The 60,948-nt window shown below is 34.2% G+C and overlaps 3 protein-coding genes and 1 long non-coding RNA gene across 5 annotated transcripts; 1 reads left to right on the top strand and 3 right to left on the bottom strand.

The window, feature by feature from the left end:
- Positions 1-14,461: 14,461 nt before the first annotated feature.
- LOC141697429 (uncharacterized) lies at positions 14,462-15,412 on the bottom strand. Its single transcript, XR_012564712.1, has 3 exons — positions 15,345-15,412; positions 14,634-14,708; positions 14,462-14,553 (listed from the first exon to the last, which is right to left on the bottom strand). It is a non-coding gene; the product is annotated as an uncharacterized LOC141697429 (long non-coding RNA).
- Positions 15,413-21,257: 5,845 nt separating this feature from the next.
- LOC141696196 (glutathione S-transferase T3-like) lies at positions 21,258-22,006 on the bottom strand. The gene is made up of 2 exons (XM_074500376.1): positions 21,739-22,006; positions 21,258-21,631 (listed from the first exon to the last, which is right to left on the bottom strand). The coding sequence occupies exons 1-2, from the start codon at positions 22,004-22,006 to the stop codon at positions 21,258-21,260; spliced, it is 642 nt and encodes a 213-aa protein (XP_074356477.1).
- Positions 22,007-23,252: 1,246 nt separating this feature from the next.
- LOC141696195 (zinc finger A20 and AN1 domain-containing stress-associated protein 5-like) lies at positions 23,253-23,651 on the top strand. Its single transcript, XM_074500375.1, has one exon. It carries the CDS (start codon positions 23,253-23,255, stop codon positions 23,649-23,651), a length of 399 nt encoding a protein of 132 aa, XP_074356476.1.
- Positions 23,652-23,747: 96 nt separating this feature from the next.
- Positions 23,748-48,026, bottom strand: LOC141698228 (zinc finger CCCH domain-containing protein 44-like). Of its 2 annotated transcripts, none has more exons than XM_074502892.1 (8): positions 45,997-48,026; positions 44,262-44,371; positions 43,255-43,314; positions 42,835-42,885; positions 28,119-28,225; positions 27,676-27,824; positions 25,634-25,687; positions 23,748-24,102 (listed from the first exon to the last, which is right to left on the bottom strand). In XM_074502892.1, exons 1-8 carry the CDS (start codon positions 46,541-46,543, stop codon positions 23,966-23,968), a joined length of 1,215 nt encoding a protein of 404 aa, XP_074358993.1. In that variant the 5' UTR covers positions 46,544-48,026; the 3' UTR covers positions 23,748-23,965. The 2 variants fall into 2 exon arrangements, with proteins under 2 accessions (XP_074358993.1, XP_074358994.1); XM_074502893.1 differs by having other exon boundaries at positions 25,634-25,678.
- Between the last annotated feature and the right edge of the window lie 12,922 nt (positions 48,027-60,948).

Raw genomic sequence — 60,948 nt, 5'->3', positions numbered from 1 at the left:
AAATGTAGATGCCTGGTTGTCTGGTGACCATGTGGCAGAAATGGATGAAGTTTTGGCAAGATTCAGGAGAGAATACATAACTATCTTGGGAAGCAATGCTAAAACTTTCACTCCTCCTGAAGTCTATGATGCCATTATAGATGTGCATAAAGCTCAACTCAAGGCTTTCCATATCTTTGGAAAGGCCCTTGAAGTAAAACTGACTGGACATGAAGATAAAGTCAGGAGGTTGATCAAGGAAAAGATGGATGACATTGTGCCTTCTCAAAAGGACATCAAAAATCAATTCAAGTCTTTCTCTGAGCAAATGTCAAGGATGAATCTGGCCTCCATAGAGAAGGAAGTGTCAAAAATGAAGAGCTCTTTCAAGGCCCTGTTTGATCACGTTCAAGCTCATATCACAAATTCAAATGATACCAAGGTCAAGATAGATCAAATTCATTCTCCTAGGTATGAGCCTTCATTTCTTCTCATGGAAGGTGTCAGAAAAGCTGTCGATGAACACTTTGAGTCCTTTTCCACCAAAACCTCTACTCCTCAAATAAGAGAACTTCAAGATCAAATTTCTTAACTTCAAGCTTCCAACTCAGATTTATCTTCACAAGTCAGAGCTCTAACTACATTGGTTGAGAGTCAACAGCATGATATTCAGGCCCTAGTGGAGTCCCATAAGCATCTACAAATGCAGAATACATTTGCTTTGGGAGCCATTATGGGAAAACTCAACATACCACTGCCAGCATTGCCTGAAGCTGTAAGACCTGAGATTCCTACTCCCCTACTCATGGGTGTCACCAAGACTAAGGGGGAAATAGATGCAAGGCTAGCACAATCAACACTCAAAAGTCAAGAACAAGGGCTAGAACAAGAGAGGCTCCTTATGGCTGCTCAAGGTCCAGGATTGACACAAGAGTTTGACAACCTGCTCACTTGATTAAGGAACTCTCTCAACAACAATTTTTTCACTTACAGAAAGACCTTGGAAAAGACTATCAATTATATCAGGGTACTGCAGATCCCATTCAAGGACCAGTTTTTGGAGAAAAGGATAGTGATCAATCTTAATGATTCTGGTGTAGACAGATGTATGCAAGTCAACTTCAATTATCTAATTTCCAGAAGAGCATCTGAAGTAGACATTCTGATTAACAAAGTCAGGATAATCAACAATGAAGAGAAAATGCTACTAGCAGATTTGAACAAGGATCAAGAAGCTGCATTCCCAAAAGCCTACCTACATCCAAGCAAAGGGGTGCACTATGAAAGGAATATGTCCTAAGTCCAATCAGGTATTAGGATTTAGGAATAACCTTTTATGTAATCTGTTTTGATTCCATTGATATTAATAAAAGACTTGTTTTGTTTTTATTACGGGCTTTATCTATTTAAGTGTTTAAATAAGATATACCATAGTTTAGAGTAAAGCTTTTTATGGATTATGATGAGATCATAATAGTGAGACCTAAAAGATGATAACTTTAAACTTAAATAGTTCCTGGTCGTAGGATTACTAACTGGTAATTAATAATCCGCAAAGATCGGTACATACTATGCTTGCTTCATTATGAAGGATGTCTATTCTCATAGACATTTGTGTGGTGACACTATAGCTAGTATGTAGGTACTTATTATAGAATAAGTTCACTGAACATGACTCGCACAGCTGAACAACTGATGGAGTTCACTCACGTGTCAGCAGTTGTTCACATAGTGATAGTTGTACAAGTATCCTTAGACTTGAGGTCATCATAGTCATCTTGTGTACACTGAACTATGCTTTGGTTTAGTTCTTAGTCTCCAGGGACAATTATTAGGGCTCTACTGGGTATAGGAATTCGTACACGAAGATAGTGTATGATCAATAAAGGATCTACCCCTTCCAGTGAAGGAAGCGAATGTTCAAGGCTGATCCACTTATGCTAGTTCAGGAATCTCTGGCCGGAGTGAATGAAATTAGAAAGGAGTTTCTAATTTGCATATAACTAAGCATAGTAAATGGTAAGCAAGTGATTGAATTAAATAGGCTTGACACGAGATCCATGCCTTATATTTAATCGGGACATTGTAGGGTAGAAGGAGTTTATTGTACAGTAACTATTCACTGAATAGTTTCTTGATATTCTAAGCAGTGAATTCATATTATCCGGATAGTCGCGATATGCTGAGAAGTATCCCTCACGATGTAGAATAAATGTGATTAATTAATTAATCATATTTAATAAATTAGAGAATTTATATAAATAATGATAAAATAGTTTTATTATTATTTATTTCTACTACCGGCTTAATATTGAACCTATAGGGTCACACCATAAAAGGAGAATGATTTAATGGTGGAGGAATTAATTAATAATGACTGATAATTATTTATTTATGAAATAAATAATTAATTGGCAAATTTAATAATTGATTAAATGAGATTTAATTGATTATAAATTAATTAAGAAAAGTTCTTAATATTATTAATTAAAGGATTTAATTTTTGGAAATTAAATCAAGAGAGAGAATTATTTCTAAAGTGTTTAGAAAAAGGATTAATAATTAAAAGGTGTTTTAATTATTAATGAGAATAATAAATGGGATAATAATAATATTATTTATGGGAAAATTTCAGCTGAAAATTTTGCCTATAAATATACTATTATAGACCCTATTTTCATTCGAACCCAAAAACCCAAAAGTTTTAGAAAAACAAATTCTCTCCACCTCCTCCTCCTCCTTAACGTCATTTTCTTGGTGGATACCGGTGGAGTGCTTCACGTTTGAGGAGCAGCTGCTAAGGATCTCCGATCGTTGCTTTTGGATCGCATATTAAAGGTTAGTAATCGATCCCTACGTTTTTTACCACGATTTATATGCTTTTATTTGGATTTTATGTTTGTAAAAGTGTTTTACCATGTCTCCGCTGCGATTAAAATCCAACATTGGTATCAGAGCATAGGTTGTATACATACAGATCTGTGGTAAAAATTTCAGAAATTTATGTGCTTGTATGAATTAATTATGATTTTTACAAGTTATATCATAGATTAATTTTGTCTGATGAGAAATCGTTTCTCAGAATAATTTTGAATGTTTATCTGGGTTCTAAAAGTGTTGTAGATCGTCTGAGTATTTTTTTCATAATTTTATGATGTATAGATTTTTTATTATGAATTTTTGAAGTTCTTGTAATTAAATTCGTAATTAAATAAGTATATATATATGATATCGTAAGTATGTATATATATATATCTGTTCTGATGCTTGTCTGTCTGATTGCACGGGAAGCAAAGCAAGAAACACAAAAGGTACGGCTGCACGGAAAAGAAGTACACAGATGTCAGGCGGCGGCAACTGTCAACAGGCGCGTGCAGGGCACGCAGAAGAGGGGGTGTCGTGCATTCCGGTAATGCGTTACACCCTGTGGCGCATTCACGGAATGCGTTACACCTTTTAATTGGTTAAAAGGGTTGTAACGCATCACCGGAATGCGTTACAGGGCTTGTAACGCGTTCCTGTAATGCGTTACAGCCCAACTGTCCACATTAAATTTGATTTTCTGGGAGTTTCGTAACTCCGTTTTGGGCGTGCAATATACCGTTGGATTCGTTTTTCCGAGACGGATCTAATGGAGTGATCAATTTTAGTTTATATAAAAGTTTTGAACTGTTTATATTTCCGGAAGTGCTTTAAAGCTGTTTTTAACAATTTTAACTGCTTTTAAATGCTTCATGTGATACATAGAGATGTATAATGCTTAGACCAATATGCTAGATGATGTAACATGCCTACATTGATGTTTATTCATGTTGATATATGTGATATATGCTTAGTTTATCATGCGATGATAGATTTAGGTGAACTTGAATGAACATAAGGCGTTTGTTAGACAACCTAATATAGTGAAATTGTTTCATAACCTTAATAACAATATTATGAATACAATCATGAGATTCTTGTGTTTATGAAACACGTAATTGAATATGAATTTTCAATATGAGAGAAAGGATGATTCTGTCAACAACAGATTTCTATCTGTAAGAAAGGGTTATTAAGTGACGCCTCTTGACAATGCTCCACCCGATCTGGGAATCATCTGATTATTGATTATTGATTTGAAATATTTAATTTAAAAGGAAGAATTTCTTTATAATATGATTATGATTGTAACGTAATATAATCCCTCTAAAATTAAATAATATCAAGTAGTAATTGGCCAATGACACAACGGGCTTGTGTCGGTCATAGCCTTCCAACATGATAGAAAAGTAGTTCTTATTTTTGAATCATTGTCGTTTTGTGCCATAGCCGAGGGCTTTGATTTCGAAATAAGAAATACTTGTCTATTACATAGAGATGTGTATATTGAATAAGAATCTAAAGGTCGTTACGTGCCACAGCCGTGGGCCTTTGGGGACTGATTCAATTGTACGGAATGTTGGTTAGACTTGACTTAGAATATTAAGTTTGTCGTGCCACAGTCGTGACTCAATTATTCAAGAGGCTAAAGTTTGCTTAGGGAATAACATTAGATGTAATTGACAAGAGTTGTCTGCCTATTGAACATTACATGGCGTTTCGTGCCACAGCCGGGGTTGTGTAATGGAATGTAGGATGATTGTAACGTAATATAATCCCTCTAAAATTAAATAATATCAAGTAGTAATTGGCCAATGACACAACGGGCTTGTGTCGGTCATAGCCTTCCAACATGATAGAAAAGTAGTTCTTATTTTTGAATCATTGTCGTTTTGTGCCACAGCCGAGGGCTTTGATTTCGAAATAAGAAATACTTGTCTATTACATAGAGATGTGTACATTGAATAAGAATCTAAAGGTCGTTACGTGCCACAGCCGTGGGCCTTTGGGGACTGATTCAATTGTACGGAATATTGGGTTAGACTTGACTTAGAATATTGAGTTTGTCGTGCCACAACCGTGACTTAATTATTCAAGAGGCTAAAGTTTGATTAGGGAATAACATTAGATGTAATTGACAAGAGTTGTCTGCCTATTGAACATTACATGGCGTTTCGTGCCACAGCCGGGGTTGTGTAATGGAATGTAGGATCCCTATTCCCACTAGCATTATGAATGCTTAATTTTTCACGTAGGGGGTTGAATAAATTAGATAAACTAGTGGGAGCCACTTATGAATAAAGACCCGATTCATATAGTGTTTTGAAATGAAATCGAATATTTGCTTAGTGTTATTATGTGTTTATCATTTACAGATTTACAATATACATTATGTCTTCTGCACTATCACTCAGGAGCATACTAGATGCTCACAAGTTGACTGGTCCTAATTATGCTGACTGGCTTCGAAACTTGAGAATTGTTCTCAGGATTGAGAAGCTGGAATACGTGATTGACTCACCTAAGCCTGAGGAACCTGCTAGTGATGCACATAATGATGAACATGTTGTGTATCGTAAGTGGATAGATGATGCAAATGTTGCTCAATACATCATGCTAGCTTCCATGAACATTGAGCTACAGAAGCAACATGAGCATATGGATGCTCACACTATCCTCATGCATCTACAAGAGTTGTATGATGTGGCGGGGAGGACAGCTCGATATGAGATATCGAAGGAGTTGTTCGGTTGTAGGATGTCTGAGGGATCATCTGTGAATGACCATGTACTTAAGATGATCAATTTGATTGAACGTCTTGGACAACTTGGTTTTGCCATGGATGGGGAGCTGAGCTAAGACTTGGTCTTGCAATCGCTTCCGAGTTCGTTCTCGCAGTTTGTTGTGAACTTTCACATGAATAAGTTGGATGTCAGCCTGCCTGAACTCCACAACATATTGAAGACTGCGGAATCGAATTTTCCCCCTAAGAAGAGTTCTGTTCTTCTAATTGGTGAAGGTTCCAATCCTAAGAAAAGGAAGAGGAACTCTTCCAAGAAGAAGAAAGTAGGTGAAGAAAAGCCGGTTCCACCAAAAGCTGAAGACCCCAAGAGCAAAGTTGTTTGCTTTCACTGTAACAAGGTGGGGCACTGGAAGAGGAACTGCACGGTTTACCTTGCAGAATTGAAGAAGAAGAAGGGTAGTGAGACTACCGCTTCTGATTCAGGTATGTTCATGATAGAAGTGAATATGTCATTAAATCAAATTTCTACTTGGGTATTAGATACCGCATGTGGTTCTCAAATCTGCAATTTGTTGCAGGGACCAAGGAGAAGTAGGACTCTTGAGGAAGAGGAGGTGCTTCTACTGATGGGAAATGGAGCAAGAGTTGCAGCTGAAGATGTAGAATCATTTCATTTACATATGCCTACGGGCAAGACTATTGTTTTAAATAATTGTTATTTTGTTCCCTCGATTGTGAGGAATATTATTCACATGTTAGACTTAGCTGGATTTTCATTTATTATTGAGAATACTGAATGTTCTATTCTTAGAGATAATATTCTTTATGGACGTGGTGCTTTAAATAATGGTCTATATATATGTGACATAATTTACTTCAGATTGAACAAACTAATAAAAGAAAAGGGATGATGAAAATATCACTTCATAGTGGCACTGCAGTCTCCATTTAGTAGACATGGAAAAAGGACTGCAAATTTGCTAGGAATGGTACACACAGATGTATGTGGACCAATGTCTAAGCAAGCCATGGGTGGATTTTCATACTTCATTACTTTCATGGATAATAGATCTAGATTCGGATATGTGTTTGATGAAACACAAGTCTGAAGCCTTTGAAAAGTTCAAAGAGTATAAGTATGAAGTGGAGAAACAAACCAAACATAGTATTATAATTCTTCGATTAGATCGAGGTGGTGAATACTTTAATAGAGTGTTTCTAGATTATCTCAAAGTAAATGGTATAGTCTCCCAGTGGACGCCTCCAGATTGGTATCTGAAAGGAGAAATCGAACTTTGTTAGACATAGTTCGGTCCATGATGAGCTATGCAAATCTTCCAGTATCCCTATGGGGTTATGCATTGGAAACCTCAGCATATTTACTGAATAAGGTGCCTTCCAAAATCTGTTCCTCAAACTTCGTATGAGATATCGAAAGAAAGGAAACCGAGTCTTAAACACGTTAAGATTTGGGGATGTCCAGCTTATGTCAAGTAAGTTGACCCAGATAAGCTGGAATATCGATCCGTAAAATGTAGTTTTGTGGGATATCCTAAAGAGACTTTAGGGTATTACTTTTACACCGATCATCGGGTGTTTATCTCCAGATATGCTACCTTCTTGGAAAAGGAGTTTATCCTTGAAGGAAACAGTGGGAGCAAAATTGAACTTGATGAAGTTCAAGAAGCACAAACTACTACAGATCGAGTGGAAACACTTGTTCTGACTGAACAACCTTTTGTGGAACAGCCCATTCATAGATCAGGGAGAGTGTCTCGCCAACCTGAGAGGTATTATGGCCTTGTCATTGAGAATGACAATGAGTTGTCGATCAATGATGATGACGACCCTGTAACCTATAATGAGGCTATGAGTAGTGTTGACTCAGAGAAATGGCATAGTGCCATGAAATCCGGAATGAAATCTATGTATATGGGATATAAAAGAATGATTAGAGCAGATGGCCAGGTGGAGACCTTTAAGGCCAGGCTTGTGGCAAAAGAATTCAAACAAAGACAATGGATTGACTTTGATGAAACCTTTTACCTGTAGCCCTGTTATAATCAGTTCGGATTTTGCTTGCGATTGCTGCTTACTACGACTATGAGATCTTGCAAATTGCCAGATGGTTTTCTTTCCAAAAGAAATGAAAACCTAGTGTGTAAGCTACTGCGAACCATATGTGGTTTAAACAAGCTTCTCGTAGATGGAATATCCGTTTTGATGAGACAATCAAAGAGTTTGATTTTATGAAAAACGTAGATGAACCATCTGTCTACAAAAGGGTTAGTGGGAGCGCGGTAACATTTCTTGTATTGTATTGAATTAGAGTTGACACACATAACAACATAGCAGAGCCACTCACAAAGCTACTTTATGAAAGTCACTTTAATCGTCATAAAGACAAGATGGGTATTAGATACCAGAGTGATTGGCTTTAGTACAAGTGGGAGATTGAAAGGAATATGTCCTAAGTCCAATCAGGTATTAGGATTTAGGAATAACCTTTAATGTAATCTGTTTTGATTCCATTAATATTAATAAAAGACTTGTTTTGTTTTTATTACGGGCTTTATCTATTTAAGTGTTTAAATAAGATATACCATAGTTTAGAGTAAAGCTTTTTATGGATTATGATGAGATCATAATAGTGAGACCTAAAAGATGATAACTCTAAACTTAAATAGTTCCTGGTCGTAGGATTACTAACTGGTAATTAATAATCCGCAAAGATCGGTACATACTATATTTGCTTCATTATGAAGGATGTCTGTTCCCATAGACATTTGTGTGGTGACACTATAGCTAGTATGTAGGTGCTTATTATAGAATAAGTTCACTGAACATGACTCGCACAGCTGAACAACTGATGGAGTTCACTCACGTGTCAGCAGTTGTTCACATAGTGATAGTTGTACAAGTATCCTTAGACTTGAGGTCATCATAGTCATCTTGTGTACACTGAACTATGCTTTGGTTTAGTTCTTAGTCTCCAGGGACAATTATTAGGGCTCTACTGGGTATAGGAATTTGTACACAAAGATAGTGTATGATCAATAAAGGATCTACCCCTTCCAGTGAAGGAAGCGAATGTTCAAGGCTGATCCACTTATGCTAGTTCAGGAATCTCTGGCCGGAGTGAATGAAATTAGAAAGGAGTTTCTAATTTGCATAGAACTAAGCATAGTAAATGGTAAGCAAGTGATTGAATTAGATAGGCTTGACACGAGATCCATGCCTTGTATTTAATCGGGACATTGTAGGGTAGAAGGAGTTTATTGTACGGTAACTATTCACTGACTAGGTTCTTGGTATTCTAAGCAGTGAATTCATATTATCCGGATAGTCGCGATATGCTGAGAAGTATCCCTCACGATGTAGAATAAATGTGATTAATTAATTAATTATATTTAATAAATTAGAGAATTTATATAAATAATGATAAAATAGTTTTATTATTATTTATTTCTACTACCGGCTTAATATTGAACCTACAGGGTCACACCATAAAAGGAGAATGATTTAATGGTGGAGGAATTAATTAATAATGGCTGATAATTATTTATTTATGAAATAAATAATTAATTGGCAAATTTAATAATTGATTAAATGAGATTTAATTGATTATAAATTAATTAAGAAAAGTTCTTAATATTATTAATTAAAGGATTTAAATTTTGGAAATTAAATCAAGAGAGAGAATTATTTCTAAAGTGTTTAGAAAAAGGATTAATAATTACAAGGTGTTTTAATTATTAATGAGAATAATAAATGGGATAATAATAATATTATTTATGGGAAAATTTCAGCTGAAAATTTTGCCTATAAATATACTATTATAGACCCTATTTTCATTCGAACCCAAAAACCCAAAAGTTTTAGAAAAACAAATTTGCTCTATAACCAAGCAACTGAAACATTCCAAGTACCTAAAAACTGTGTCATCGCCAACAGAAGACTGATAATGGTGCTTGAGTCTGAGCTAAAAAGTAAGAAATTGAAGACTGGTGAAGATGAAGCTATGATCAAGATTCTGAGGAGATACATTGATAACCCTGAAGCCAATTTTCCTAAAACTCAAATCAACATAGATGACTTGGGTGATGATGAGCAGAAGAAAGATGGTCAAAATCCTTCTGGCTCAAACTCAAGTCAATCTAGCAAGGCAATTGGTGGAAAAGGTGATAGTGAGAAAGAGAAGGAGAAGAAAAGTGGATCTGAGACTCAAAGGAGGGGTGGAAGGAGACAAAGACAAAATAATGATACCTCACAACCTCTTCAAACCCTAAATATCCAAATACCAATTGCTAAACCTTCACATTCAATCTCATCAAAAACTGCTCAACCTCAAACCTAAAAGCCTAAATATTTCTACAAGCTCACAGCAAACTCTCTCTTCAAAACTCAAATCACTCACAACCATACTTCTCTGAAAAGACTCAATACTATACCTTCATTCAAGCCACCCCATAAAACACACTTCAAAATAGTTGGAGTTGGTCCAAAGGAAGCCAAGGTCAAGAAAAGACTCAGAAAATAAAGAAGACAAATAAGAAGACAACTGACAGCTGAATTTCTCAATTATCATGGATTTGGTGAAAAGTCCATCTGGAACAGATATGATCAAGATGATTTTCAACCTCTAAATGTTGTGGATTCAGATGAAGACTGCTTCCAACAGCTAGCTGAAAGAATTGTCAGAATTTGGGTTGTTAACATTAGAGAAGTCAGAATCTACTACAGTGATGGGTTCTTTGAAAAGCTTGGAGATAGACTAAAGGATTATCTCTCAATTGTTGAACTGAAAAGGGTGATAAGTTTGATGAATGGTAAAGATTCAACCACTAAGGCATGGAGAACATTATTGGCAGTGTTTGTGGTTAACAGAGAGGAGATGAGAGATAAGCATAAAGAGTTGCTAGCTGAAAGGAGGAGAAAGTATGAGCATGACATTGATGAGTATATCAGAAGATTAAAAGAGTTGAAGGCAGCAGGAAAGAGCAGAATCTCAAAGGATGGAAGATTTATGAATGTAAAAGTTGGCTCTTTGTCAAGATACAGGATAGGGATGTTAGCTAGTTATCCTAAGCCAGATTTGCTGAAACTAATAGAGGCTCTAACTGACAACCCCATCCTAGAAGAATTAGAAATACTTGTGCAGATTAAGAACATATTTGAGAAAGAATAAAAAAGCTCAGTCTTTACTTAATCATTGTAAGCTGTCAAATGTTTAATGCACAAGTGTTGTATCAACTTTTGTATCATTTTATTTTCATTCTTTAACTTGGGGTTAGTCTTGTTAACAGGCATGAATTTGTGATAAGCAATCTTCTCACAAATTGGGGGAGATTGTTGTGCAAGACATGCCTATATCTTAACAAGACTAAGTCATACTGGCAACCCTAAGATTAGTTGTATTGTAACCTTAATCTATAATTCATACTTGTAACACTTAATATCTGTAAAATGTAAATGGAGCAGACTGGAGCATTTTTCTCTAAACAGTGTCAAGCCTAAGAATTCTATCTGGAAGAAGATCAAGAAGATCATGCCTCAGAAGAATTATGAAGAAGCTTGGAGTTGAATAAATCTGTTTGGTGTAAAATATTTTAAGTCAAGATCTCTACAAGTCACATAATTAGTGTTATAGAGAAGTCATTCGAGAACTCAGAAAGACCTATCGAGAACTCAGGAAATGCTATTGGAGATATCGATAAGTCAGATACCCATTCGAGAACTTAGAGATATCGACAAGTGTACATTCATTAGAGATCTCTGAGTTATCGATAAGCCAAAGTCCATTAGAGAACTCTGAGTTATCGATAAACCAAAATTCACTAGAGAACTCAGAGTTGTCGATAAGTCAAGTCAACAATGATGTTTCAGAGATATCGACAAGCCAACATGCCTATCGAGATGTCGAGTTCTCTACAGCTTAATTGGAGATCTCGAAGTGAAGAAATTTCTCTAAGTACAGAATTGCAGAACAGTTCAATATCCAAGGTTGCAAATCAACAAACAATTCACATAGCTGGATTGACAAGTCTACAAAAAGCAGCTTGAGAGATGTGCAAGATCAATGGCAAAGATTAACTGACAGAGGAGATTAAAGTAATCACGGAATGCTAAAGATATGCTAAGCCAGAAATGGAAGATTTGATTTTCTATAAATAGAAATGACAAATGACAGTTTAGAAAAGCTAATAGCATGTTTATTATCCACTGTGTAAACCAGAAGTTAACTGAGTTATAAAGTTAACACTGGTCCTCTAGTTAAGAATAGAACAAACAATCAAGATAGAAAATTGAAAGTTCTCTCTCAAGAAAGAAGCTAAGTTCGAAAACAAGAACTTATAGATTTTGTAGCAAAACACTGCTTGATTTTTAATATAAAATTAATTGAGTTTTGAAGATCTTTGTTTTACATATTTGCACAGTTATTTATGTTTAACATCTACTCTACTAAATCATTGTTAACAACCAACTGCTAAAGCCAAAGTCGATCGAAATCAAACATTTAAGTCAAAACACATTCACCCCCCCTCTATGTTGTATTCATACCTAACAATATATATGTCCAGAATGAATACAATTCCTGAAAGTAGTGTATGTTTTTAAAGATTTATTTTTTGGAATTCGCTATAAAAATTGTTCAATAATAACAAAAATGATATGCAATATGCCAAAACATAGTTTATACTTACTTTGACGACACATAATTTAAATAATATTTTTAAATTATGGAACGACAATATTACAATAAAATATTTTTTAATAAGAATCTAAAATAATTCGATGTTTTATGATTAAAAGTTTACTGTAGTTCAATTATCTAATTTTTCTAATGAATTAAACATTATATATTATCCAATATAAATGTCGGAATTCCATAAGTATTATTCGGTCGAGTACTTAAAAAAAATATTCAAATTACAAAAGAGCTTGCTTAAAATAGCAAACGGATACCGTAAAAAAGCACTGATAGTCACAACTCCAAATCATATAGATTAATGAAATTAAATAGAAAAAAATAGTGTAAGTAAAGTTCAACCACGCAATTGATAAAAATGAACAAATCTAATAAATAGCTTATACGACAGCCACTTCATCAATATCGAGCTCAACATCAGCAACCTCGTTCCCTTCAATTTCTAAAATATGAAATATGAAAATGTATTATTATCAATGTTTTATGTATTAGGCATTTGATTACAGGTGAAATTTTAAGATTTGTTAAAGGATAAAATTATTACCTCTATCTAAACATGTGCACATTCTCATCTTCAAGATTAATGTATATCTTGGAAAAGGCCATGGTTGAAATCTCCGTGAGTGCTTTATTCAAAAAGAGAACAAATTACGTCACCAATAATGCACTTGTTGAGCAAAGAGTGTAAAATGAATATGATCGCAGTCGTGCATCTATTAAAAAGTAACATACTTCTAAATCTACAAATTCTAACGCTTGACATGATGATTATGACTTCTCTTTCCAACCCAACTTGAAATAAACCATCAAAACCTCTAACATGATCATCCCATATACTTACTTTGACGGCACACCCGTCCATATACTTACTTTGACTAAATTTGAAGGCACATATTATAAAAAAATAGAGTATACAATTGTTCAAGATTGACTTAACAGAACACTGCCTTCCATTTGTAATTGTTAGTCAAAGTAGTTGTTTCTGACTCTATATTGTCTAAACAAATATTGGTTCATCAAGTTTTTGAACCTTACCAATGACATCTAAAGAGCAAGTGAGTTAATATTAAAAAGATGGTGATCAGTAGCTAATTGCATAAATTTGTAAAAAACAAATAATGAGAGATTAACCTATAGAGTACAGAGGACTTCTATCTTCAGGATAAGATAAAACCAAATCATCCAGAACACACAAATCAAAAAGAGCAAATTTCATGAGATTCTGCATCTCGTTTTCTGTATCATATATATAGCTGGCAAAATTTGGGAGTTTCTCCTTCTTTTGGCTTCAACGTACCTAGAAGGTGATGATTTCGACCATTCAATATAAAACAGTACAGACCTCTACCATTATTGATCATGTGATCAATTTTACCACCGATGGGGGTGAATTGAAATATTGAATTATAAGGTCTTATATTCTTATGGAAATGGAAACTCTTTTCACGTCCGGATAGTAAAGAAGCCAAAAAAGGAGGAGGTTGCTTCTCAAGCTCCAGTACAACCTGTCTGTCTCGACAACAAATTGAAAAGGTTGGTGGACTGTTTTTGACCGATTTATTATTGCGTTCCTCATTTCACATGACAGCTTTACATTTTGAGCATATTTTGTCAGGTTTTCCAAGATCCATATAACCTTCCCACAGATCTGCAGTGCATGATAAAATAATAAAATAATATAGAGTTTACATAATCAATCAGTAATTAAATTTGATCATCCAAATATATCAATATTAGACTTGGTTTGGTTGCCTTGGTGTCATTCTCATCATCATGCACGTACTGTCCCCTTATTTCCGCATATAGTGTAACGTCACTGTAGTCTCAAATTATATACTAGTGATAAAAATAAATGAAAAAGAAACGGTGTGTCAGATTAGTTGCAAGTGATTATACATGTGTTGCCCGCGTCATTATTGTTACTTTCAAAGTACAGTTCTGAAGAAAGACAAAGTCACTTACATTCAAAGACTCAAAAAAGAATATTATTTTTTTACTTTCGGAAATGTGAGAATTATACCGTTATAATGTTGATTCTCAGTGCATGTCTGAGCATCTGCATTAAGATATTTAAAAAAATATCTTAATAACTTAGTAAATACTTAAAACCTGATTTAGTAAAAAAAATATTTACTAACCTAAATCAGGTTCTGCAGTTTCTGGAATTGGTTCTGTAAATTTTCCTCGTGAATCAGCTGCTTGTGTACTACAGTTGCCTTCGACACCATGATAGTGTAATGCCTTATTTTTTTGTTAGGTCCTATACGTGAATGAGCAATATTTAGAATTGTTTCCAATGACAAAATAATAGTAGCTGAGACTTGGATTTATTAAACTTACCTCGGACTTTCTTCTTCGTTCTTATTGAATCATCCATAGCATTGAACGAAGATATAAGATTTTTGACACCAGAACCTGAAATTTAACATTGACCAATACCTTATTTTAATTATAAATTATGTTGGTTGTTCGAAGCATCAAAACTCACCGAATTCCGATGGAAACCAAACTTCAAAATTAAAAAAGAATTTAATCAGATTGTATAAAAAAAAGTTTTACTTCTAAAGTAGATCTCCTTCCAAAAAGAAAAAAGTAGATTATTGACCTGGTCTTTTTATACCAAGCTGCTCTAACTCAGGAACCAAAACAGTAACATCATCAGATCTTTCACTTGTATAAGTATTGGTTACAGAAGTTCCATGAAAACTTTTGGTGTTAGTGGCAGCTGATTTCTGTTTTGAACTCAGTTGTATGTTTTTCGTCTGCGTGGTACATGAATTATACGGTGAACTTACAGGTGAAAGGTTTGTAATTAGTGACACTCTAAAGGCTGGTAACTAAAATAATGGTCATAAATCGGTGATACCACTTCTGTTGCTTAATATTCTTGTTATAGGAGTTTGTAACGGAATTCCTAAGAGGTAAAAAAGTTAAAACAATTGTATTCTATAATTTAGACATAGAATACATGTATTGATTTAATTATCTACAAAATACAATTTACACTCATAATTCAGGAATATTTGGTCTGGGACTTATTGTATCATGTACCTTGAGAAACTTCATCTGTTGTAATTGTTGATTTGGTTTGAGATTCAAACTGACTGGTTCCAATTGCTTTGGAATTGCTATCACTCATGCTTTCTTGGACAGAGGGTAAATGACGTCGCGTTACTCCTAGAAACAGAGATTTATAACAATTTTGAAATCATGTAATATAAATTATGACTTAGGATTGCAAATTCACAATACTTGTATGCAAAAAGGAAGGCGACAACGGAGCGAGTGGAACTCTTTTTTTATCTTTTGGTACATTCAAAATGCATAAAGGAAAATTAATTAGAGTCATGAACAAATACAGTGGTAAACGTGGACTGATAGCTTTCTTGGTCGCCGGATCTTAGAATACATACCTGAGCCATCTACCTTATTGGGTTCAATATGTCTTGAAATTTTTGATGAAGGCAGTTTGAAGAAGGTATTTTTGTTTGCTTGTGCTGAATTTGGTAACATGGATGTGTAATACATAATGTTGAATGAATATCAAAAGTTAATGAAAATTGAAAGTAAATGAACTGAAATACAGGCCAATAGTTAAACCGAGATACCTGAATTACCTGTTTTTTCATTCTGAACAGACCTTTTAATTGTTAACGCCGATAATTGGAAAGAAGGAGATTTGAGTGAGTCAACTGATTTTTTATTGTTAATTTGAGACTAGTAACGTTTATCGCTGGTTACTATACAGAATAAAATTAAAATCAAGAATAGAGAAAAAATCGGTGTCCAAGTTTAGGTCAAAATATATAGATGAAGATCATATTTCAATCATAATCGTACTCAGTGGAACCCGGTGTCCATGAATCGATGAAGTCGTTTTTGTATTAATACTATCAAGTGACACGTTTGGTGAGAAGAACACTCTAGACACACCTATAAACGTATATGAAAATGCCAAAATAAAAATATACACGTAAAGAAGTAAAAATTAAAACTATTAATAATGACTATATCTGGTTTCAAATTTAATACTTGGCTTTGTCAAATTAGAATCGAGGTTCTCCAAGTTAACATCATCAACAGATTAATATCCGGAAAGTAAGCTGATTAAACAAACCATTGTCAAAGAAGAAGGCGAGATCGGGCTAAGAGGAACTATTTCGACCTGCGTAAAACTCAAAACTATCTTTAATGTAATATTTTTGAATAATAAACCATGAACATAGAGAAGAACGGTAAATACCTCCGCCATCCATGATTTTTTGGCTTGTTGTTGAAGAATGCAAGATGGTGATTACCTATAAAAATTCCGAGGATTTGGAAATTGAAAATACATACATGCATACATGTATTTAAAACCGAAAAAAATCAAGAAATACATTGTATTGATTTAAAAAAAACAGTCAAGAATATTAGTCATGGAATAAGTTATTCAATGTGTATATGACAGACCTATAACCTGCAAAAGAAAAAAGAGGAACCGAGTTAGAACAATTGTGGGAGTATTACGCAGATTTAATACAGATTATGACATACAAATTAATACATATTAATTGTACTACATTATTCATCTTTTGGACTACAAAATTTAATACAGATTATGAAGAATTGAAAAAAGAAGCCAATGACACGGGAAATAGTATAATTAAACTTATCAGTTGGCAAAGATGAAGGCGAGACCGGAGACGAAATATTTTCCGACCTATGTAACAAAGAACACCATGAATAATTTATACTTTTTGAATCATTGTCCATTAACATAAAAGAGATGAACGATAATTACCTCCGCCGTCCATGATCTTTTGGTCATCTGTAGAAGAATGATGCAGAATACTAAGAATGGGTCGTGAGGTTTTGAAAATTGAACTGATTTGATGAGTAAAACTTGAAATCCTCCTAAAATTATGCATGTTTGAAAAACTGTTGGGTGCGTTGTTATGTGTGAAAGTGGGTAAAAACCGTGATCCCTTGAATAATCCAGTAGCAAAACGGGCATAGGTACGGGTTTTTTAAATTTGTATGGGAGATGTATATAGATGGGTCATGGATAGTGATCCAGAGTCCACGGGTTGATGTAAATATGGTAACATGGATATCCAACTTGGAATTCTTTGCTAGTAGGTTTTAAGAATATATAGATAATATTTCAAACCTATTAACAAGAATGTGAATAAATTTTTAATAATTTTTTGTACCAGAAATATATTTTTATACTAAAAATTCATTTTATTAGTGTTAACCAGAATATGATGATGCACATCGTCTTTATTATAATGCACTGCATTAACGTGGTTAATCCAAACCGCTCTAATATAACACCATATAGTAAAAAGTAAACATTGGTATTTAAAGCACTCGATTTTAAATTATACTCGTACAAATGGTGTCAAATATATAAGAGTTTCTTTACTATTCTTAATATTTTTGGCGAGTCCATGAGTTGACGAATGTAAGAATTCACTATAATGGAGTTTCTTCTTTCTATATAGGGTTGTCAAAAAAATTCAAAAAATCCGATATTCGTCCAAAAAATCCGCATTCGTATCTGAAATAAAGCGAATATTATTCGTATCCTAAATAAAGCGGATATTATCCGTATTCGAATCTGATGATTGCAAATACAGATATGTATATAGGTATATTTGTATCCAATAATATCTGAATCCGAATAAATCTATTTTATATTTAAATATTTCAATAATTTAAAATATATTATATTAAATTAATAGTGTGTTTATACGTGTATATATATATTAAATATTATGTTTATAAAATTTCATTGACATATAGAAAAAAATTATTTGAGTTCAACAATTTAAAGATAACAATTATACTGAAAAGATAAATAAAATTATTTTTTTTAAATTAAATATGATTAAATCATTTTATCTCTTATTTTAATTTTTTAAAATGAATTTTTAACTTTTACTATATTTTTTTACTTTTTTTTTCAATTTTTAATATAAAATAAAAAATCTGATTGAAAATCGGATTCAGATCCGGATATTATCCGTATCCGGATAGTATCCATCGAATCCGAATTCAGATATTATTCTTTAAATATTTCTGGATTCGGATATGGATACAAATATAGATTTTAGGATTCGGATCCGGATACGGATATATACAGATCCGTATTCGAATTATCCGTTTGACAACCATATTTCTATCTACTTTGTGAGTTAAGAAATTAAGTAATTTATTATTTAACTCTTTTCCTTCTAAGGTTAGATAAGTTTACTCATCTAAAATAAATTTACTACATTTTTCTCACTTAGAAGAGCATCTTTAATCATAGAAGGGTCACTTAAAAAAATAAGCTCTCCGACATAGCAAAAACTTTAGATATCCTGTATCTGGTCTTCTATATCTATTGAGTCCGTATGCATTAGATAAATCATCCACGTCAAATTTAATCCATTTAAACCTAAATCTACACATTAATACATACATATATTTATATAATATTTAATACACAAATATTAAAAATATTATTTTATATATTATATTTTTAATTTATATAATATTAAGTTTGAAAATACTGTTCTCTTATTAACAAACTTTATTAATTATTTTTAACATACAATATATATATATATGTATATATATATATGTATAAAAATATAATACAATTTATATTAGTACATTTTTATTAATTATATTTTTGTTATATTTATATGTTATTATATTTTCAGTTGTAATAATTATTAAATTGCAATTATATATTTTTTAATGTATTAAATTAAGTATTAACTAAAATTATTTTATTATTTAAAATTTCTATATACATACATATAAATATGAAAAATAGGAATAAAAAATTATTTTTGAATATAGCTAATGATTATAGCTAATACCACCGGAGTTAGAGGTGGCCATCCGTGCGGGTCGTGCAGTCCGGGCCGGGTTGTTAACGGGCTGTAACCGGAAAGAACAAACACTGAACCGGCACTTGAATCGAGCGAATCGGGCCGGGCTGTGCTTGAACTTACAGAAGGTAACTTGGGTTCGGCACTGAACTCGTGTGCGTGCCGGGCGATTCACGGGTTGACGGGTTGAAGGCACGCGGGCTCGCGGGTTGTGCGGGTTGAATGGTTGTTCAACTCGTTTTCTTTGTCCAACTTAAGTCTTCAACAATCATTCAAATATTATATTAGTAATTATTTCTCTCTCTATCACATCACATGTCAGCTGAACATTAAATCATTTCTCTAACAACTCGTTCATCCAAAAGCAAGAACAATATTCACCAGTTCAATTCTCAAATTACACCTCAACAAAATGCCCCGAAAGCTTCTTGAGCAACAACATTAGCAACTATACCAATGATACACAACCATTAGATCTCCTTACTCAACTACAATCCATTACTTATGTAAAATAGCCTCCAAATAGCCTCACAAATCAGATGATACAACCAGAATTTTGTAATGAATACGCGTCTTCCTCTTCATCTTCTTCACCTCCTGCGATTTTAAATGAAGGATGGGTGCCCTCCAGCTTTGGTTATAGTGTCGTTGGAGGAGTGTAACGTTAACTTGGATGTTAACGTTGCAACTGCAAGTACAGAGCACCAGAAAGTAACAAAACCCAGAAAGCATAGCAGAAACAAAACCCATAAAGCATGGCAGAAACAACCGGAATCCGTTGGCACGTGAGGCACACCCGCGGGCTCGTGCGGGCTGTTCGTATTGCATAGAACGTGCAGCTCATGCGGGCTTGGTTCGTGCGGGCTCGTGCGGGCTTGTGCGGTTCCGGGTTCTTAAAATTGAATTCGTACTCGGTTCATCTAATTTAGCGGGTTGGGCGGTTTTGAACCGGCCCGTTTGGTGCTGAATTTTTTCCGGGTTCCGTACGAGCCGGTCCCGAATGAGCGGTTCGAACCCGCATATTTGGCCGGCTCTAACCGGAGTGGAGTGCATGCTGGTTCAATAAAATTTTAGATATTAGATAGAGAAAACTGGACCCGAGGTTGTCCTCAGAGCAAGTGTAGTGGACAAGCCCAAGTCCACTGCCATTTCCTCCTTTTTGAAGCCAAGTAAGCAAAACATGGGCTTGGTAAGTTAAGTGGTCAACTAGCTCCAATGCAAAGCCCAAGTCCAACTTTTAGTAGGTCCTGTTTAATTATTATTTAATCAATTTTATATAATTTTTAGTTTGTAAAGGTGATAGGCCCTTTCTTCCTAATGCATCAACCCTCTGCTGAAAAAATGGATCAAAATTTGAAAGAGCATCCACAATTCGAAGGAACACGTGTCTTCCCATTCGAAACCATCGTCGGAATGTATCTAGAGGGTATATTGGATTTTGAGAAAAATGCTCTCTCCAAACGTTCATGACCCGCTTCACGATCTCTGCCTATCACTCGTTTAGTCGTGGTTGACGAGCCTTCTCCGTATATTTGGCTGAATAGCTCGAGGCGACGATCCTCCAGTGAATTATCAAAGAAAAACTCTTCAATAAATTCTTTAGACACATCAGAGCTCTCATCCATAGTATATATTTTGATTGTATTGTGAATGAAGAAAATGAGTTACAGACTATCACAAATAACAAACATGTTATATAGGAGATAAAAGGAATAAAAGGCAACGACTAGTTTCAACTGAAAATAAACAATAACTAAATTCCAACGGCTACTTCCAAATAGAAACAAACAAAAACTAGCTTCCAAGAACTTATTCCAAACAGAATCAAACATACAACTAGCTTCCAACAACTAATTCCAAATAAAAATAAACAAGCAACCAGTTTCCAATGGCTAGTTCCAACCGTGCCTTGTTTGACTTCCTCAATCATTTTGGCATGAATATCTCGTTGAGCCTTATTCATTATACTAGTATCAAGCATAAGAAGTTGCATATCTGATTCATTCTCTTTCCCAGCCTCCCCTTTTTTCTTAAGCTCATTGAACTCTGCCATTAGATCTAATCTCCTGCATGTACTAGCTTTTATTTCTTCATACTATTTTTTCTTAAGATTATTAAACTCTGCCTTTCCTTTCCCCTTCCTCTTAGCTGCTTTTGTACCATTAGGACGAACGGGTGATTCAACAACATTCTCATCTGTTGGTGTTTCATTCATCGATGATGAGTAGTTCCTAGAATCACTTAATTTAGTTTTCTTTGCACTTCCACTATTTGTTCCAATGCTTGTCTTTTTAGGTTGTCTCCACTTAGGATGTCTCTTTAGATCATTCCAATGCTTTTCAAAATTAGACTTCTTATTGTATTTATTTTTATGAAAATCATGAGCTGCCGCAATTTTGTTTTCCAAATTTGTACCACTCCCTATTTTTCGGACAACTTCCTCATAACACGCTCCATATTGCTGAGCCCCTTCATTTATTCGTTGCCACTTTTTTTGATAGCTATTACCCCTCTTTTGATAAGACCGGGATTACTTTCTTCACAATAATTACGAATTCGATCCCAAAATACTTCACCTTTTTTATCTGCCCCAATCAAGGGATCAATCGACACATTCAACCATGCGCTAATTAAGAGTTTATCTTCAGTCCAAGTCCACTGGGTTGCACCTCCTCGTGGGTCATCCAACTCATTGACGTCATCGTTTAGATAAATAATATTCGTAGTATCAAAAAAAGAATTTTGTGAGTATGGAGAATTTTGATTATTGGTTGCGGTTTGTTGATTTCCTAAATTTGGATGTGAAAAATTTGAACCGTATGAAAAATTGTGAATTTTGAGCATAGGGGTAAAAAGGATTAGGAAACGGGAATTGAGAATTTAGCATTTGAGGATTATAACACGGATTTTGTGGGTTGGAAAATTGAGAATTATCGATATTTGTATTTTGGGCAAACGAAAAATAAGGATTCGGAAATTGGATGTTCGAAGATTGAGAATTCGGGTTTGTGTTTTGAGGATTTGAAGATGGATATTGATGGGGATTCATTTTTCTCTAGAAATAAATTTTTAGGAAAATAAAAAGAGAAGTGTGAAAATTTTATGTGTGAAAATTTTATATTTATAGGAGAAAATCTGAACGTTTAATATATAACGTTCACTGTTTTTTTTTCAGAACGGTAACATAACCGTTGGTTGAAGTACATGATTTGTAAAAAATTAATAAAATAACAAAAAGCTGCTGAAAATTGGCAGAGTAGGTGGAGTCTCTAGCTTGGGCATGCCCAAATTTTTCTTTCTAGCTTGGGCATGCCCAAGTTTTTCTTTCCTCTCCGACGTGTGTGTAGTTGCCCAGCTTGTCTCTCTCTCTTCCACCTAGCGAGTTGGGCAGCGCGCGGTGCACTTGCTCTTAGGTATCTAGCCTAAGTTTAGAAGGATTTTGAGTACAATTTTAAATGGGTAATTTTGTAATTTTAAGTCAATTCCCCTTATTTATAAAAATACCCCTACTATTTTATGAGAAAATCTTATAACCTCAAATACAACTCCGAGTACAACCTGACACGTCAATTCCTAATAGATATTCCTGATTTTGCTAACCATTTTAACTATTATGGTTGGAGATTTTTATTTTATATTACTTCCTGGGGATATTCTTTTTTATCGAAATAACCGAGGTGTTATTTAGTTATGCTAAAAATTTCGATAATTAATAATTTAAAAATCAATATCCGTGTTGAATAAATAACACTTCTCAGTGGTAAGATTGTAGTGTACATCTCTAATTTTTCAACACATTTATTCAATTGCAAATGTTTCTGGACCACTACAACATATCGTCATTGTCCACGTCAGTCAAAAACGAGTCCAAAACCCAGCACATTTTCGTCTCTCCCTGGAAAATCCAGTCAACTTGACTCTTACGCAGTTTCATACGCGCCACAAAACTTTCTGCTCGTATATAAATCTCCCCACAAATCACCAATTCACCATATAACAAATATCAAATCATTTCTCTTCATTTCTCATCCAAATTTACACTCAAACCATTCATCATCAACAACAGTTCCCTATCCTTTTCTTGCGAAAAATGTCGCACAACGAAGAAACGGAATTTAAAGCCGTACCTGAAACAAATTTAACTCCCTGTATTAACTGCTGCGTTACTGGAGCTAAATTATCCGAAAAAACTGGTAGTCCGGTATCGATCAACGCCTTGCAGGCGGTGTTTAAGTCTGATCTTTTTGAGGTTAAGAAGGAAAATGAAAAGGAAATGATCGCGGTGGTGAAACGAGAGGTGAATCGGTGCTCAGGTTGTAGGAGAAAGGTTGGATTGACAGGGTTTCAGTGCCGGTGTGGAAAGCTTTTGTGTTCTGAACACCGGTATTCTGATAGGCATGAGTGTAGTTATGATTATAAAGCAGCTGGTAGAGAAGCAATCACTAGAGAGAATCCTGTTGTTAAAGCTGCTAAGATTGTCAGAATATGACAACTTTATATGTTTAGATGTATGCTTACTTTATATTCATACATAAAATTATGAAATGTATTGCATTGCTAAAAAACACTGAAAGTCTATAAAAAAAATCATCAAATTCACTTTTGATCCTTGTATGAAACTTGTAGAATAGTCAAATTCTATAGTGACAGATCTTTTTTTTTAAAAAAAAAGATGAATTCGGAACATCTGAATTCAAGTCTACTCTGAATCAAATGAAATAGTTGTGATGGAAAAGTAAATGCTTAGCCTTGCCTAACTGCGAAACATGTGTGCAAACCGTGCTTCCAGACTTTCAAACCTTGCTACACATCGTCGTCGCTGCTGATTTCAATCACTTCGAAATCTTCCAAATTACGGTTTTCAGTCCTCTCTGCAGTATTTGTATTTACTGGAGGTAGATTCAAGTCAAACTTGTCAAACTTAGCGATACCAAGCACACCTGTGAAAACAAGACAAAAGTAAATTTTTGTATAATTCGATTTCAACTTAGCAGAAATAACCTGTACTAACAATCAGTATATACTTTCGCTTGTCTACAGCAGCTTCTGCTCTGCAGTCGGCCATGTTCAATATATCTAAAGCCTGACCGCTGACTGGTTAAGAGGAAGTATGAAACTATTTTATAGTTCATTTTGGCTATTAATAAGTTAGTTCTAGAATAATATGGATTTATGTGTATCTTGAAGCTTGAGACTGTTATAAATACCCCCCAAGTAAATTCTCCCCCTCAACTGTACTAAGTTACCAAAAACCCACCCTTATGCAAAATCCAGTAGAGAAACGTGTAATATAATGTTAATCTGTTACACGGGTTGCTAAACACATTGTTAGGAATTAATTTATCAGTTGATGATTTATAGTATAGAATAGAATAAAAGTGTGCTTTCTGTTTCGACCTTGATCATGTATAAAAAACATACTACTTAGAATTATTTTGTAGATTGAAGATTTTCAGAGACCACAGATGAAGTTCAGAGGCTAGGAAATCAGATACTAGAGAATATTAGAGTCAGCCATCTTTCAGAGACTATGCTAGACCCTGAATATATTAAAACTTGAGAAGTGAAGATCTACAGAATCTGGAAAGTGCTATTAAATAGCATCGAGACTGAGGAAAAACGGAAAGGTGTGCATAATGAAGAAAAGAATCAAGCAGAGGAGGAAACTATCAACTGGAAAACATGGATTGTCCTTTACTACATGGATTGATTTATTACTTTCTGTTATAGTTGATAGAAATTGTATAAAATACTTTCTCATTGTCATTTTATTATTGTTCGAGTTTGTAATACTAAGAAGAGCTTGATGTTCCTAAGTACGTACTCACGTAACTTAGGTGTGCAAAGAGTTTTTTAGTGTAATTACAGAATTTATTTAAAAAATTACAAATATGTCATTAAATACACTATGTACTCGGATAAGTCTCTTAAGTACATATTTAGGGGAATTTTTCTCTACTAAGAAATAGGTTTTTACAAAAGAGAAAGTGTTAAATTGAGCAACTGGCAAGGTACTTGTACACCTTTGATAGAGTTTGTATTATTCATCAAATATATAATACAAACAGTTTGAGAGCCATCTTTTTGCTTTTGTTTATTTACATTCCGTTCCTCAATTCAAGAAAAATCCAAAAAAAAAGACATATTTGCATCCATGTACTCAACCCCCCTTCCCCTCAAGTATAATCAGTTTAAAAAAAACCATATAACAAATAAACACATGCGTAGCACATTATATTTTCTAGCAAAAATCAACCAGAATACTAATTAGCACTTAGGATCCACCATACTTGCGTAGGTTTATGTTAGATCCAATGTGCAGATTTTTTATGACATACTTGTGATACTGCCCATATGTGGAAGGGAAATTTCAGTTAGTATATATATTCTGGTTCTCTGACAGCTTGTACAGATAAAAGTAAATCATTAAGAATTACTGAAAGAAAATAGAGAAGTAAAAGATATTCTAACCATTTACTTCCTTAACAAATGGAGGTTCACCTTCTTTATCAACACCTGCAGATGCTAAAATGTAGTTTATTCATTGGCAAATAAAGAACTACACTATATTACAAAACTATAGTAAGTGTTCGCTTTCTAAACAGGATAAGTGGCAGTAAGACAAAACAAAGTACTTCACTCTCTATATATATATCCTTGTATAATGGAAACTAACTTATAATAAAAACTAGACACTAAAAATATATATTTTTTCAAATCACGTTGAAATATAGTATGTAAATTAATTGTTGGCAGTAAAATCAGATATTTTAAAAAAAAGTTCACGGAAAAAATCAAATTATAAAAGGAGGGTGTATTTTAATCCCGTGTGGTGGGTATAGGTGGCCCATTTGATTAGATTAATGTAGGCACTTAGATTATTTTTTAGTTTCTAATTTAAAAAATTTTGTCATTTGACCACTGGCCTATACAGGTTTTACTCCACTACAAACCTCCATATAATGAAAATTAGAAACTAAAATAGAAAAATTTCAAATCGTGCCGAAATATAGCACATTTGATATGCAAATTGATCATTGTGAGATGAAGAAAAATACTGTGAAATCATATTTTTAAAAAAGGTCACCGATTGGGAAAAGTCAATTTAAAAACGGAGGAGATTAACTGAGATTCTGTGCGGGAGAGTGTATTTTAATTATGTATGGTGCATGTAGAGACCATTAGATTATATTGATCTAAGAGTTAAGATTAGTTTTCAGTTTTTATATTAAGAATTTTTTATTTGATCTCCCTGTATAGGCACTCGGGCTTGCTTCACCTCATCTAGGCTCAACATAGAATATTAACACATACTTAATGCCTAATTATTTCTATTTTTTTAACGTGTCACACTTCTTACAAACTTACTCTAATTAAGACACATAAGAGTACTCTGGCTTAATTACTTAATTTTTATTATTTGAGCTCAAAATAGAATATAAGTATACAACCATATATTTAGTGCTAATCTTTTTTTTTAAAGATATATTCAAAATTTATTGTTACGGTTCTCATTATTTTACAAACCTATTCTAATAATAAACACATAATGATCTAATTATTTCACAAACCTATTCTAATTAAAATATAATCTTTCGATGCTATCTCATTAAAAGTTTTGTAGGCGGTCGATACGGCACTCGAGATTTTTTGCTTAATTTTTATTATTTGTACCCAAAATAGAATATAAACACATATGTAGTGCCTACTAATTTTAAATTTTTCTTCGAAATATTATTATTTTAAAATTATTGTTACGGGCCTCTCTATTTTAAAAACTTATTTTAATTAAAACACATAGTAACCTAACTATTTTACGGAACTATTGAATTAAAATACACGGTCGGTATGTAACTCGGGCTTTATTACTTAATTTTTATTATTTGGGCCCAATATATATTTAAATATATTTAGGGCCTAATTATTTTAATATTTGAAAGGTATTAATATTTAAAACTTATTGCTACAAGTCTAACTATTTTACAGACATATTCAAATTAAAACAAATGTGGGCCTAACCATCTTACAAACCTATTTAATTAAAACACATTTAACTTTTTATATGGATATTATTATTTAAAACTTATTGCAATAAGTATCAATATATTACAAACCTATTCTAATTCGAACACATAACGAGCCTAACTATTCACAAACCTATTCCAATTATAATACTTGGATACGTACTCTAGCTTTATTACTTAATTCTTATTATTTAGGCCCAAAATAGATCTAATAATATATTTAAAATGTTTTTAAGGGTCTTATTATTTAAAACATATATAGGAATCAAGTTGGCTCAAGACAAACAAAGACGGTTAATGACCAGTGCCTAATATTGGATAGTGAGAAACAGAAATCAAAAGTTTTTTTTATGTAATTTACTAGATTGTTAAAACAAATAATATATTGTAATTTATACAAACCAACGAAAGTATTACTAATAAAAAGCTAAGATATGAAATACTTTTGAAGATGTGCAGCTTTATTTGATTTAGAGTGGAAATGCATACCTGCTGAAGTCCCCAGAAGAGAAAATTTTGGGAAACAGGAAAGATCGCTGTTCAGATCTTCTGTGATTACATTTGGAATAGTGAGCGGTATTTTTTCCAGTTCAGCTGGTTTCTGCAACGGTGCTTCTGTTTTCAGGTACTCGATTAGCGTATACCATTGTGACGTTAAGGATTCACAGATGTTCAAAGACTTGTTCACTATGTTCTTTTCACGTCTAGCCTAGGTAACACAACACACTATACAAACGAGATAACAGATAAAAGAAAGGACTAGAAGAAAGATAATTATATCCATGATGCATAATATATAATCCCTGACAAGTACTTCTTTGTCACAGGTATCAGGAGACTTTAATAAAGATTAAAGAGATCATAACAGATGACCTTAAGGCAACCACACAATATTCCAAGATAATATTCACTAAAATGTGCTAGTAGGATATTCTTTTCGCCATCTGTTGTCAGTAGCAATCCATCCATTCATATTATTACGATGACTGAGGCCTAGTACAATGAGGCTCTGCATCCAAGAGAGTTCTTTCGCAAGCCACTGTACCAATTTCAAACTTGATTTTAGAGATTCCAACGAAGAACCGCAGAAATACTTTTTTGTCAAACACCGGTTAGTTTTTTATATAAATATTATAAGAGAAAATTCATATGACATTCATTTGCAGCATAACTTAATAAGTTTAATATTTCAAAATTGAGTCACAACAGAGACCTTTTTACACAGGAAGGTTTCTGCTGTTCTCGGACAAGAAACAATACTCCCTCCTTCCCGGCCATTGCTATTTGTATACAAATGATTTGGGCACGAAGGAAAAGATACATATTAAAAAATATTACTTTTGGTAAAGGGATGAATGAGATATAAAGAAAAAGTGTCATTTAATGAAAAAATTATAATAGCTGTGTAAAATGGGGGAACCAATTAATATTAATGTTAGGTTCCCCAAATATTTTTCCCAAATGATATGTTATGACACCCGGTAAATTTTGATTTCGGGCTCATATTTATGCACACATAGTCCCATATGATTATTAAAGAATGTTACTATCTATACATTGACACATCATCGTTTTGGGAAAATAATTTAGGGTACCTAGCATTCTTTCATATTTAATATATAAAATGAGTGTAGTCGTATGAGAAAGTAGTAGATCTAGTTGATTTTTATATTATTAAACTTTTATTATTTTTGGTAACATTTGAAATTTATAAAATTGAATGAGACATCGTATAAAAATGAACGAGACAAGAGAACAGCTGATTTGTTACGCGATATTAAGGTGTACGTAGTTATTTAAGCTGATGATCCTTAAAAACCCAATTCTCAACTTTTACAGCTTCAAGCATAATAAATACCACAAAGAATTTAGTTCCGCGAGATTTGACATTACGGATTATATTGCAGTACACAATGGGACTCATCAACCAATATCAATATTACAAGAAACAAACCTGTCCCGGGTGCATCACAAGTGCCCCCCCTCCTCAAAAACACACCCGCAAAGGCAGACACCCCCACCCATTCACACCAACACAGGCACAATCCCATACCCACCCACACACCCATGCACATATGTAGTAATATGCATTTGTGTACATTTTTAGTAGTACACAAGGAAAAAAAGATTATCCAATTAATCTAATACACACAAGCTATGTTTGTTTAGAAGGATCATAGTCCAAGGATAAAATTCCTGCATTACATTCCTTGGTTTTAGATCTTTTATATATAACAATTCCATGTTTGTTTTGTACGGGATATTTAAAAGACTATTTATGAAAGGATAATTATATCTTTCTTGTTATGGATTAAAAACTGAGGTATATGATTGCTGTATTTATTACTAAGGAACGTGAGTTTCGAGACTCGATTTGACCGCTCTTGTGTTTCGTGACTCAATCTGCCTTAATATGCCTACGTACCTTGCTGATTGTCAAGGATCAAATCAAAAAACGTAGTTCTGATTTGTGGGGTGAGGCCCCTTATATAGATGTTGGGAGTCCTTGAATTGGACTTGGGTTAGGAGAATTGGTGGTCAAGTCTCTGAATTAGAATGGACTTTGGAGTCCTAGGAAGTAGGAAGCTGATTCCTTATCCCATGAGGTTCCTTGGAGGCCAATCTACAAAGATTTATAACCCCAATAGGACTTATCTTAATAGCTATTTTTCTCCCTTTTTAATTAATTACGAAATTAATTAATATTCAGGATTTTGGGCCTTCTTTGTTCCATCAGGCCTGATCTGGTCCATCAGGCCCGATCAATGTGTTAACCTTTTTGGTCTGAATATCGTACATCTTCTTATTGGGCCTTGCAGCCCAAATCATGTGTAATTAATACAACATTAACTACATAATCAGATTTCGAGATGAATCGTCCTAATGCAGCAACCCTTCCAGTGAGTTTTTGAACACCTTTGATAGTTTTTGGGGGCTCCATGTCCAGGATTGCTTTTATTTTATCGGGATTGGCCTCGATCCCTCTCTTGGAGACCATCAATCCCAAAAATTTTCCAGATCCTACTCCGAAAGCACACTTCGTAGGATTTAACATCATCTTGTGGTGCCTCAGGACCTCGAAAGCTTCCCTCAAATGGGTTATATGATCAGTCTTTACTAGACTCTTGACTAACATGTCATCAACATAGACTTCCATAGTCTTGCCAATAAGATCCTTAAAAATTTTATTTACCAACTTTGATAGGTGGCTCCTGCATTCTTGAGACCAAATGCCATAACAAGATAACAATAAACACCAAAGTCAGTGATGAATGATACCTTTGGAATGTCGTCCTTATGCATCTTGATCTGATTATATCCACTAAATCCATCCATGAAACTCAGCATCTTATGCCCAGCAGTGGCATCTATCAAAGTATCTATTCTTGGCAACGGGAAACAGTCTTTGGGCATGCATCATTTAGATCAGTGAAGTCTACACACATCCTCCATTTTTCATTGGCCTTCTTCATCATTACAGGGTTTGCTAACCATTCCGGAAATTGAATCTCCTCAATGAAACCAGCTTCTAAGAGCTTCTCTACTTCCTTTTTTATAGCTTCCTGCCTCTCTGGAGCAAAACTTCTTTTCTTTTGCTTTACCGTCTTCCGATTTGGGTTCACATTCAGCTTGTGAGTAATCAGCTCCGGGTCTATGCCTGGTATATCAGCTGCTGACCATGCAAATACGTCACTATTTTCTTGCAAAAATTTCACCAACTTCCCTCTAAGGGGCTCCTTGAGCGTGGCTCCAATAAAAGTCACCTTCTCAGGATCTTCGGGGGCTAAAGGAATTGAAACCAAGTCTTCTGCTGGTTTTCCTCTTTTCTCATCATTTTCTCGGATATCCAGATCTTCAATAGGCAGAACTTTCCCCCCAACTCCATCTGCCCTCAAAGAGGCTACATAACAACTTCTAGCCATTTTTTGATCTCCTCTCTCTTCTCCAATCCCATTCCGGGTGGGAAACTTCATAACTGAATGGTAGGAATAAGGGACTGCCTTGAAAACATGTATCCCCGTTCTCCCCATGATAGCATTATAAGTTGAACTAGCCTTTATCACCACAAAGTCCAACATATATATTGCTTGCCTTGGTTCCTGACCTATGGTGGTTCGCAACTTGATTATCCCTTTCACGGGGCACTCTACTCCCGCAAATCCATATATCGGCATATCGGTCGGGGTTAGTTGAGAATCATTATAACCCATCCTTAAAAATGTGTCATGGAGCAAGATATCCACCGAAGCACCATTATCCACTAGGACTCTCTTGACCGGGCTATTTCCTATTATCGGTGTTATGACCAGCAGATCGTCATGATGAAATTTCACACCTTCTAGGTCAGAATCATCAAAAGCCAATGTTACTTCTGTCCTGGCCCTCTTTGGGGCTTCTCCAACAATATGCATAACCTCTCTAGTATATGCTTTCCTGGAGTTCCTGGATAATCCAGCAGCAGTTGGTCCTCCAAAGATTGTGTTTATCACAGGCCCTCGAGGTCGCGGCCCTCTAAAAATTGCATTTATAACCGGTCCTCTAGGCTGAGGATTCTGCCCCTGATCGTCTTGGTCCCTCCTACGATCTTCAAAGTTCTTCCTACCAGTATTATTCCTATCCCCTCCATCTCCAGTGTACTTGTTCAATCACCCTTTTCTAATAAGGAACTCAATTTCATCTTTCAGTTGTCTACACTCATCGGTGTCGTGACCAACATCTTTGTGAAATCTGCAATACTTGCTCTTATCTAGCTTGGCAGGATCAGCCTTCAAGGGCTTAGGCCAACGGATATCTCGATCTTTCTCAATTTCCATCAACATCTGACTTCTAGGAGCATTCAACTTAGCGTATTCAGTGAACTTTTGCCCAGGTCCTCCCTTCTTGGGGGTTAATCAGGGTTTTGCTCGGTTCTAGGATACTTGTCCTTAGCGATATATTCCAGGTCAGTTTTCCGCTTCTTGCCTCCAGTGGGCTCATTATTCACTACGGTCTTCCTCATGCTCTCTTCCACCTTGATGTACTTCCCTGCCCTATCCTGGAGCTGCAACATGCTTTCAGGGGGGCGTTTGGCCAAGGACATCTTGAAAAACTCATCCCTAGTTCCTTGTTGCAGTGCTATCATTGCGACCTTGTCATCAAGGTCCGGGACTTTTAAAGCTTCCTCCGTAAAATGATTCAAGTAGTCTCTTAAGGATTCCTTCGCTCCCTGCACAATTCTCATGAGGGATGCTGAACTTTTCTCATGCGCTCTCCCACTGATGAACTGTTTAATAAAAACCTGACTTAATTCTCTGAACGACCCAATAGAGTTTGGGGCAAACGACTATACCACCTTTGAGTCATACCCGACAGGGTTTGAGGAAAGACCCGACACTTAATAGCATCATTCACGGGCTGCAACAGCAGTGCATTAGAGAATGTCCTAACATGATTAGCGGGATCTCCCGTACCATCATAAGCTTTGATGGTTGGCATCTTGAACTTCCTTGAGATATGGGCATTCATTATTTCTCCACCCTAGGATCATCGGGATCTCCAAGGGGAAGAAGATTGCTTGGATCAACCCTTGGGACAACAACCCTTCTCTGTATTGGACCATCCAGGTCTATGATAGAAGGAGGATTTCTCCCCCTAGGAGGTTGTGGGGGCCTAGTGGTCTGGTGTGCCTCCAAGTCGCGCCTCAGCCTTTGAATCTCAGCCTCGTGAGCCTTGATCCTTTCCTGCACTTCTTGGGGATTCGTCCCTTGGGTGCTTCTAGGACGTTGGCTACCATCAGCCATTGGCTCTTTGTAAGCACGTCTCCTTCTTGGGGCTACTTCATCATCCGAAGATTCGGAGTCTCTCTCAGTGTAAGGACCAGAAAATTCCTGATTATCAAGGATAGGAGCCAAACCTCGCATGTAGGGGGGGCGATCGCCCTCGTGCTTCACTCCGTCCAGCATGTCCACTTCCTCCAACCTCGGGGTAAAGAGGCATCCCATAAGGGGGTTAGTAGTCACAACAGTTGAATACTCGTACCCGATGGGTCGTGAATTCACAGGTGCAAGAACTTGGGGATTCGTACCTTGAATAGCCGAGGGAATCGTCCCTTGTGGCCGAGGTTGAGTTACCCCTATCCAGACTTCTCCTTGGGTGGCTGCATAAGTTGAATGAGGAGGTATCTCCACGGTTGACGAAATCACTTAGGTTGTCCCCGATGGTGTTTCTTCCTCAAGAGCTCTAATTGTTCTCCGTGTTCTCGCCATAGTTGTTGTTGTGCTTTCCCACAGACGGCGCCAAATGTTATGGATTAAAAACTGAGGTATATGATTGTTGTATTTATTACTAAGGAACGTGAGCTTAGAGGCTCGATTTGACTGCTCTTGTGTTTCATGACTCAATCTGCCTTAACAAGATGCCTATATACCTTGCTGATTGCCAAGGATCAAGTCAAAAAATGTAGTTCTGATTTATAGGGTGAAACCCCTTATATAGATTTTGGGAGTCCTTGAATTGGACTTGGGTTAGGAGACTTGGTGGTCAGGTCTCTGAATTAGAATGGACTTTGGAGTCCTAGGAAGTAGGAAGCTGATTCCTTATCCCATGAGGTTCCTTGGAGGCCAATCTACAAAGATTTATATCCCCAATAGGACTTATCTTAATAGTTGTTTTTCTCTCTTATTAATTAATTATGAAATTAATTAATATTCAGGGTTTTGGGCCTTCTTTGTTCAATCAGACCTGATCTGGTCCATCAGGCCTGATCAATGTGTTAACCTTTTTGGTCTGAATATCATACATCTTCTTATTGGGCCTTGCATCCCAAATCATGTGTAATTAATACAACATTAACTACGTAATCAGGATTTATTTATTCCCTATCACTTCTTGAACAAAACAAGTGTAAGTTAAGTTAAACATGTAAGGGTATTTTTGTTTAAATAACTTAAATCTCCCATAATACTTGTTCCAACAAATTATTATTTAATTCCCTCTAGTTCATTTTATTTATCCTCAATCCTACGATTATTTCTTTTGCCAATTTTATAAAAAAAATGTGGGATCAAGAAATTAAAAGTATCATAGTTCTAATCCATATTGAAGCCAATGAAACAAACGTGTCCAACCTTAAAAATTCAGTTCCTTAATATACATAACAGAAACACAGATGTCTATGATACAGTTGCTTGTGCAAGGTTGTCAGGAATCGATGAGTTCCCGACCTAGTTTATTGCTATTTTTGATATTTTATGTTAACACGAGTAATAGAATAGGTAGATAGGAAAGAAATGTAGCAGATAAAGAAAGATTAGGCAGAGATCAAAAAGATCAGAGAGAGATCAGAGAGAAGAGAGATAGAAACTTAGGGAATAAGATAGAGTTTTAGAGAGAGAAGTTAGTTACAGGAGAGAGAAAGAGAAGAGAGAGAGATTGGTGTCAAGTGCCTTTTCTCATATATTCAACATACAGAAAATAGAGTAGTGACCTGGTTTATATAGACCAACATATTACAACCTGCTAACAGACTACTAATGTCCAAATTACCCTTACCACTTGACTCTTACTACTGGACTTATAGACTTATACTAAGCACACCACAACAACAGTACTACACACATACTACTATGTTGCTACTAATAACACATATTCACTACTCCTGACATCCCTTCCCCCTTGAATGCATCCATGTCCTCATATCAGATAAGAAGCCCACTTCTTCACTACTGAGACTATAGCCATCAATTTTTTTCATAAGTGGACATGGCTTGACCTTTTGGTCCTAAAGTTTTGCTGAAGTAAGCCACAGGATGTCCATCTTGAGTTAACACAACCCCAATTCCAGTATTGGAGGCATCAGTTGTAATAACCCCAATTTTTGAGAAATTTTGAAACCCTTATGAATAGTGTTTTTGCTGAACGAGAAAACTTTTCATGCCACGCTATGTAGGGGTTCTGTTATTGATCTTATGGGATATTATTAGTACTCTATGTGGTATATAAGTGTATGTAAAGATCGTCAGAATCCAATTCCGAACACTTTGATTTTTCCCGGAAATCCACAAGATACAGAGAGAATTGAGTATAAGGTAACAGGATAAAAAGGATTTAAATTAAAGGATTATAAGAGAGGATCATAAAAGGAATACAATATATTGAGAAAGGTTAAGGGAACCTAAGTAATAAGATCCCGGATATGATCCCTCAAACGATAAACGAGAACGAAAGATAAGCGAACCGTAAAACAAATAAGTGACCAAGAGACAAGCTTGTACAAGAAGCCAGGGATTGTGACATCATCAAACCACAAGGTGTGGACAAGTGGGAGCATAATGACATGTGCAAGGTGACACAAGAAGGAAGTGTGGTTGAATTATAACCACACAAAATCAAGGTTAATTAAGTCATTAACCAAAAACAACACAAAAATCAAGCCAACCAAGCCAAGCAAAATCATTTTCATCAAAATCAAAAAGAAACCAAGGCATGGTTCATCATGCTCTCGGCTTTTACTATTGCAAATGGAGGAGAAATTCAAAATCAAAGATCAAAGCTTCCTAAATTGGTGAGTTAATTCCCTAATCATCTTCATGCTTAGTTAGGACTATATCATGAGTTTAAGCCATTAATTCCTTCTCAATCTTCTTCATTTAATCAAAGAAGAAGACTATGAATAGTGTTTTCAAGTTTTTAACTTGAAGTTTTTCTTGTTTATCTTGAAGATCCAAGCATTCTTAAGACTTCTCAAAGCTTCTTAAGGCTTCCTAGCTCCACCCACCACTTCAAGGAAGGTATACCATTTCCAAACCCTAGGTTCATATATATTATAAGGTGATTTTGATGAGTAGGATGTTATTGTAGTTGTTGTTATGATTTAGAGTTTGGGATTTGGAATGGTAGTGTAATGGAATGGTAATTTTGTGGTTTTGATTTAAAGGAGCTTAAGTATGATTAAAGTTAGGTTTAAGCACATGTATGAATGATTTAATTGAATTGGTTGGGGTTGTTATGATGTGATAAGGATGGATGTTTGTTGTGTGTTGGATTTGAGGATGGTTTGGGTTGATTGTGGATGGTTTAAAAATTGGAAATCGCGTAAACATAGCCGTCGTAACGTCCGATTTTCCTTGGACTGTTTTTGTGCATAGCATTAGGACCCGAGAACCCCCTGCTAGATTATGACCACTGCCATGTTTAGATAGCTCAGGTTACGAGCTTCGTTTTGATATGTAGTTCGTTCGATTCCGATGCACGGTTTAGGAGAAACGACCGTTTCAAGTAACGGCGTTTCGCGAACGAAACTTTTTCCCTCGCCTTACTTTGAAACATAGGTTAAAGACCAAAAAGGGTTAATTAATGTATGAAACATTTATGGTGAGTGTGTTAGGCAGTTGGTAAGACACTCGCGAAGGAATCGCTTTAAAACTCGTAAAGGTTAAATTATTAAAAATGGTGGAGCCGAGGGTACCCGAGTGACTTAAGCAAATCAGTGAGCGCAAAACAAGCGTTAGAGTCTAAGTTAGTTAAAGTATAGATTTACAAGTGATTTTGGTTTAATTCCAACTTACTTGTTGTTTATAGGTTACCAGACTCGTCCCGAGCCATTCGTAACCCCCAGTCGCTCAGGCAAGTTTTCTACCCGTTATACTGTTGCTGTGATGTAAATATATGTATATGCATTATCTTGTGATATTGCATGATTGTTATTAGCAAATTTTGCGATATATTGGAGCATGCTAATATGGTATATATGCATGTCTGTTTCGTAATCTGGTTATCTATCTGTTGATTTCAATGCTTATAGTTGCATAATAGCTATGCTAGAAATAAGCAAGTAGTTGCGTATACCCTTAGTATAGGGGATAAAAGGTGAACATATTTCTAAACCGGGAGTCGATGTTCCCGAGTATATTATATATATATATTTATTTATATATATATATATATATATGGATATAGTTTTTAAAACTATTAATCGAATAAGGTTTATTCGATAACTTTAACTTTATTTTATTATTAAATATTATTTTGAATATTCATTCAAGGACTTATGACTCCTTTTACTTTATTAATGAATATTATTTTGAATATTATTCGAAGGCGTATGACTCCTTTTATTTATTTATCTGAATATTATTTGAATATTCATTCGAGGGCTTATGACTCAGTTTATATTAATTAATGAATATTATTTGAATATTCATTTGAGGATCTATGACTCCGATTATTTGCTGAAATATATTCTTTATTTTATTAAAGAATAAGGTGTTAATAATCAAACTTATTTTCGATTATTCAAATAAAGATAATACTTTCATATAAGTATATCTTTGGTTATTTAATACTCGTTTCAAGTATAAGTTTTAAAACTTCTACTTCAATTATTTTTATAAAAGACTATTCTTTATGGGAATATTATTTAAATAATAATATTCGGTCATTTTCTAAATATTCTGGGGACTGATTTACTTCATTAAATCAGCCTTACTCCAAACACTCTTTAAAGTGTTTTCGAGTCTTCAAAATGATTTTTAAAAGTCAGAGCGGATCCCAAAACTCATTTTTATATTTAAGATCTTCCTTTTTAAAGGGGATTTAAATACCCGCTCAAAACCTGGGGAATCCGGCTCTGTGGTGTATTTTATATTCGCAACGAGGTTGCAGATTTGGTAAATGAATTGATTACTTGCCCAACGTTCGGGAAGTAAGCCCATCTCATTGAGTCGGCATAAGCGACAGGCCGGGGTACGGTCTATTATTGTGTAAGTGGTTGGGTGGCAGTCCATCAACGCGTGAGGGGCCGGGGTACGGTCTAGCGCGAGGTCCTAATGCGGCCAGGGTGATGACCGGTGAGGAATTCATCCATCTACAGTAGAAAAGGTTACTTATTGGTATCTTTGCCTGATCAGCGAGATATCGGGTTTATGCCAAAATTCTTTTCCTTTCCAAAATTCATTGGATGTTTCAAACTCTGTTCATACTTTACATAACAGAGGTTCCAGGAAATGTTTAAGAGATATATATATGTGGATATATATATATCGGGACTAAATAAAGTATCTCGTAACTTTATTTCATTCAATAATATTTCAAAGATTGAATCTATTCAAATCTTGTCTTGTAGTCTCATCTATGTGATGAACTTTTGAAACTGATTATAACTTACACGGTGGTAGTTCAAGTAGTATTTGGAAAAGATATAAGTATATTGGAGTACCTTATAACTTCATCTTTTAAACTTATATCTAGTTAATAATTGTCTTATGAATGACAAAGATTTTCAGAAAAACGTTGAGACAAGGTTAGATATATTAGATCACCTTGCAACGATATTTTTATACAGTTATACACTGGAATTTTGTGTATATTATGCATGGAAGAAGAATTCCAATATTTTGAAAAGTATATATGTATATATACTGAATATTTTGCGACTTCATCGCATTAAGATATCAAACTTGGTTCATTTCTTTTGACCAAGACTTTCATGAGTACTATGAGAAGGCTCATATACTATTAATCATTATACATATTATTTTGGTGGGCTTGCTGCTCACCCTTGCTTTATTTCTTCATCACACAACAACAGTTAGGAAAGATGGCCAGACTCCAGCAGACCCAGCGCAAGCGCGTGGGAAGCGTCCCGCGTCTTCCCGTTGATGTTGTAGCTGCTATAGCTGCAGAGGTAGATCTATTGTAGATCAAACCATCTACTTTTGAGAATCAATTATGTATAATTATAACTTGTGGCAGATAATGGCAATTAACTGTAAATTATCAAGTAATCATTTTGGGTTGTAATAATTTTAAATTGTGGATTCAAAGACTTGTACTTATTTAAATTTCATCTCTGAGACTATAACGGGTTGTGGTGTGTGTTAGTGTGGGGTCACAGCATAAGGTTACTTATTATTAATTAAGTGAAGTGATATTGTGGAAAGAAAGACCGTGACGACCCGGATCCCCGACCCCGGATCCGGGGGTGTTACATCAGTCTCTACAATAAACTCATTTGTAATGTCTGGCAGCCGTGGAATAGGAGTACTAGTCATTGCTTCTTTCAGCTCCTTAAAAGCCTTGTCAGCTTCTTCATTTCACATAAAACTATCTCTTTCAAGCAAGTTAGTTAAAGGTTTGGATATAGTTCCATACCCTTTCACAAATTTCCTGTAATAGCCACTCAAACCAAGAAATCCCCTCAAAGCTTTTATGTTTTCAGGTACTGGCCAAGCCATCATATCTTCCAGTTTGCTACTGTCAACTGCTACTCCTTGTTGACTGATGATATGTCCCAAATAAGCTACTTGCTCCTTCATGATCTCACATTTGGATTTTCTTAGCATAGAGTTGATGTGTCCTCATGACCTTAAAGTCCTCCTCTAGGTGTTGTAAATGTGCTTCTGCTGACTTTGAATAACCAAGATATCATCAAAAAATACCAAGGTAAACTTTCTCAAGAAGGTGTAAAAACTTGATTCATCAAGTTCTGAAAGGTTGCTGGGGCATTTGTGAGGCCAAAATGCATCATAGTAAACTCATAATGACCAAGTTAAGTCCTAAAAGTTGTCTTTCTTATATCCATTGACTTCATTCTCACCTGGTGATATCCTATTCTTAAGTCCAATTTTGTAAAGTACTTCATCCTATGCAACTCATCTAACAACTCATCAATTAACGGTATAGGAAACTTATTCTAAATAGTTAAAGAATTCAGTTTCCTGTAATCAATGCAAAACCTCCATGTGCCATCTTTTTTCTTCACCAACAGAATTGAAGAAGCAAATGGTCAACTAATATGTCTAATGATACCGAATTTTAACATCTCTGCAACTAACTTCTCAATTTTATTATTCTGCTCAAATGAATTTCTGTAAGGCCTTATAGAAAATGGTTGAGCTCCTTCCTTTAACTCTATACTATGATCAATATCTCTGTGTGGAGGCAGTCCTTCTGGAGTCTTAAAGACATCTCCATAATCTTGCAACAGTTGTTGTAGATATCTTGATTCTTGGTTGTGCAATTCAGTTCCATCTTCTGAACTAATTTTCTCTGAATTTTGATCAACTTCATTAACCAAATAGATAAACCCATGGCCCTGCCTCTGGCAGCTCCTAACAAAAGCTTTTTCCTGCTGAATTCTAGGTTGGCTAGCCTGAGTATTACCCTGCAGGACTACTAATTTTTTATTCTGTTGAAACTGAAGAGTCAGTTTCTTGTAGTCAAAAGTAACTAAGCCTAGAGCTCCCAACCAATCAACACCCAAAACCAAATCATATCCCCCCATTGGTAATGTCCTAACTAAATCTTGGAACTCACACTCCCCAATTTTCCACTTGAAATCTTTACATTTATAGTTGCTTTCCAGATGATTGCTATTGGCAACTTGTATCTTCATTGGCTGTGTCCTCATCAGCTCACATTTCAATCTACTTGCAGTTTGCTCATCTAAGAAACTATGAGTATTTCCTCCATCAATTAGTATTACAAATTGATGCTTACTTCTCCTTCCTGTCAATGTGATTTTCTTGTTGTTATGCACTCCTTCTATAGCATGAACTGATACTTCCATTAATTCCAGGGGTAAAGTATCCTCATTCTCTACAAGGTTAGTGACTATTTTTTGCTGGAACCCCTATTTATTTCCGTCACCCTCATCTTGCCTTATCACAAAGTTGCAAGGTTGAGCACATTGATGGTTTACCCTTCCTTGTCCTGACAGTAAAGACATAAGCCTTCCTTAAGCCTCTTCTCTAACCTTCCAGGTGTCAGCTTAACTATTTTAGTAGAGATATTTACTCTCTCGGAAGTGCTTTGCAGATTAGCAAATTTTTCCATAACAGACTGATCAACTACACTAACTGAACTTTCATGTCTTTCTTTTGCTTTCTTGGGCACTGTTCCTTTTTATTGCAACACTTTTTATTTAGCTAGCTTATAAGCTTGCATGACAGTTACTGGATTGAGTAACTTCAAAGTTTCCATGATTTCTTCCTTCAATCCTCCAATGAAACACTCCACAAAATATGCTTCTCTCATCAAAGGCATCCTTTGTTTCATCTGTTCCTGATATTTCTCAAACTGAGCCAGATAAAGGTCAACAGCGTTAGTCTGCTGGAGTTGTTTGAAATTCTCATAGAGAAGTTCTTGTTTCCATTCCTCAAATTTAGCAAAGAATTGCTGACAAAATTCAGTCCATTCCATGTTTGATTTGCTAGTAATCACAACCTGGAACTTTCTAGCCATTCCCTCCATGTGCGTACCAGCAATAACAACCCTCTTCACCTTATCTTCAATGTTAAAGACTGTGAAGTATTGTTCATAGTCTTGTATCCATTCTTTAGCTCACATTCCTTCTGTATACTTTGGAAAACTAAGTTTGAGGTGATGCAGAGGTTTCTCCTGTGCCTTCTGTGCATTCTCTTTCTTTGTTTTAGTAGCTAACTTAGCCAACTTAAGTGCTCTCTTCTTCTGAATTCTCTTGGGTAATATCTTCATGTACTGAGAAGCTACTTTAATGGAGTCTTCTATCTCTTAAAATCTCTTATCAGATTTTTCCTTATAGCTCAGAAACTGTTGTTGAACTTTATTATAAAGTTCATCAAACCCAGCCTCTTCCTCAGTCTTCATACTCATCTGAGTTTTACTATTTACCTGCTACTTAATTTTCCAGATTCACTACATAGGCACAAAATTAAACACCTTATCTACTTCTAGTTAAAAGTGAAATCTAGGCACCACAACTACTAATTCATATAGTAACTAACTAATTCGTTCATGATTTTCTTATAATGGAGCAGTAAATAACTACTACTATATTAAACAAACTTAATAAACTCAACTTCACTTCAAAACCTCCAAATCTGTCATAGCTAACAACATAGAGTAACTGAACTACTTTAGCCATAACCTTTAATCAAATGATGCGATTACCGATCTTCTTCAGCCGCACAACTCGCTTGTACTAGCACAATATTAATGAAACAATGGTTGATCAAGTGCTCTGATACCAATTTATTAGGAATTGATGAGTTCCTAACCTAGTTTGTTGCTATTTTTGGTATTTTTTGTTAACACAACTAATAGACCAGGTAGATAGGAAAGAAATGTAATAGATATAGAGAGATTAGGCAGAGATCATAGAGATAAGAGAGAAGAGAGATAAAAACTTAGGGAAGAAGATAGAGTTTTAGAGAGAGAAGTTAGTTACGGGAGAGAGAAAGAGAAGAGAGAGAGATTAGTGGCAAGTGCCTTTTCTCATATATTCAACATATAGAAAATAAAGTAGTGACCTGGTTTATATAGACCAGCACATTACAACATGCTAACAGACTATTAATGTCCAAATCACCTTACCACTTGACTCTTACTACTAGACTTGTAGACTTATGTTAAGCACACCACAACAACAGTACTACACAGATACTACTATGCTGCTGCTACTGACACATATTCACTACTCCTGAAAAAGGTATATCTCAAGAACTATGAACAAAATACTCCATTCAACTTCTTATCTGCTACCATTTAAAAGCAAAATAAAATGTTTTCCCATATTCCAGAATTTGAACGGCTAAGCTCTATTATTTTACATAAAAAGAAGAAAAATTAAATGACATTGTATATTTAAGACTTAAATTTGAAGTCCTTTTATGAAAGCAGAAGAATTCATACCTGCTCGGTTATAACTTTATGCAGCATTTGGGCCTTGTTTTGAACCTCCATCTGTTAATAAAGTTGAAAAGAAGTTGGTATTTAACTAGTGTCTAGGTCGTAAAATATGAGCAACGTTAAATTAATTGGTTGGTTTTTATGATATTGACAATTGACATTAACCCATATATATATGCATCTATTTTTAGCCTGGACAGCATGAAAAGGATCAATTGAAGCATGAATATCGGGGCACAAATTATTTACAAGATACTAGAAGTCTTTATGTAAATATGTAACTTAAATTATTCCCTACATATTTTGATCCTGCTATAACATATTCCTCCTCATCAAACTGTTGAGTAAGAAAACATGGGCTACACATGTAATTCATAATCTTTAAAAAGCACTCACATAAAAGAAGAAAAAGAACAAACTTACAACAGTAGGCCTATAAGCAGCACCGACTAATATTTTTTGACGCAAATCCCTACATTCTTCCTGCAATAAAAAAATACAAGGTTCCAATGAAAAGTAAATATTAGAATCACAAAATTGAACATCAATTAAAATTCATTTGTAAATATTAGAATCACAATATTGAACAACAATTAAGTTTAATATTTGAATCTTACTTAGAATCTCATCAAAATGTTAAAATCAAATGTAAAATGTAATCCAGTATAGAATCTTATATATTTCTTTGTACTGATAAAATTAAATGCAATTTACATTTATCCTATTTTTTGTTAGATTTTACTATTATTCATAAAAAACTTTTTTGAAGTAAAGGTTAGAATCTGAATGCAAATTATGCGGGATTCTATAATATTTTTTATTGTTCTTTATATAGGAGTGTTCTTCATGGATCAATGGAGAAATGGCCTACACATACATACATATATATAGACACAACACCTATTTTAGCCAAGCTATTCGAATATGTTCTCTAATTAATATATCCATCACATTTTGTTTAGGCCTAGTTCTCTCAAATAGTTCTAACATATGAATATAAACATATTCGTAGCCAATCACCATTGTGTGGTCAATACACAAATTTCAAATGAATAGAAAATTTATCGAACTTGGGTGATCATATAAGGATGTTGTATCATGCACTTGACTTTTTATAAATTAGGTTATAATTTTTGTATCGCACACTAGCAATGACATATTTCAATAAAAAAGGTTGCATTAATGAGGAAATGAGCATTTAATTATCCTACTCCTTTCACTCTACTAATTGCAATACCCGTTAATTAAACATGAAGCCTTTTCAATAAAGTCCCAATTTTGTTGGCAATTTTTTTAAAATAATTATATTTGGTTATTTATGTTGTGTATAACTTATTTGATCGAAAATAAAATCAAATTAATGACGACTAATAATATTATGTTAAAAAATATCTGAAACTTTGATGTAAAACATGAAGAAAATACCAAACCTTTTTGAAAAATTCATCTGATAGCATTGAGATGTGAACTTCTTTGATGAATGGTAATACTAATACTTGAAGAATGAATTCTTCCCCGAGATCATCACATTTCTTGACACCTAGAAATCCAATATAAGATAAAATATACAAGATATATATACATGATTTAAAGAATTTAAAAGAAAAAATTAAATTCAATTGATTAAAAGAATACAACAAGAAGGAAGAAATACTTTAACTGAATCTAGTTATCTAGTTTCTTAGTCATACTGGCTGGAGGATGAAAAAAATAGCAAGCTACAGTTTAACGAGGACTTTATTAAGATAAAAGAAAAAGCACAAGGGTTTTCTGATAGAGAGAGAAAGGCATTGAAGAAGCGGGCGAAGACTTGGATGGGACCAAGACATTTGAGATATGTGGTGACGAAAAGAGCCTTCTCCTTTGTTACTTTTGTTATTCATTTTAAGGGGCTGGATACGAAAATGTCTAGAAGAGAATGAAGCTTACTCAAAAAAGATGAGTCAACTATCTAGACATGAAGCTTAACCTATTTTATTGAACTTGATCATTAGAAAAAGGCATGATAGAATTTTAAATAAAAATTTAGGATTGTACACCCTCAGCACATTTAGCCTGAAAGGGTAGATAATGACCAAGTTCTTGCCCCAGGTTCTACAACAAATTCACGCGCACTCGGTAAGAATTAACTTATTTTATTGTGTGATTTTACATTAATCCAAATAGTATCCAACATCAAAAGCTTTTAAAATATATGTTGTTCTAAATCTTGAGTTATCAAGTTTTGTAATTTAAGACATGAATATTAAATCGACTAATCATATGGTACTAACATTAATATCCTTTTATTGATCCCGCTTATTTTTAGATGGTTGAGTTTCTTAATCCAAATCAAAATAACTCAAAAATTGTTTGTGCTTTTTTTCCATCAACCTATATGTTGCTTGACCTTTATGTTTCTTAAATATTCAACATGTCAATAGGGGCTTGATATGAAATTCTTCCCCGAATTGGAGAGTTGTACGTGATGTAACTGAATTATATATATATATGTAAATTCTAGGATTTCAAAATGGGAAATACTATATATAGTGGCAAAGAAGGCTCAAACACAATAGAAGTCGATATAATTGGCAACGAAGGCCTGTAATGGTTGATGAAGTAGGAGATATGAATTAAAGATAAAAAATTGTAATCAAAGACTATAAATAAGACTACCTTGAAATATCAGCTGAAAGGAGGAAATATTTTTTTCTCTAATCCCAAAAATTCTTGTTTTAACTTACACAGTATGGTTGCGAATGTATGATGACATTGTATTGACCCGGAAAAACTAAAAAGCACTTGCATGATTATATAATGGCTCAATAAAATACCAAACAAAAACCTAATCCTTTTGAAAACATATATTAGCAGAATCACCCTAGATTTTCCAATTTTTTCTTACCCATTATCCTAGTTAATTATATTTGTAACATATACCAAATACTGGGGGAAGAAACATCTAAATCCAAACATTAAACATTAGGACTTAAAGTGAACGATAACATTATTTGTGTTGCTATTCCTCAGTAGTTGTCCCTTACGAACCATGTAAATATTGTAGCCTATTAAACATCTAATTCTAATGCAAGTGAGAAGATACTGGAATGTATAATTAAACAATACATATAGAATCACTACTTGGAAAATACAGAAATACATTTAACGAGTAACAAAAAATACCTGCAACTTGCACAAGCTGGTGGGTGTTTTTCTGGGAGTGATCATTTGGGTCAGACTGAATCCTCACGTAGCTTCCTAAAATATTGCATTCAAATGTTTCCAGATCCTTCAGAAGATATTGAACTGAACTTCTTTTCAAATAAATAAGCATAATATTTTCTGGAATTATAGAAGTTAAACAACTTCTTGGAGTCTCAGTCGCATTTTTTGGGTTGGGGGTAACTTTTTCTCCCACAATAAAAGCTTTTTGCTTCTGAAAGATCGTTGTCTCATTCTCCTCATTTCTGCTGGCGGTAACTTTTTCCCCAAAATTTAAAGCTTTTTGCTTTTGAGACATTGCCGTTTCATTCTCTGCCTTTTCGTTGGGGGAGACTTCTTGCCCTTGAATTAAAGTTTTTTGCTTCCGAGACATTGTTCTTTCATTCTCCTCCTTTCCTTTGGGGGTAACTTCTTCCCCCGAAATTAATGATTTTCGCTTCCGATAAATTGTCGCCTCATTTTCGTCCTTTCCTTCAAAACTCTGTGTTACTTTATCAAGTAAATTCATCTTCCTAATCCGACAAATGGGTCTGGATATATACCTCGCAAGCCAAATACTTCAATTTGATCTAGAGATTTAGCGTTGATAGGATTCTGCAACTATGCCACACTTCTAGGTTTTATAATGCGGCGGGGATAAATGAGGAATCCCTATCTAGTCCTACCGAAATGGGCCATTCCTCACCCTTAACATGTGAGATAGAAAACTAAATTTTGGCCCACGATTATATGGACCGTACATGATTACATAATAAACCCACCTCTTAATATCTTTATATACAACAAGCCCATACTAATCAGCGAGCCATATGTGATTTTGAACATCTCATGCACTGCACAACAAATTATATGAGCTATGTGATTTTGGTATTAAATAAGGAAACTCCAATGAATGGTAAGTCGTCAAATAAGGAACTGTACGAACTTATAAATTTATTGGGGTTGATTTGAACATCTTATGATGGAAAAATAAAATCACATAACTTGGCTTGAGATTTGGATTTCATCCAAACAATATGAGAGGCTATACTATACCAAACTAACCAGTAAAGATGTTACTAAACCTTAATAGGTTCCTTAAACGACATGAGGCCTAAACTAAATTATAAGCCATGCAACTTATTAATCGTGTTGCTTCCGAATCAAATATTTCCAATTCTTCACCCTTTGCAGCAACCATAAATATTATGTTGTACAATGTCTATTTTGCTTTTCAAAATCCCCATTCGACAAATCAGATGAAGCTAAGAGAACGTATTCAATAAATATTATAGTCCACATGCTAATTTAGTTAAAATGGATTCATGGATTCAGAAGTTGCCTTCCGATTCACATTACCAGATTCACCTTTATGAAAAAACATTTGTCACGGTTCTTCACAAATATATTAATATATACACTAACCTTATTTTGATGAGATCCCCAAACAGAGTCCATTTCTTACCAAAATAATAAATGGAGACATCAAAATGTCCACCTCTTTAACTCATCTTGAAACTTATAACAAAGGCCTCTACCATAAGTGACAAAAATAATTGTAGCATAATCAAGATACAACACAATCATAATTAAATACGATAAATATATGACAAATAAAGCAGATCATAGACCTACTATCATATTGAACTGAGAGATAAATAAATAGACGCATCCCATTAATCGATCGGGAGCGTTCATAGTAGTTGAAGGCGTCAAAGTCCAATATATTACGCCTACATCCAATATCTTGGCCCTCAGGAAGCCTAATAAGTGAATTTTAAACCAAGCATTCTTCCTATCAATAGATCGGATTTCCTAGTCCGTACAGTTAGGAAAAGGAATTTCACCTTCCTCCTCTCGATGACAAAGGAGTATGAAACTTCTATTGATTGCATCTTTCTCCAAACTTCCGAGAATCAATTAATAAAACAGGTTTCCAAAGCTTAACTAATAGACAAAATTTTGATTTCATAATTTCCAAAGGCTTAGTTTAAATATGTCATCGAAGATCAAACAAATAACACAACTTGTTAATGTATCAACGCCTCTAAAATCATGGACATATACATAAACAAGCTCATCACACAAACAACAAAGAACACAAGATACACATACACAAACACATAATTAAAAATTCATTAAATTATATACATGCAAAAGGAAACAATCATGAAAATAAGATCAATAAATTCCAGAATCAGCAAAATAATGATAATTATGATATTAGATTACTAATAATCATGAAAAATAATCAGATTTTAATTTGTTTCTATTATAACGCTTCAGAATTTGAGGTTTAAGAGTGTAATGATATAAATGAATGAATTTATATACACACATAGTTACAAAAATATGAATAAACAGTAATAAATTTATACTTGAGTAGGGTAAGAGTTCACCGGAATAGTCAGAGTGTTCGCCGATCAACAGCGTTGGGCATGGTAAAAAAAAATCAAATGGGTCAAAGTGTTACTAGCTTAAATATGTTAATATTTAAATAATTTTAAAATTTTATTTATTTAATCATATGATAATTTTAACTTTAATATAGTTATATAAATATATAATAATAATAATTTTTTAATAAAAAATAATAAAATAATTATGAATAATCTGTATTTGTAGTTTAACAAGATTCATAGTTTATTTATGAATAAGAACACTGTTTCTATTAGTTTAGCATTTTAGTAGTTTAGTAGACATATATAACACTATTAATTTTTATTTTTAATAATCAAAACAATGGAATAACTATTGAACTAAATTATACAAAATTCGGTTATTATAATTCAGTACCCATTTCGCTAATTATAAAATATTTAAAAATGAAAAATCGAGAGAACTTGAATTTATACAAGTTATGGGCAAGCACGGTTAAGCTAACTTAAACGACGTGCGATTCACGGTTTCCCTTGCTATCAAAATAATTTTAAAATTTTATTTATCCAATTATATAATAATATTAACTTTAAAATTATATAAATATATAATAATTATAGAATTATTATTAAAAATAATAATAAAAAAATTATGAAAAATCTGCATTTGTAGTTTAACAGCATAAGATGTGGTTGTAGTTTAGGAGGATAATGAGACTTTTTCTTATATATTAGCATTTTAGTAGTTTAGTAGAAATCTATAACATAATTAATTTTAATTTTTAATAACCAAAATAAAGGGATAACCGTTTAACCAAATATATCACATTCCGGTTATTATAAACCCGCCCGATACACGGATTGTTTTTACTATTGTATATTTTCTTAAAATTTAATTTGAAGGGAAAATTTTAATTTTTTAAATTTATTTATTAGAAATTTTTAATGATATGATTTGATAATAATTTTAAATATATATGTATATAAGTTAGTGATATTTTAATTTTAAAATAAATGTAACAACCATAAAATATATGAGTAAATATCTCTAATAAAAAAATTCTCGTATTATTACGCTCGTATTTCTCTCGTGTATAACTTCATAAGATTACTATATTAACTTTCATTTTTGCTGGAGTGAAAGTTAAATAATTATATAAGAATATATATTTATCCATTTTAGAATATTATTCTAGGTACTATTTTCATTTCCATTAAATTCAATAAACCTAAATAATGTCTTTATACATATTTAACTAATTTGTATTTATTATTAGTTTAATTCATAAAAATTGAGATATTTATATTTTTATTTAAATTAATTAGTATTAAAAAAATTAGATTTTTTTCCAAATTTAATTTATAATAGGTTTTTAAAATGTATATTTGTTAAGATGTTTCTAGATTGAGATACTGTGATTAGATATTTGTCAAAGAATAATCTATAATTAAATATTTTCTAAGAAGACATTTTAGTAGATTTTTCTAGACTTAAGATATTTTATAGGATCATTTTAGAGATGAGATATTTTAACTTGAAATATATATAAAATTAATTGAGGTAAAAATCTTATGAGTAACTTTCATCATGTTGGGCAAGACATGCCTAGATAATAACAAGGTTAAGCCATATTGACAACCCTAATATTTAGTTATTTGATAATCAACTTTGTATTTTATATTGTATTTCTTGAGTCTGTAAAAAGGTTAGAAGATTAGACTGGAGTATTTTTTTGTGAACAGATTCAAGTTAAGGAATAAACTTTGGAAGAAGATCAAACAATGATCATGCCTTAGAGAAAAGTGAAGAAGCTTGGAGTTGAATAAAACTGTTTTATGAAAAATGTTCTAAGTTAAGATACCGACAAGTCACATATCAAGCAATATAGAGAAGTCTTTCGAAAAGTCCAGAATAACTTATCGAGAAGTCTAAAATGGCTTATAGAGAAGTCTCAGCGAAATCTACAAGTCAAATGAAGATATGAAGATTGGAGATATCGACAAGTCATTTCTGCATATAGAGAACTCAGAGATATCGACAAGTTAAATTAGATGTGAAGATTGAAGATATCGACAAGTCAATTCAAAATGTATATAGATATCTCTGAGATATCGATAAGTCAATTCTACATGTAGAGTTCTCAAACATATCGACAAGTAATTTATTTTGAAAAGATCAAAAGACCTCGACAAGTCAAATATACCTATAGAGAACTCAGAGATCTCAATAAATCAGTATACTTATCGAGATGTCACTTTTTTATAGAACAAACGGAGATCTCGATATGTCTTTCAAATACTGAATGCAAACAAATTCACGATTCAAGATATCAGTCAACAAACGCTCTATCCACTAGATTGAAAAGTCTACAAAGTAGCTGAAGAGATCAAGGGCCAAGATTAACTGGACAAAGGATGGTCACAGACGTGCAAGATTCTGCACATATTTGCTAAGCTAGAATTGGAAATAGAAAAAGGTTGCTTTAGAAAAGAGTTTAGTACATTTTAGTGCAAGTTTTGTAAACCTGTGCTGCTAGTGTATAAAGCATGCACTGGTCCTTAGTTTAGTAGTAACAAATAGATTCACATTTTCTTGTATTCTCTCAAGGAAGAAGCTGAGTTCTTATTTTTTTTAAGAACACAAAATTTGTAACAAGACAAACTTAATTAATACAAATTAAGTGAGTTTTGAAATATTGTGCTTGTTATTTTAAATCTGTTAACACAATATCTCTGTAAATTACAAACTACTTTGTTCACACAATATCCAAACTTTAAAAAGGCTAAAAATCAAAGAAACACATTCACCCCCTGTGTTGTACTCAATATCTAAAAAGTGGTATCAAAGAAAAATTTGAAAGTAAATAGATTAAGATCTTAGAAGTTTAAGTGCACAAAAGATAAGCAGTATCAAGATACCAGCCTTTGATAAAATCAACTTTACACTTTGGAAAAAGAAGATGATGTTGTTCATAAGAATGGCCCACCCATTATATATCCAGATTCTCAAGAATGGCCCTTTTACTCCCATAAAAATGATTGATGAATCTACTGATGGAGATATGGTCATTCCGTTCATTATGCCCCTAAAGACCCTTCAAAATATACTGAAACTGAAAAGGAAAAAGTCTTCTTGGATAGTGGCATGCAACTAACTCTGATAATATTTCCAATATGATACAGCCAAACAGATTTGGGAGAAGATTGAGATTTTGTGTGAGGTTACAGAGGAAGTTAGATCAAATCAAAGGAGAATACTGGTGTCTCAGTATGAGGGTTTCATGGAAAAGCCTAAAGAAGGAATTAATGAAGTTTTTAAAAGGTTTAACAAATTAATGAATGACTTGAAGCTTCATGATAAGTATTATGAAGTTGAGGAAGTTAAGCTAAAATTCTTGCTAGCTCTTCCTGACCACCTTGAACAGAAAATATCAGCTATTAGAGAAGGAAGAGACTTGAGCAGAATAACGCTGGAAGTTTTATATGGGATCTTGAAAACTTATGAGATTGAAATGTTGTAAAGAAAGTCATTAAAGGCAAACTAAGGACATGTGGTTGATGATTCTAATGCCTTAGTTGTAAATGACAGTGAAGCAAGTGAAGATGAACAAAATGCTCAAGTTCCAGTTATTCATGTTTTGGATCAAAAGAACAAAGGACCTCAGAAGTAAGTTATTTTGGAGTTAGAGGAAGATGAGTTTTATACCCTCGATGAGTTAGATGAAATGGATCAATCTATGGCTTACCTGGCTAGAAAATTCTCTAACATTAGAGTTAAAAAGCCAAGATTCTTCGGGAACAAGGGAAAGTCTTCCAACAACAACAATTAGAAACCAAAAGCTCAGTATAACTCAACTAGCAAAGGTGGTTACAAGAATGGATCCGTTGAAAGATTAAAGATAAGGTGCTTCAACTGTGATGAGTTGGGTCACTTTGCTACCAAGTGCAGGAAGCCTAAGAAGGTGAAGAAGGAGAAAGCCTATTTGGAATTGGAGGCAAAGTATGAAGCTCTCTTGAAGAAACAGCAAGGAAAGGCTTACATTACTGAATGCAAACGTTGGGATGACATTGATGATGAAGATGAGTGTTAGGTCACACAACACTGTAGAAGGGGGTTGAATACAGTGTAGAATATAATTAAATCAATTTAAAGCACAAGTAACAGAAAACAGATGTATTCGATATAACAAACTCTGTTATAATGGAACTGTTCTCTCTCAGTGATGAACAAATATCACAAGAGCTACTAGGTTACAATATATGATCTTCTCAATGATCGTAACTCTTATAGAGTAAACCTATGTCTGTGTTTATATAGACACACAGTTACAATATAACTTCTAGTTGATATGGAATATAATTTTGTCTCCTAGAATATATCAACCAGATATCTTATATAATTCTTTTAGTCCTCGAACTCTTTCCATGCATATCTTCTTCTTGTATTAGTCTCGATCCTTTTTCCTGTGATTCAGCTTCCTTCCTTAACTGTTAGTCCTCCAGTACTTAAGTTCTGATATCCATCTTCTGATATTATCTTCTGATAATCTAAGTCCTGATATCCTTAAGTCCTGACTTCCAATAAGTCCTGATTCCAGTAAGTACTGATATTTCCTGTTAGTTAAGATCTGAAAACTAAACATGAAACATATTAGACATGACATCTCAAATATATTCAACAATCTCCTCCAACTTGTAATTGTGCAAGAATATACAAGTTAATAGATTTGATGATGTCAAAAACACTTAAGTTCAAATGCAATAAGAGTTTAATAAGACTATAAATTATAACTTACAAAATATCCAGCTTTACCAACATCACTGAATCAATCTAAATCCATAATGATTCTTAACAAAATCATTTATCAGATTATCTCCAGCTTTCTTCAGAACTTCAGCTAACTGTGCTTTGACCTGCATCAGTTCTTCTTCATTACTATCACCAATTTGATAAATGGTTGTTCTGAGAGCTTGAATGGATGTTCTTTCAAGTCCATTACCAAGTCTGATAACCTTAGGATGTGAAGAGTTTTCATTATAACATAAGCATCTTCCTTTCAGAATAACTTCCACCTTAGCAGAATTCTTCAACATAGGAATTTATCTTCCATCACCTTCAGTAATCATTGGACTATAATGAGAAGTCTTTGTACCAGAGATTCTGAATAAATCTCTTATAGCCTTCAAAATATATTCTGACCATCTTCTTGTAAGATCAGATTTTACTTCCAGAAGATAATAAATCTGTTGAAGTTCTCTGATAGACTTCTTTAATACATCAAAATCAGCTAATCTATAAGTCCTTCCATCATTGAGAAATAAGATTAATTTCTCTTTCAGATTCTCCTTATCATGAGCATCTATCACAACTTGAGCAGACAACACCTTGTCAAGGTGCCTTTGTTTGATTTGTTCATATGGTTTGTCTGTCAATATGAAAGGATCTCTTAGAGTAACCTCTAATCCTGTTTGAATCTTCTCTTCGTCAGAACCTAATCCAGCTCTATCTATAGGTTGCTTGGCTTTTAACCCAAATGTAGCAAGTTGATTAATCATGAGATTGGATTTTGGTTCAACTGGAGTAGCTTTCTTCCATAACAGCTTCTTCTTATCAGCAATTGTCAATTTATTCAAATCAACTTGAGCATTGTCATCAGTTGATGTCTTGATAGCTTGACCAGAATTTGTTGTTTCTTCTGTACCTTCCTGTCCTTTATTCTGAACAACAACTTGAGCAGTGACAGAGGTTGTTTTAGAATCTTCACTTCTCTTTCTTCTTTTCAGAATTTGAACAGTTTCATCTTTAACAAGATTATCATCAGATACTTGAACCATTTTACACACTGGTTTTATCAGATCTTGAGAAGTTTTCAAGTCCAGTGACTTGGTTGGTTCATCAATTTTTCCTTTCCCTTTGTCTTTGGGATTACTCTCAGTCTGTGATCTAGTCTTGAACTTTGAAGTTTCAGAATTTGACTTTTCCTTGATCACAATGCCCTTTTCCTTTGGCCTTGGAGGTTTCTTTGCATCAGAAGCTTTAGACTTAGGATTTGTCTTCTCAGCAGCAAATCTAGCTTCTTCCTCCTTGAGAATTTCTAAATCCATTCCTGGATTGTGTTTCAGAAATAATCTTCTTGCTATCTCCTCATCAAGTGTCTGGATTTTAGGATCTTTGTAATAAACAGTAGTCTGCTTCCCCGTTAACTTCGGAGTTTGCAAGAACTTCTGAGAGTCTTCAGATCCTGACTGAATCAGAATATCAGAATTTGACATCAGACTTTGCTTATCACCACTTGACTTCAGTCTTTGAGCATTCACAGCATCAGAACTTGATTTGTTCTGAATAGAAGATTTTCCTTGAACTTTTCTTTGACCTCTGCTCTTTTCAGAGTTTCCCTGGTCATCACCTTTATCATCCTTTTTCTTCAGTTCTTGAGTTGGTGAGCATTTGGACTTAACTACCTTCTCCCTCTTTTTGACATCATCAAGAAGTAAGAGAGAAAGAATAAGTTCAACTGAAAATTGGATTTCATCCAATTGAGCTTTCTGAGAAGCTTGATTAACCAGAACCTCAACAATTTGGGCCTGTTGCTTCTCTTGAGTTTTCTCAATGGCTGCAACTTTTTCAGAAATAGGTCTGATATACCTATTTTTGTCAAGCTTGAGCACTTGATCGAGCTTATCAGCTTGTTCTCTGAGTGTATCAACCTTTTCATGAGTAGCAGTATGTAGACCTTGAAGATGTTTTGTAGACAGAGCTGTGATCTTGAGTTGTGTCTTGAAATCATCATTTGTGAGCAACTCATCAGCTTTTGCAATATGCTCTATCAGAACTTTAGAACATGGAATAAAATCTGATTCATTCCACTTCTTGGTCCACTCAACACCTCTGTGAGTATCCTCCCAAGGAATAGGTGCTTCCCTTTCAACAAATTTCTTCACCAATTCTTCCTTGCCCAGAGTAGGTACTGGAGTCTCAACAGAAACACTGTCATCAGAACTTGAGGAAGACTCATTCTGTTCTGATAGCTCAACAGTGTGTGAAGCAACTGGAGATTCAGGAATAACATCATCTAAATTCTGATCAGCAGAATTTATCTCCAGAGCTGGTGTCTTTGATGTAGATGGAGCTTCCAAATAAAGAACTTCACATATATTTAAATTATGAATATCTATTTCAGAATTATCAGTTTGTTCTTTAGCATCATGTTATAAACATTGGTCAGATGAGTTCGTAGCTTTTTATGTCCTGAAGTTTGAAACCACAAGTAACGAATTCAAGTTGTTGCCTGAATTTCAGTGTAAAAGTGGAGAAAATACTGTATTAGTTAATATGGCCGATCGTCCTACTCTAATGGATTATGAACAAGACTTTCAAGACTTCCAAGATATCAGTGCAGATGTATATTTTTTGGATGAGGAGGAAAATGGTGTTTGGACTAAGATGTATAGTATCGGAGCTAGATGTAGATTTATTTGAAAGATGTCAGAGGGTTTGAAGTACGGTGGTGAGATTATTTTGTATAAAAATGGAATTTATTCCTAATACGATCACAAAACAGGTACAATCAGCCCTCTTCCCCGCAGAGAAGATTTATGTGTCTTAAATTGCTGTAGATATATGCCTAGTTTGATTTTTCTTAAAGGAATGGAGTTGGACATGCCTCTGGGTTTACACCTGATTTGGTAGCCAGGCTTTGAAATTCACCTCTCTCTGTTTCGTACTCAGGTTTCATTCTATCCTGCTTACCAACTGTTTGTTAGTTTCTTATACGTTTATTTTTCTATATCGATTTTATTTTTTTCTTCTTCCCAATTCGGAATTATATATAAGAAGTACTATAAATGGTTTGTTATTCTTGTAAATAGTTTGTTATTCTTCACCAGCTGTAACTTGGTATATATATGTTTTACAGCATTCTATTACAAAAGCAGAACACATTATGCAAGTACTAAGAATTCACATACCCTTTATCCCTCTTGTGAACATTAATACATATACTAATATTATATCTACCCATTTATGCATTCTATTCTCCAAAATGTTAGCTTTATTTTGGCCATGGACAAATGGATTCACGGACTTTCTAAAAAGTTATTGATCTCACTAGGCTCTCCCAAATTTTCATGTTTTTCATCCTTGTTTTTGTTGGAAATATTAACTATTACAGCAACATAGAGGCAATTATATAACATACTTAACAAGTTAAGACCTATACAATAATTAACGAAACAAAACATTAAGGTAAAAAGCATGGATATCAGTAACTGTAAGAACAAAGAAAGTTCAGAATTTGTACCAGACACCATCGATTTAGCAGAGTTATTAAGAAACAGAAAAGATGAAGCCATCAACAGGAACAAACAAAATAGATTAACAGTTGAGTCACCGGGTCTTGCTCGAAGTCATGACTGCTCTTGAAGAGATAATTGCCCCACCTGATGTGTTGGGATGCTTGCAACAAATCCTCCAGGATAAAACAGCTCCGAACTTTGAGTTCACAGCACCTCCAAAGCTCAACTATGACTGGTACGTCACTCGCCGGAAAATCACTAACGGTGTTTGTGAGAGCAGAGAAAGTAGAGAGGAAGAAGAGAGAAAATAGAGAGTTTTTGAGATGTGTTTTCTCTGTCTTTACACCTTTTTTTTCTTTCGGTATTTATAGTACAAGAAATGAAATTGTAACCGACAGACTTAAATATTATATTAACTCAGACGTTACAGAATATAATATTTAATTCTCATCCGTTGCATAATATATATATATATATTAAATTCCCAGCCGTTACAGAATATATATATATAATTCTCAGCCGTTACAGAATATATATATATATATTTATTTAATTCGCAACCATTATATAATATATATATATATTAAATTCTCAGTTGTTACATTATATATAAATATATATATATATATATATTCAAATAAGTTTAATTAAATCAGAGTTGACTAACTCAGCCCATACAAGCCCAATCAAGTCTAGCCCACATATCGATAAACTTATTTTTCCAGTTAAAGCAATATTAAAATCAATAATTAATTTAAAATTAATTATTAAATGAATCTCATAACTCTTTCAGGTTCCCCGCTTTAACTCAATTTCTCTATGGATTTCATCAAGAAAAATCTTAAACCCATACATGAAAGTTTAAGTTCCCATATCAAGGAACAACTTTCAATCATTAGATTTTGGAATTAACGTCAAGAATATAATAAAACTTATGATCTAAAATTCCATTTTTCTAACAATTCCCCACAAATTCATACAAAAATACGTTCAGGTTTTTCATCATGACTTGTTTTTTCAGAGTCGGTACCCTTTCGGGTTTGAACCCTCCTAAGTTCTCTACTTCGATGGCTACCGGATTCAGATGGAATGTTTCACCTTGAATCTTAATCCGTTTAGTGTAACCATGTTCCATAGACGACGACAAGTCAACGACTATGGTGCCAATCTACGGCTTTGAGATATTAATGGTCTTATCTCGATCATGTTCGTCGAATGCTTCAAGGAATAACCATTTTCCTCTAATTGCGACCACACAATTACATTCGCTTAGCGGGGCATCTCCAGAGATATACATCTCATATCTCGTCGAATGACTTGATCCCATTCAGAGTTATAAAACTCTTACTTTTCGAGCAGTGTCAGTACCTTCTAGGTTTTAAGGGGATAGACTCAGATACAAAAGTATCATTTATGTAGAAAAGGTACTACCAATTCACCCTTACAGCTTGTTATTACCACATTGAATACACTTTGAGGGATCTCCTCTCATGTGTATTGGGTTGCTACTGTTGATGAATTATAATGGGTTGACAGTCTCATCCCCAACCTTGACTTGAAGACGACTGCAGGTTCCAGTCCTTTACTCAAAGGATCAGCTATATTATTCCGAGTTCCTATGAACTCTATAGCTATAATCTTATCAGACACTAAACCTCTTATAGACTTGAGTCTAACTTGGATGTGTCTCTTTGTTTTAGCATTATACTTTTTACTACTAATTTTGTCAATAGTTGTTCAACTATCATAATGAATAGTAATAGCAGGAAGCGGTCTGCTTACTATAGGTATCACATACATAAGTTCGTGTAACTATTCAGCCTCTGTCCCCGTGGCATCAAGTGCACACAACTCAGCCTCAAATGTAGACCGAGTCACTATAGTTTGTCTGCTTGACTTCCAGGATATTGCTCCACCTGCCAAGGTGAACACATATCCAATCACTCCATTGGAATCAGACTTCTTAGCTATCCAACTTGCATCATTGTACCCCTCAAGTACACCAGAAAATCTTTTATAGTGTAAACTAAGGTATATTGTGCCTTTTAGATATCTAAGTACTCTATCAAGAGCAGCCCAATGAGTTCTGTTTGGACAGCTTGTATATCTAGTCAACTTAGACACAGAATATGAAATATCTAGTCTAGTACAGTTAGTAAAATACTGCATGCTCCCAATAATTTGAGAGTACCTTAACTAAGACACAGGTACTCCTGAAGTATTCTTGGAAAGGGAAACTTTAGGATCATAGGGTGTACTAGCGATTCTACACTGTGAATAACCATATTTCTCAAGTATAGATTTCTCTATATAATGAGATTTAGTCAAGGTCATTCCTTCAGCTGACTGAATCAGTTTGATTCCAAGAATCACATTAGCCTCACCCATATCCTTCATTTCAAAGTGCCTTTTCAAGAAAGCTTTTGTCTCGTTAATAATATCAATATTGGTTCCAAACAATAATATGCCATCCACATATAGGCACAAGATAATACACTCACTACCTTTAACTTTGGTGTAGACACACTTGTCACTTTCAATAATCATATAATTGAAAGGCAATACAGTTTCATCAAACTTTTTATGCCAATCCCTGGGAGCTTGTTTCAATCCATAGATGGACTTGATCAACTTACATACTTTCCTTTCATTGCCAGATGCAATAAATCCCTCAGGATGGTCCATAGACGGACTTGATCAACTTACATACTTGATCAACTTACCATGGACGGAAGCCAATGCTATAAGCATTCAGATTGTTACCATCCTTGCAACCGGAGAGTATGTATCAAAGTAGTCAATTCATTTCTTTTGCTTGAAACCCTTAGGTACCGGTCTAGATTTGTACTTATCTATTTAGCCGTCAGGGTTCAACTATCTTTTAGAGACCCACTTGCACCCGATAGTAGAACACCCATGAGGGAGATCAACCAACTCCCATGTTCCATTAGAAACAATAGAGTTAATTTCACTCTTCACAGCGCCCTTCCAATGCTAGACTCCGAAAAATCCATAGCCTTTCAGAAAGTTAAAGGTTCGTCCTCGACATTGTAAGTGATAAAATCACCTCCAAATTCCTTAACTACCTTTGCACGCTTACTTCTCATTGGTTCCTCTACTTCCTTAGGAGTAGAGCTACTACTAGGTTCCGCCCACACATTTGTCATCTTTTTTACATGATCAGGAATACAATTCGATGTGTGAGTATGATCTTCCTCAGAAGTCTTTTCGGGAATTCCAGTCTTTATAGGGTAGATATCCTCAAAGAATGTAGCATCTCGAAATTCAACTATCGTGTTTGCCACTATATCATCTATGTCAGATTTTATTACTAAAAATCTCATAGCTGTAGTGGTTTCAAGATAGCCCAGAAAGATACAATCAACAGTTTTTGGACCTAGTTTCTTTCTCTTGTGTTCAGGAACAAGCACCTTAGCAAGTCACCCCCACACATGAAGATACTTAAGACTAGTCATCCTGCCTTTCCATAACTCCAAAGGTGTCTTATCCATGTATTTCGGAGGTACTCTATTCAAAATATGTCATGCCATATTTAGAGCCTATCCCCACATGTATTTAGGCAACCCATAGTTAATAAGCATACTATTAATCATATCTTTAAATGTTCTGTTCTTTCGTTCAACAACCCCATTAGACTCAAGTGTGTATGGTGGAGTAACTTCATGAACTATATAATTATTTGCACAAATTCATTAAAAGCGTTACTCATATACTCACAACCTTTGTCAGATCTCAACCGTTTAAGTACCATACTAGTTTGTTTTTCTATTTCAGTTTTATATATAATGAATTTATTAAGTGCTTCATCCTTATGTCTAAGTAAATAAACATACCAATATCTACTACTATCATCTATAAAAGTAATGAAGTATCTAAACTGGTCCTTGGTCAACACACTACCAAATTCACAAATATCAGTATGTACTAAATCTAACAAGTCTGAATCCCTAACAATATTATGAAAAGGTTTCCTTATTTGTTTAGCAGACATACATACTTGACATTTAGAATTTTTTTCTAGGGTATGTTTTGGAATCAACTCTAAGTTCATCAAATTCTTAGGAGCACCAAAGTTTAAGTGACCTAGTCTAGCATGCCATAAATTTGAGGATTCAACACAGTTAATAAAAGAAATAATATCATTATTCAAAGTCCCCAAAACGGGTGCAGCATTAATAACAAATAAACCACTTGACAAGTAACCCATGCCAAAAAATGTACCAGTATGAATAAGAACTAC

This window comes from Apium graveolens, chromosome 11 (assembly GCF_009905375.1).
Source record: "Apium graveolens cultivar Ventura chromosome 11, ASM990537v1, whole genome shotgun sequence".
In the NCBI taxonomy this organism is placed as follows: domain Eukaryota; kingdom Viridiplantae; phylum Streptophyta; class Magnoliopsida; order Apiales; family Apiaceae; genus Apium; species Apium graveolens.
The sequence above is the reverse complement of the archived record's forward strand: the minus strand, read 5'-3'. Positions and strand labels throughout refer to the sequence as shown.

Coding starts and splice junctions, on each gene's coding strand:
- LOC141696195 (XM_074500375.1), top strand. CDS start 23,253: ATGTCGCACAACGAAGAAACGGAATTTAAAGCCGTACCTGAAACAAAT.
- LOC141696196 (XM_074500376.1), bottom strand. CDS start 22,006: ATGCTCAAAATTCACAATTTTTCATACGGTTCAAATTTTTCACATCCA. Junction 21,632..21,738: donor GATTGGGGCAGATAAAAAAG/GTGAAGTATTTT, acceptor GAATAAATGAAG/GGGCTCAGCAATATGGAGCG.
- LOC141698228 (XM_074502892.1), bottom strand. CDS start 46,543: ATGAATTTACTTGATAAAGTAACACAGAGTTTTGAAGGAAAGGACGAA. Junction 28,226..42,834: donor ATAAAGTTATAACCGAGCAG/GTATGAATTCTT, acceptor AAATTGGTACAG/TGGCTTGCGAAAGAACTCTC. Junction 24,103..25,633: donor ATTTGTTAAGGAAGTAAATG/GTTAGAATATCT, acceptor TTGTTTTCACAG/GTGTGCTTGGTATCGCTAAG.